The 72,089-nt window shown below is 42.7% G+C and overlaps 1 protein-coding gene across 1 annotated transcript; it reads left to right on the top strand.

Annotated features, from left to right (window-relative positions):
• Window positions 1-12,316: 12,316 nt before the first annotated feature.
• Window positions 12,317-71,472, top strand: htr4 (5-hydroxytryptamine receptor 4; the record flags this gene model as incomplete). Its single annotated transcript, XM_080526036.1, has 6 exons — window positions 12,317-12,381; window positions 26,652-26,765; window positions 29,464-29,664; window positions 36,720-36,873; window positions 39,515-40,080; window positions 71,385-71,472. The coding sequence occupies exons 1-6, from the start codon at window positions 12,323-12,325 to the stop codon at window positions 71,470-71,472; spliced, it is 1,182 nt and encodes a 393-aa protein (XP_080382162.1). The 5' UTR covers window positions 12,317-12,322.
• Window positions 71,473-72,089: the final 617 nt, after the last annotated feature.

The raw sequence follows: 72,089 nt of genomic DNA, 5'->3' as shown, positions 1-72,089 counted from the left end.
AGTGCATTGTTCCGAGGAGAACTTTGCTATAAGGATATATATTTACAAGGCCTTCTTCCTCCATTCTGCAGCAAACGTGTGTGAAGCCGCCACTGTGCTCTCGTTAATGTGTTCTTGGAGGACCACCACCATCACAGATACTAATGATATTGTAAGGCATATTGTTACCATTCAGGGATCTGTTTCCTTTTATGGTCTTACTGTAAGTCAACACCGCTCAAATGGTTACAGGAATACCATTCTCTGAAACACTTTATTATTATTGTTTATGTCTGACAGAGGTATTGGACACATAGACAGGAGTACCGTATGGCTGTACTATATACTATATAAGGACATGTTTTATGACCCATACAGATAGATACTTCTGCTGAAGTCAAACCAAGCATCCCGTATGGGAAGCCTGAATATCAATTCAGTCAATCAGTTTTTCCACACTACTGTAAGTTGCAGTCAATGGCTGACGCCAAATCACCATGGCCCACCACGTGTACTGTACAGACTGACATGTGACAGTACAGTACACTGCACGTTTGCCTTGACACGTTTCACTTGTCATTAGACTCTATTCCTGAGCTACTATACAGTACATGTATAAATATAAAGTGATATTATGAAGTTGAGCTCTCACAAGCCACTAATGGTGGTGGTAGAAATTGGAGGCCTGGCTCATTGTAATGCATGGAATAGAATGAGGAGTGGTGTTTAATGTGTTAAATATGACGAATTGTGTCTGTGTTTTTCAGAAGCAAAGGCACTTACTGTACATAGGGCAAGGTAGGAGGGGGCCAGATTGTTGATGGCTTGGAGGTTGGGTTGGAGGTGATTCAAAATCCAGTTCATCATTGAAAACGATGGTCTATTTTTCAATTCACTGATTGCATTTAAATGTTGCTTGCATCGAATGAATTAAGATTTGAATTGACCCCCAACCTGATTAATTTGGGCCCTACTGTATGTTTCACTCAGAGGTCACAGAGGTTGCTATAACGAGTGTTGGCTCACTGAGTAGGTCATTGCTGATTGACTTGTTACATTATCAGCACATGCCCACACATGTAGCATCACCTGCCGGTGTCTTCGGCTAGGATCATCTACAGTCAACTTTGTGTCCGAGCTCTCTGGGCCAGTTTGACATTTATATCCTTGGCCACAGAATTTAACAGGCTTTGACTCCGAATATTGAGCCTTACAATGAATGAATTCCTCTCATGGCATTTCTCAAAAAAAGTCTGGTTCTTTTATTGGTCCTGCAGCTGGTATTCTATCAACAGATGAGTCATTCTCAAATAATAGCCCAGGTCTTACAGCCGCTGCACTGCAGTTTATTACCATTTTGAGTGTTTGGTCATCAGTTTAATCTGACTGTGCTTTATTGAACGGTTTGACATTCGTCTCAAACGCAGCGCTTATTATCTGCTAAAGGTTATTTTAAGTCTGCTAACTTTAGCTGGTTTCTTCTTCATAAAATCGCTGCATGCATTGGACCAACTCTGTGCCGTACAGACAATACCATTGACATTCAGGGTGCAAATTTCTATGAAATATTATCAAATGTCATCTAATATTATGAATCAATACCATGATGAAAAAAAACTTCACATGGCTTTTGGGCAGTGGCGGGCTGTGCATTTCACACCTAGGCCTTCAGTGATGTCCTACACAGTCCTACCGGCATTATTCTACCTCTTAATACCATAATTATGACGCCATGGCTTTAGAAACTATACATTTAGACAGAAACGCAGTATAACCAGGCATTGCAATTTTTATTATAGCGGCTCTCTCTCCCACCTCGTCTGGGTGTATTCAATTAATTGCATGAAAACGAAAGCGTCAGTTATTTCCTGAACTTTGCTTATCGGTCTGCTGATCTCGACAGGAGAACCGTATCGAGTCCATTCAAGGCTGGTTATCTTTCCCATGCTCATACGTTCGACGATAGCACCCCGGGAAGTTATTAAAAGACTGCATTGAAGCACACACCCCCACACACACTTACTGCACAGCTGAGCCAGTGCACAGCTCCACACACATCTCTACATCTCTTGCAGAAAAAATTAAATGCTTTGTACTCACCAAAACAACTGATTATTTGAACACAAAATCCATCCTCCTTTCTTTCTTCAAGAAGACTTCAATGACTCTGACTACAGTTTATCTGTGCATTTCAGTTCCACCAATACGTCCTTTTCTATAGACATGGATAGCCTCGCTAGCATCGAGGTTGGCCGTTCTCTTCTGACTATCTACCTAGTACCTACCTATCTATCTTTTCTTGAAAGGTTCGTCTTGAAAATGGCGTTGTTATTATCTCTGCCACCAAATCTATCTCTTCTCTCCCTTCAGCCATTGTGGCTGCTTGTAGAACAACAGCTTGTAGAAATCTACACAAATTAGCTCGATCAAATTCAGTTAGCTAGCTCTGCCTCTCAATAGTGCGTATCCAATCAAAAGACGTGCACTTGCTGACAGTGTCATACGCTCATAGACAGTATGGTACGCCTGCTTGCGGGCTAGTTGCTAGTTGGTGTCGCCAACTCGAAATCTGATTGGTTAAGCCACAGTTTTGTTTCCATTCACTTTAAGCTACAGGTGCCACACTGTTGATTCTGGTGCCGCACTGTTGATTCTGCAGGCCTACGGGCAGGTTTCTTGGACCCTGGCAACGCATTATGGCTGAAATATGATTGGATAAAAGCTCTAACATAAAGGTCAGCCCTCCAAATCTCGATCTGAGGCTGGAAGCAGCGCAATCAAGAGGAAAGCTATGAAATGAAGAGAATAGACTATGGGGAATAATTTAATACATATTTGTGGAAAAAATATCTCAAAATTAAATGTATATTCTGATGATGTTTAGGCCAGCAGCAAAGGCCTTGCTGGCCCAGACGGCCCACCACTGCTTTTGGGTAGGTTGGTTAGGTTGGGAAGGTTGGGTAGGTTGGGTAGGTTGGGTAGGTTGGGAAGGTTGGGTAGGTTGGGTAGGTTGGGAAGGTTGGGTAGGTTGGGAAGGTTGGGAAGGTTGGGAAGGTTGGGTAGGTTGGGAAGGTTGGGTAGGTTGGGAAGGTTGGGAAGGTGGGGTAGGTGGGGTAGGTTGGGAAGGTTGGGTAGGTTGGGAAGGTTGTGATGGTTGGGAAGGTGGGGTAGGTGGGGTAGGTTGGGAAGGTTGGGTAGGTTGGGAAGGTTGGGTAGGTTAGGTAGGTTGGGAAGGTTGGGAAGGTTGGGTAGGTTGTGATGGTTGGGAAGGTTGGGTAGGTTGTGATGGTTGGGAAGGTTGGGTAGGTTGGGTAGGTTGGGTAGGTTGGGTAGGTTGGGTAGGTTGGGTAGGTTGGGAAGGTTGGGTAGGTTGGGTAGGTTGTGAAGGTTGGGTAGGTTGGGAAGGTTGGGTAGGTTGGGAAGGTTGGGTAGGTTGGGTAGGTTGTGAAGGTTGGGTAGGTTGGGAAGGTTGGGTAGGTTGGGAAGGTTGGGTAGGTTGGGAAGGTTGGGTAGGTTGGGAAGGTTGGGTAGGTTGGGTAGGTTGTGATGGTTGGGAAGGTTGGGTAGGTTGGGTAGGTTGGGTAGGTTGGGTAGGTTGTGATGGTTGGGAAGGTTGGGTAGGTTGGGTAGGTTGGGTAGGTTGGGTAGGTTGGGTAGGTGGGGTAGGTGGGGTAGGTTGGGAAGGTTGGGTAGGTTGGGAAGGTTGGGTAGGTTGGGAAGGTTGGGTAGGTTGGGTAGGTTGGGAAGGTTGGGTAGGTTGGGAAGGTTGGGTAGGTTGGGTAGGTTGGGAAGGTTGGGAAGGTTGGGTAGGTTGGGTAGGTTGGGAAGGTTGGGTAGGTTGGGAAGGTTGGGTAGGTTCGGTAGGTTGGGTAGGTTGGGAAGGTTGGGTAGGTTGGGAAGGTTGGGTAGGTTGGGAAGGTTGGGTAGGTTGGGAAGGTTGGGTAGGTTGGGTAGGTTGGGAAGGTTGGGAAGGTTGGGTAGGTTGGGAAGGTTGGGTAGGTTGGGTAGGTTGGGTAGGTTGGGTAGGTTGGGAAGGTTGGGTAGGTTGGGAAGGTTGGGTAGGTTGGGTAGGTTGGGTAGGTTGGGTAGGTTGGGAAGGTTGGGTAGGTTGGGAAGGTTGGGTAGGTTGGGAAGGTTGGGTAGGTTGGGTAGGTTGGGTAGGTTGGGTAGGTTGGGTAGGTTGCAACAGCTGTTTCTGTTATTTCTGCTCATGTTACACGATTGTGTGTTTTGTTTGGCATTACATTACACAGACTGAATAATGTCATTTACTGAATAATTAAGTTAGAAGATATTGACTTAGTTGCGACTCAGTGATAGAGATGATGCACACTGTATTTACATGATATAATTAATTAATAATTTAGTAAATTGATGTTAATGCAATATATCATATGTTACATCCTAGCCCACAGCCCGGGCCAAGGATGCCAGTCTGGATGACTCACTAAATAGGGTAGTAAGTAAGTTACTTACTTACTTACTTACTTACTTACTTACTTACTTACTAAATAGGATACAGAGGATTTGGGAGCACAAGTCAGAGCACAAGGTCCCCCTCCCCAGATCAATCATTAAACCCAAATTAGCATTTTAATGAAATTGGAAATCTATCAGGCGGATATATTGTTAGTGTGTGCATAATGAGGAAGCGCCTTCCAACAGAACATGTTTTTCTTCCCATTCAGCTTTGCACACCCCCTCAATTACAGAGACACTGTGCCAGGCTTCCACTGGCAGGCAAAGCTTTTTAACAGCAGATACAGCATGGGTCCATTTGAAGGGGATGAGTAAATGGAAGTCAATCTCAAATGTTGATTATTCACATCCGTAGTCCACACCAGGTGTTTGAGATCTGGTTACAACATAATATTATGAATGTAAATAAGCTTTTGTGATTTCATTGCTCAGTTGCAATTTCACCCGTCACATGTGAAATCATTATTATACATCATGTCAGCTCTTAAATGATAAGTAGAAGTAAAGGGATGTGGTGTGGCAAGCTGTGTAAATAAACACTTTTGACACAAACCTAGACAGACCTGTAATGAATTACACTCTGTCACTCTCATTCTGTCTGTCTTCATAATAGTGCAAAAAACTAAGGGAAGTGATTCTCCAAATGCGTTATGACATCACCCGATCCCACTGCACTAAAAAGTAAAGTAAGTAAAACGTTATTTATATAGCACCCTTCCCAGCACGGATGCACAGGGTGCTTTTCATACAAGAATAAAAAATACGAAAAGTGCAAATTTAAAAACATCAATGATTAAAAACACAAAGGGGACAACATAAACAAAACATAAACAGTAACAATAAGAAGGCTAACATATATCAAAAATACATATTCCTGTAACACAATTGAAGTGACAGTGAAACATGTTGTGTTTGATGAAAACAAGCAGTGTCAGTTTTGTAATGAAACCAAGCTTTGTCTAGCCTACCCATCTTTTTCCTCACTGATAAACTCCAGACTCAATGTGGATGGTCAGCCCAGCTAGCAGTGGGGTCAGTGTTTTTACCCCTTTTTCTGGTGGTACAAACAGTCCTGCTGACACAGATTCAGTATGCATTTACATTTCCATTTTTGGCATTTAGCAGACACCTTTATCCAAAGGGACTTACAGCAAATACATTTGTCTAATTAAGTGAATCATCTATCCACCAGTCATAGCAAGAAAAGTAATCTCTGCTCGGCCTGGGGCCATTGGCAGTCATAAGAATTAAAAAAATAATTGAAAAGATAAAAATAATTAACTGAATGGGGGAGGTTTTAGGAGGGACAGTTAAGGTGTAGCCTGAAGAGATGGGTCTTCAGTCTAGGGGGGAAGATAGGGAGTGATTTTGCAGTCCTGACAGTGGTGGGGAGTATGCTGACTGTTTTGTATCTCTGCTATCTTATCAGGGGCTTCCAAGTCCAGCTATAGTGACTGACTGACTGTGCAGACTGGCTGTGCAGACACAGTGTGTGTGTGTGTGTGTGTGTGTGTGTGTGTGTGTGTGTGTGTGTGTGTGTGTGTGTGTGTGTGTGTGTGTGTGCGTGTGTGTGTGTGTGTGTGTGTGTGTGTGTGTGTGTGTGTGTTTATCCCCCTCCAAGTCGCCACATGTCTGGAAGGGGAGACCACCTGGGAGAGTCCTGCCCCTGTCTGGAGGGCAGGGACCTCTGCTGGACAGTTAGACTGAAGTCTCTCTCCTGTAGAAGGATGAATGCTGCCATACTGACCCGTTAAGACTGAAGTCTCTCTCCTGTAGAAGGATGCATGCTGCCATACAGACCCGTTAAGACTGAAGTCTTTCTCCTGTAGAAGGATGCATGCTGCCATACTGACCCGTTAAGACTGAAGTCTCTCTCCTGTAGAAGGATGCATGCTGCCATACTGACCCGTTAAGGAAGTCTCTCTCCTGTAGAAGGATTCATGCTGCCATACTGACCCGTTAAGACTGAAGTCTCTCTCCTGTAGAAGGATGTATGCTGCCATACTGACCCGTTAAGGAAGTCTCTCTCCTGTAGAAGGATGAATGCTGCCATACTGACCCGTTAAGACTGAAGTCTCTCTCCTGCAGAAGGATGCATGCTGCCATACTGACCCATTAAGGAAGTCTCTCTCCTGTAGAAGGATGCATGCTGCCATACTGACCCGTTAAGGAAGTCTCTCTCCTGTAGAAGGATGCATGCTGCCATACTGACCCGTTAAGGAGCCATTCGCCCCTTGCTTCCCTTGTAAACATTGCCTCTCAACATTTAATGCTTTTCCCAAGAGTGGCTCATTCACCAGAGTTGTCAGGGTTATTAATCCACTGCATCCAGTTGAATCCATGAAAGTCCTTCCAGAACTACCAGCTGCCGTAGGGCTATAAAGAATATCAGTCTGATAAGTCAAGTCAAGTCAAGTCAACTTTATTTATATGGCACATTTACATGCAGCAGCAGCTGAACCAAAGTGCTTCACAGGCGGGGAGCAAATAAGGAGCACAAATGTAAAACAGGTAAAGTGCAGGAATACTAAATCAAATGCAACACAATACAAGATATGATAACAATTAAAAGGAGAGAAGATAAAAGGACTAAAAACAATCAAACAATAGAACAATAAAAGCCAGGGACCTAACGATGGCTAAGTGGGGGGGAAGGCCAGGGAGAACAGGTGGGTTTTTAGGAGGGATTTAAAAACCTCCAGGGTCTGAGTGGCCTGTACGTGGAAGGGGAGGCTGTTCCAGAGCTTGGGTAAGCTTCACATGTGTAAAGGTGCCAGTGCATGTCAACTCCAATCATGTCACTCAGCCCTTCGTACCAGAGATATTGGAGGATGACTGAAAATAAATCGAGATTATAGGGTCAGTTCTTATGTCATCGCTCAACTACAATGTTATAGCAAGGGACATAACCCCCGGTACATTATTTGTGTACACAAAGACATTCCAATTATTCCTAGGACACAGGCTAACGAGTTAGTTCTTTTGATGAACTTCCATCATGAACACTACCATCATTTGTAAAGGTTTATAATATCATATATATCTTATTATATAGTTTTGGTGGACTCCTGTCAAATCCCTTGGTTGTGCAGTCCCAGTGGGAAACGAACCCAACCTTACTGTTGTTAGCACCATGCTCTCAACGACCTAGTTGTACCAGTGAGAGACTTGAATTAATAAATAACGCAATTATATTGCAGATCAAGCAGAGTACTATGAACCTTGGTCATTTCATCTCTTACATTCTTCAAAGTAATTAGTGATTTGCACATATCATAGCTTACTACCTGAAGGTAGTACTACCCAAGTTTTATCAGCATGTTAAATGTGCAACAAGAGGAGATAACACACTGGACAAGGTATACACCAACATCAAGCTTGCCTACAAAGCCAGACCGCTAGCTCATCTAGGCATGTCTGACCACGTGTCCATCCTCCTGATCCCAGCCTACACTCCCATGAGGAAAAGTGCTCCCATCACCACTAAGACTGTCAGAACCTGGCCAGCAGGGTCCGCTCCACTGCAGATCTGCCTGAATGACACCTCATGGCAGGAATATGAGCATGAGGACCTGGAACAGTTCACGTCGTCGGTTCTGAACCACATAGTGAACTGCACCAATTCAGCCATCGTGGACAAACGTGTCCGGGTCTACCCCAACACGAAGCCATGGATGACTGAGAAGGTCCGACAACTGCTCAAGGAGAGGAACAACGCCTTCTCAGCGAAGGACAAACTGCTGTACAACACCACCAGGGCTAACCTAAACCGTGGCATCCGGGAGGCCAAGGTAGACCATAGAGAGAAGATTGAGGAATGCTTCCTGAGCAACGACTCCAGGCGGGTGTGGCAGGGGGTTCAGCACATGACAAACTTCAGAGCCAACAGGCTCACAGCCGCTGAGGGCGACCCCCTGCTGGCGGAAGAGCTGAACTCCTTCTACGCCCGGTTTGACGAGGGGCGAACGGAGGTAACCACAACACAAACACCACTCTCTCCAGCTCTCAGCAGCCTCACCCTCACAGAGCATGAAGTGAGACGCGTGCTGAAGGCGGTGGACCCCAGGAAAGCCTCAGGGCCGGACGGCGTCCTGGGACGGGTGCTGAGGGACTGCGCCGACCAGCTGGCCGGGGTTTTCACCAACATCTTCAACCAGTCCCTGTCCCAGGCCACCATCCCACCCTGCCTGAAAACCTCAACAATCATCCCAGTCCCGAAGAAAAGCACGGTGAGCTGCCTAAACGACTACCGCCCGGTGGCACTCACACCAATCATCATGAAGTGCTTCGAGAAACTGGTCCGGGCCCACATAGTCACATGCCTCCCGCCCAACCTGGATCCATACCAGTTCGCCTACAGAGCCCACAGGTCCACAGAGGACGCCATCGCGACGACTCTCCACTCCACTCTATCCCACCTGGAGAGGGGGAACAGCTACGCGAGACTGCTCTTTGTGGACTTCAGCTCTGCTTTCAACACTATCCTTCCAGACAGGCTAGTGACCAAACTACTAGACCTGGGACTATCACACTCCATCTGCGCATGGATCAAGGACTTCCTGTCTGACCGCCCCCAGAGAGTGCGGGTGGGCTCCCACACCTCCACAGCCCTCAGACTCAGCACTGGGTCCCCCCAGGACTGCGTGCTGAGCCCCATCCTCTACAACCTCTACACCTACGACTTCACCCCCGTCCACCCCAGCAACTCCATCATAAAGTTTGCAGACGACACCACCGTGGTGGGCTGCATCTCGGGGGGGGACGAGGCGGCGTACAGGGATGAGGTGGAGCAGCTGGGCAAGCTGTGCAAGGTTAACAACCTGCTGCTAAACCAGCTAAAGACCCAGGAAATCATCGTGGACTTCAGGAGGAAAAAATCTGAGGTCCAGCCCCTGCTCGTCGATGGAGGGAGCGTGGAGAGAGTCTCAACTCTCAGATTCCTGGGGGTGCACATACAGGAGGACCTGTCCTGGACAGCAGCACAGCAGCCATCATCAAGAAGGCACAACAGCGGCTCTACTTCCTGAGAGTCCTCAGGAAATACCACCTCAGACAGGAGCTGCTTGTGACCTTCTACCGCTGCACAGTGGAGAGCATCCTCACCTACTGCATTTGCGTGTGGTTCTCCAGCTGCACAGCCGCAGAGAGGAAAGCGCTACAGAGAGTCGTGAGATCGGCCCAGAAGATCATCGGCGCCCCCCTCCCCTCTCTGGAAGAGCTGTACAACACACGCTGCCTCAGGAAGGCCACCAAGATCTCCAGGGACCCATCCCACCCTGGGAACGAACACTTTGTTAGGCTGCGCTCAGGCAGGCGGTTCAAGACCATGTCCGCACGGACAAATAGACTGAAGCTCAGCTTCTACCCTAGGGCCATTCAGGCCCTGAACACAGCAAAGACCTAGGTTCTAGGCCCTGGACAATCTAGACAACTTGATGGCAGCTACTAGATTGTAAACATAAGTGCAATATTGAAATACAACTGTGAACATTTCAAACCTGCAAACTGCGACACTTTAAATGAATGTGCAACAATACTATGTGCAATATGACAACCCTTGTGTACATAAGGTTCAGATATAGGAAAAGTTAGGATATTTATAGCATAGCATAGAGTACAGCACAGTGTTTTATTGTATAGTATAGTAGTATAGTATAGTAGATAGTGTACATAGCCTTTATTTATGCAAACCAGCTATTTTCCCTTTTTTATTTTTCCCTTGGCCCTCTTGTCTTTAGTCTTTTTCCAAGCACCAGGGGAGCCCCCCCTACTAAATTTCGTTGTATGGTACCTGTACTGTATTAATGACAATAAAGACCATTCATTCATTCATTACTGAACACTGACTGACTCATCAGGTTCAATGTCCAATGGCTTGGTACATCCTCCATCTTTTGACAATTTTCTATTTATAATCACTAGCATCATTTGTAAAGGTTTATAATATGATATGAATAGTTTTGGTGTACTCCTGTAAAATCCCTTGGTTGTGCAGTAGGTACTGCAAACAAACATCAAATTCTGCAAACAACTTCAAAAAGTCAGATGGTATAGCAGTAGTTATAAATGTAGTCTTTTATTGTTTCGTAGTCTTTTATCCTTTATTCTTTTTTATTTTAGTCTTTTGTTTACTCTCCCTTGAGGGCAACACATCATATCACATCTTTATAACATTGTTTACAAATCAAAGTGCCATGATTATTGCCATGAAATTGAGATAAAACATGACACCGTATCAGGCTCTATTCAATGACTTACATATGCAAATGGGGCCACACCAGAGCAGCAGAGTGTTTGCTCACTGTCCCAGACAATGCACATCTGGTCACATATCACAGTCAATGCAAATGTACTTTGCTGTGACAAGTCATCGTGTAGTCACTCTCCATTTCCTGAGAGAGGAATTCCAGTCATTTGAATACATGGAAAATATGTAAACTAATGATGCATCTGCTAGCATAGAGTAGTGTAGAGTAGAGTAGTCCTGTATCAATCCCAGAGGGGAAATTCATGTTTTGCAGCAGGTACTGTATACACAAGGACCACACGTGAAAACAGACGGTAGCATTTAGCTGATGCTTTAATCCAAAGCGACTTACATTGCGATGAGTGCATTGAGTGCTATGAGTGCATTATGATACATCTCAGTAGATATGATCCTTCGATATGATCCCAGGGAAACAAACCCACAACATTAGCGTTGCTAGCGCCATGCTCTACCAACTGAGCCACAGAGGACCACTGACCATATCAGAGAATCACTCAATCAACCCTAACCCTAACATGTTTTAGGTAAGAAATGGGTCCAGATAGGTACAGTATCTACATATATTTTGGGCCCCCATTGTGATATCACTTTATTTCCTCTCTCAACTTGATCTGGTACAATAAGTGCCAACTCCTACTGGCCTGGTACTTGAATTGATTGAACCCAGTTGGTAACAGTTACTAGTGGTGCTTGTCTTTAGTACCAGTAAATCAACTAAAGTAGTAAATATGTAGTAAATAAACCAAAGTAGCAAGTGGGTTCATAGGTTTGTGTAATTAAATGTTTTACAATGCACTAAGTAAATACCTTTTGTACAGAAGGCGTTATATACTCACCCTAACCCTAACCCTATACTATACAACCAACAGGCCTCATATAAACCAGCTCCTATTGACTCACCTGCACATAACCTTTGTCTGAAACCTGAACCTCGAGCTATGTTGTGTAACATGACAAAGTCACGTCTTCTCCCAAAGTGCTTCTTTAACCAATCAGTGTGTGGTCTCTGGCGTGTGTCGTTTCAGTCCTGTGTGTTTGTGTTCATCTGATATTATGACACAACCTCAGAGCCCTTTCATTCAGCAAGCAGACTCATCAGCTCCTTGCTGGTGTTCTGCACTCCTCTTCTCTACTCTAAGAATAAGTGCGCTAGTCTTCCGTTGGCACATCCGCTTCTTTAGATTACAGTCGAAATGGTTCATTTATCTTCTATTGAAATGTATTGGAAATATGTTGATTTCATTCAAATTCCACTGCGTAATACAATACAATACAGTACAGTACAATAGATTCCTTATGAGTAATATTCTCTCCCTTTCATGTTTAAAGATGAATGAAAGCCATTTCATTTGCCTTTGCTTTTCAATGCATATGCTCAATATACTGTTACTGTACCCTGAGCTTTGACTCACTAGTGATAAACTGTGATAAATGACTAGTGACAGCCTTCCAGACGAGGTATTGTGAGGTGAGTTCAGGGGCACATCTGTGCTGTAGGTCTCTGTGTATTACTATGTATACTACCCTTCTGACCTCCATATCGGCCTAACCTCTATCTCTCCTTGTTTTCTAGGGAGTTTCTGCATTTATGGGTACATGAATCTCAGTTCAGGGGCCCAGATGCCTGTGATGGAGGAGGTAGATACCAGTGAGGGGTAAGTATTACATATATTGTATATTGGCTGTATGACTCACATCTTCCTGAGAAGGAAAGATATGGATAGATAATAAAAATCATAATAATAATAATAATAATAATAATAACAGTGGATTTATTCATGGAATCCCTCCGTCGCCATGCAGCACAGTCAATACAGACCCTGCTGCCCTACATAACATCATAATGAAAACTGCTATATGAAGACCATACCGTAGATGATTTATGAGTGACTCATTCATCCAAGTACACAGGTTGTTATGCAGGCGTGGCTTGGTTTCATATACAGTACGCTATGGTAATATGAGGGATGTTGCTGGAATTGGGAGGTTACTGTAATGCAGAATTTCAAATAATAATAATAATAATAATAACAACTTTTATTTGTATAGCGCTTTATCTGCAAACTTTGCAGCTCAAAATGCCTTAGAAATACCTTCTACTCCCCAGTCACTCCTGTACTGTAGATCTAAAAGGACTGGATAGATGGTGGAAGCAATATTGACATTTCAAACCTGTCAATCAGGGCCAAGTTACTGGCCTAGCTATTACCATATTGCTAATTCATATCTATCCTATGCTCTCTGATCTACTGGAGTGGCTCTGGGGGTAGGGGCTAGAGGTGGATTTGGAATACAGCATTAAGGTGCCAGGGGAAGGACAGATCATGTGGTCAACACTGCAGGAAGTAGAGACACTCTGTCAGGATCAGCTTTCCCACGTCACATATCTAGTAACAGCACTTACTCACTCAATCCTCAGAGGATAGATTTCTACAGAAACATTTGTCTTGAAATAGCAGTAACAAAATCATACAAAATGACCACTATGATACAATACAATACAATGCAATAGGATATGCTATAATATAATATAACACAATATCATATGATACAATACAACTTCATGTTGCCTTTTGGCAGTCAGAGTAATTGCATGGCTATAGAGGAGCAGCAGATAATGTACTGTACAACTGCACAGAAAAAGAACATCTATAAATACAGAGGCAATATTTGTAATGAGTTTACAACTGGTATCAGCTACTGTTAGTAGCAATGCTATGCTAGCAACCGCCTTCCAGAATATTGTTTACACACAAGGCTGTTGCTATTTGGGAAGGATTCAGACTCTGCAAGCTCTACAAACTGCTTGTAGTCCCAGATAATCATTCAGCTCATGTTTATGTGGGTCTGATAAGGTGTCTTCCATTGATACCTTCAGCAAAATTAAAAACAAAATAAAACAGTGAGTCCAGCCAGTGGTCCAGCCTGAGGAACATCAGTATCTTAATGTGCATAACAAAACTGTCAAAATCACTGTTGATAAAACCCATGTCCGCCGTTCTAACAAACAGATATCCCCTCTACTGTGGAGGCTGAGCAAAATGTTGAGTGTTCCATTATGTAGTCTTTAGAACACATTTCCATTAATATCTCATATCTTGATTTATGGAATGTGTTACTGAAATCAATTTTCACGCAGGGAGTTTAAGAAACGAGAGATAAAGTATTGCAGTTCTTCTGAGTGAATCTTAACGATCTACCGGATAGAGAGCATACTAGCCTGTCTTGCCACCAATGCTTTTTCTCTGAATGTAAAAGAATTACATTTAAACTGGTTTGAGCACTGAAGGGATTATTCAGGAGGTTTTAAGAGTGAAAGGTTAGTGCGGGTTAACAGAACACTGATATCTCTGTCTCCCTTGGCTGTACTGTAAGTTGTACTCAAATAAAGATAATTGCCAAATTTGGTCCAAAAAACGATGCTGAATTATTTATATTGGACTCGGGCTGCAAGAATTGTGCTGATTATTGATCTTCTGCTCTGTGTCATCCTTGAACAAGCTTCACTGGCCTTTATAAAACTACCAGCTTCTCTGTCTAGTGTTCAAGGGAGGAGAAATCCATGAAGTCTTTATGTGACACAGTGACTGTGAAAGTAAGTACTGTAAGATGATTGGTAAAAACGACCAGAGGATGTCAGTAAGTTAAGTCCAGTCTTTTATTTCATTGACTGTGATGAAACTGTATATGGATACATGTGCACTATTTAAAGGATACATGTGCACTATTTAAAGGATACATGTGCACTATTTAAAGGATACATGTGCACTATTTAAAGGCTCATCCTGCCCTATCATCTTCCATCGGGTGATGAGATCCAGGCTATAGATTGGATGAGCTACTGAATACAGTGAGGTTGTTTTCTCTCCTAAGCCTCTATTGACTTTGGGGTCATGTATAGGTCATGGTTGGGGTCATGTCGGTCATGTTTCCAGTCATACTGTATAGCTGATTCACAGCATGCCGGGGTCAAACAGTGAGTAACATAAACATAGCCCAAGTAAATGTCCTTGGTGATGTGACCCCCATTGTGTCAATAAATGGTAAATGGACACTTACAGTATATAGCGCCTTATTCCAAAGCGCTTTACAATCGCCTCTCATTCACCCATTCACACACACATTCACACACCAATGGCGGCAAGCTACCATGCAAGGCGCCGGCCCGCTCATTGGGAGCAATTTGGGCGTCAGTGTCTTGCCCAAGGACACCTCGTCATGAGCCAGCCGATCTGCCGACCTCTACCTCCTGTGCCACAGCCGCCCCAATACTCAGGAGAGAAACTTTCATGCATTGATGAACCACATAGTCGGAGGACAACCAACATGTGTATGTGACATTGCCAACCAGTCCATGCCAGTCCATGCACATGTTGTGTGTAGATTATGCATTGAGACATGTATGATGGCTACTTGTTTGATGTGTATGTTACGGTACATGTGGGAATACTGTACATGTGGGAAAACTAGGGTTAGGGTTAGGTGCTAGGGTGACTTGGTACATGCTGGCATGTCTAACCCTAACCCTAACCTTAACCCAAACCCTAACCCTAACCCTATCCCTAACCCTAACCCTAACCTTACCCCTAGCATCCTAGCACCTAACCCTAACCCTAGTTTTCCCACATGTACCGTATTCCCACATGTACCGTAACATATACACGTGATTCGCAACATTCAATTAGATACATTTTCATATAGTTTATTGTGTCCAAATAAGATATGGGACATGCATTGCTTTGTTCAAATGGAATATATGGAATGTATTGCAAGAAAGGACAATGTAATTAAAGAGTCAGTTATCAGTTTGTTAGTATCATTTGTGATTGATAATTTGTACATTATTGAACACAAAAAAGGTACTTTAGTTAAATGTTCTGTACCGTACGTTAAAAAGAAAATGGAATGGTAAAATGTCTGGTTGCATTAGTCAACATTAGGCTCATTTGAAAGTCCATTAGTGATTGGAGACAAACTTGAGAGACAGTGTTTCTCATGTCTAGATAAGAGTTCACCTCTAACAGCAGATGGGATAAGAGGTAGAGGCCAGGTTGGGGTTAGAGGTTGCCCAAGTCAATGGCAGCACACTGTAAAAAAAATAACTACGCTTTATTCAGTAGAGTTAGTATTCTGAATTGTTCAGACAGGAACATTTAAATTACTATGAGTGAACGTAAAAATGTACATCAGAGGAATGGAATGGACCCCAATAAGTTCTAAACATACAATTGTGAATAAACTGAAATTGCAATTCGTTGTTGGCACATCTGGTTCGTTGGTATAACAGCAGCGCATGCGCACAAGGCAGCTCAGACCTCAACGCATTTCTTTTATTGGCCGCTTGGCCACAACTGATTTGCATATTAGCGGCCCCAAAGGATTCTGGGCCCAATTTATGTGAGTTTTGTGGGTCACACCGTGACTGTGTTGTACAGGGGAAAGTATGGGGTAGTTCCCATTTATTGAACAAACAAATTTGCATTGGCAGAATGAAGAATTAAACGTGATGACCATTGACAGGACAAACTAATATTAGTTGGACCAACATTCTAATATCAGTTGGACCAACAATCTAATATGAGTTGGACCAACATTCTAATATTAGTTGGACCAACAATCTAATATGAGTTGGACCAACAATCTAATATGAGTTGGACCAACGATCTAATATTAGTTGGACCAACGATCTAATATGAGTTGGACCAACGATCTAATATGAGTTGGACCAACAATCTAATATTAGTTGAACCAACATTCTAATATTAGTTGGAACAACAAACTCAAAATTCTTAGTTGGACCAACAAACTCAAAATTCTTAGTGCATAAGGTTGCCTTGAATTTTTTTATATTCTCAACTATTCTTTTTTTAGAGTGCAGAGCCCATTAGCTTTCCATGTACATTACACTACATTACCAAACTTTCAGAATGAGACCAATAGTAAGAACATTATCCAATTAAAAAAAACAAATGGACAAATGGAAAGTGCTACTTCAACTCTGTCTGCCCTTTACCAAGGTGAAGACATACCCAAGCAACAGTAACGTAGCCATGGCTGTAGCCCGGGTATGTCTGGCAAATTACTCACAAACTCCAATACGACTATTCAAAGTCTGACAATTCACATACATTACAGGGCAGATGTTGTGATTTTGGGTAGACACTGAGTTTGGTTATGTTTTTGTCTAAGAAAGCGCAGTGCTGTTTTACAAAAAGCAGAAGCTCTTCTTTTGTGTCTGCCATTGTCTTCAGTATTGTAGCTATCTCCGCTGTGGCTATGTGTCTTCAGTATTGTAGCTCTCTCCACTGTGGCGGAGTATCTTCAGTATTGTATCTATCTCCGCTGTGGCTATGTATCTTCAGTGTGCCTGGTTTGTAATGATGACATTGGGGATGATTTAGCACCGCGGGGCCTGTTGGCATCTCTGTGTGAGTTGGCCCAACTCCCAACCTCACCTCCAGCTACACTCAGCAGGCACAGAGCACAGTGCCAATCCTCCCACTGCACCCATAGTCCAGCATTGACTGAGATGATCCTCTGGTCCATGGCATAAGGTTTTCTGTGGTCTGTTGTCTTCTGTTGTAATCTTGTTCCCAGAGATGAACACATCCAACACAATGTGAACAATCTGATTGAAACCACTGTGCTGGGTTGCCTTATCTGCAATTGATTGAATCGGGGCCAGGGTCTTATGACATCTGAGATGACAGATGCTTGCACAGTGCCTGTTACAGACACAGGAATTACTTTAGAATTTAATGAGCTGCTGTTAGACGGGTGACGTCTTTATGCAATCAGCTGCTTGTTTGTTGGAGGCTTGCATTGTGTGGTGAATATCTTGGCAATTTACACTCTGAAAACATGCTATGTTGCTAGGCAACAAATAATGTTCTCTAGTCATTATTGATTTGAATTCCCAAGAATGTAAAGCATTGCATTGAGTACAATCACCTTACCCTGTCCCATATGAACTTGGCTCCATGGAATACTGTTACCATAGCTACTGATGCTGTTAATTGGCAATGTTGCTTTGGAATGTTGATCATTAATCGTAATCCTCATCATCATAATTTCATCATCCCTGTCATCATTATCATCGCCTATGGTGATTACAGTAGAGGTTAAAATTAGATGTTGACGCATTTTTTGGCACAACATGAACAAAATTAAGTATGCATGTGTGTTTCACATAGCAATGTTGGTGGTGTGAAACGGAATAGTGAAGTACTAAGTCTCAATTCTGTTGGTAATTGTATATGATGAAACCCAACTAGAGGGAATTGGGGTAAATAGGAATAGGACATATTTTGCATTAAAAAAGAATGTCAATCATCTTTCAGCATCAGCAGTGATTTAGTAATTCAGTTTCACCCTAAGGACTTGTTTGTCCACTGGGACAGAAGCCAGTCACACATGCACACAGTTTCAATACAGAGCAATCAAACCCCTATGCCAGGTGCAAGTCATCTCAACATTTCTGTTTCATTAAATGCTAATCTATGAACAAGATGAGGCAAATAAATGATTGATAAATGCGAGGAAATCAATTTATTAGCAAGGAACCATTGGAAGTTTGTCTCAATTGACCAAGCAGATTTAGTTTCACTGAATGTTGGAAGTGTTCAATGTGCAAACTGTGGAAATGATGCTGTTCCTCAAGGATGTGTTAGGAGGAGAATGTCTGTATGTTGCCTGTTCAATATTAGCTAGATTTCAACAGCATTTGAATATTTTGACAATTGCATAATGAAGTCAGATGCCGTTGTTTCTCTAAAGCAGGGCTTCTCAACCAGGGTGCCGCGGCACACTGGGGCGCCGCCTGGCGTCTTCAGGGGTGCCGTCAAATAATTCTATATTCTGACGTTCATATCAATGAATTAATAAATACATAAATATATATAAATAAATAAATAAATACAATACAATACAATACAATAAAATTCATCATCAAAATCTGTCTCGCGTGCCCCTTTCCCATGTCACAATGTCAATACCCGGTTCAGCGTAAGGTCAGTGTGTCTGCAATTAGCCTGCATTGTTTTTTCATTTACCGCGCAAAGACATTTCGAGAGCAATGAACAAGCAAACAAGCAGCATCATGGAACATGATGAACTGACAACAGATCACCCATCACAAGCTAGCAAGGATGCTGAATATTTTGTTCGGATGAAAAGTGAACATAGCCGTCAAGAACAGGTAATGATGAAGTGCGCCAAAGTTTCAGAGAAAGCGTTGGAGGCTAGTTACCTCGTAGCCGAAATTGTTGCTAAGGCGAAGAAGCCACACACTATAGCCGAGTCCGTAATATTGCCAGCATGCACAGCAATAGTTAATAAAATGCTAGGCCCACAAGCTGCAAAAGAAATAACAAAGGTCCCGCTGTCTGACTGGACAATTGGAAGGCGAACTAATGACATGTCTGCGGATATCGAAGATGTAGTTTTGGAAAGGGTCCGATCGGGCAGGGCAGTCTCGCTCGCCGGCAGAGTGTGGAGGTGCCCACGGTTGTTCTATATGCATGATCGGTGACATTATTCTTTCGTCCGACTTCGGAAGCTAAGCAGGGTTGGGCCAGGTTCGTACCTGGATGGGAGACCACCTGGGAATCCCCGATGCCATACGTTTTTACCCAGTAGAGAGACGCGCCTGTTGCCGGTAGACACCTGCTACCTGGAGGGGGGGGGGGGGGGGGTGCGCTTCAATGCAAACTAACCAGTTTATGCTTCTGCGTAAAATCTACGCCGTAGGCTACGCAAGGCTACGCGGGCTTACGCAAGCTACGCCGTCGATAAACGCGCACCTCTCCAAAAATGTAACTACGCGTCAGTTTCTACGCAACCGTAAGCTCTGTGATTGGTCCGCTTGGTAGCACATGATTCCGACAAGATTCCGACTCTCTCGTCGGCCAAAATGCGGAAGCCATGACAGAAATGTAATTTACTTTTTCTGTAATTACTTATTAATAAAGATTTGAAAATGTATGATAACCATCGTATTATCTTAGTTTAATGTCATTTCAATGCATCATAGCACTTTTATTTACAACAAGCACAACAACAAAAAGATCGCTATTATGCCGCTTTGAGCTCCGTTGAGTTCCTATGGAAGCGTCAGGCACAGCCTTCCTATAAGGAGCGCGATTCACATTTACGAGATGTACAATCCTGTTTATTAAGAAATAAATGATTAGTTACAGGGAGCCCCATGGCTGTTCGTTGGGTTTAAATTATATTTATGATAGACATATTTAATGTTAAATTATCTATAAGAACTGTGATTGGTCCGCTTGGTAGAGTCACATTCCGACTCTCGTAAATGCGGAAGTCATGACAGAAATGTAATTTACTTTTTCTGTAATTACTTATTAATAAAGATTTGAAAATGTATGATAACCATCTTATTATCTTAGTTTACTGTCATTTCAATGCATTATAGACATTTTCTTTACAACAAGCATAACAAAAATATTTTTTTGATCGCTATTATGCCGCTATGAGTACACCGACCAACGCGACGCGGTCCGCGGACCAACGTAGAACAACGTAGAACTATAAACTTGGAGACCCCTTACGTAGGCCCACGCGTTGATGCGCACACTTGCCGTTTTCACTCCCTCCCCTCTCTCTCAATATTAGCCGCTGTGTGTGTGTGTGTGTGTGTGTGTGTGTGTGTGTGTGTGTGTGTGTGCGTGCGCGCGCGCGGGCGGGCTATATGGGGCTGTCTGAGTGATACAGTGTCGTTTTTGAATAGCTATATTTTAGACTGGGGTGCCTTGAGATTTTATGGACTTTTGAAGGGTGCTGTGACTGAAAAAAGGTTGAGAAACGCAGAAATATCACCGCAGTGCTGTAGCAAGATAGATTTGATTTGCAAAGCATCAGCTACTCTTCCTGGGGCCCACACAGAACATATACAAGAAATCATCATAAAACATATAACAAAGAAGAATGATATCAACAAAACATCACAGAACATATAACAAAGGAGAAAAACAACATACATAACAACAAATAACAAAAACAATTTAAAAAAAAAAAGAACAAAATAAAAGTCGGCAATGCTCACGGCCTCAGCTTATGGTGAGCATCACAAAACACATAACAAAAAAAGAACCATCCACAGATTCTACACACAACAATAAATAACAAAAAGGTCATGAAATGACATCATGTGCATCATGCAGATCTAGCTTGTTATACCTCTAGGGATCTATGTACCACATTGCTACACAGCTGGTTACTGTAGTTCTAGAGGCAGAATGATGCTATAGTAGTTAAGAGGTTGATCGTCTCAGTCACAGATCATCAGTTCTCACCACCATGCTGACACATGTCCAGATAGGACGACTGGCCTCAACACATGACCTATGCGTGCCATTGTGTTGGGCGGTATGTGGCCAGATTATGGCCTAGTATGTGGCCCAGGAGCCTGATTTGTCTCAGTCTATCAACTATCTTTAGAGAACAGTAGACAAGTTAACAGTGTGGCCTGTCAGGAACATCACTTTCACAGTAACAGGGAGTGACATGAATATGACATGAATATGCTGTGGGACAGTGAATTATGGATCAGTTTCTAGTAAATGATGTTGTCAAAATCAATTTCTGGTCCAATTTCAAGCCTCTCAAGTCATGCCTTTTATTTCAGACAGTTTCTCTTACTACCAAGACTTGAGTTCTGCCGTAATATTATTGGATTGCTTTATCAGTATATTTATGTAACTCTCTTCCATACCCCTGGGGCCTCATTTATAGAAAGTACTTTGGATCCAATTTGATCTTACCCGTGTCGTACGTAGAAAGCCACGTCAACGTAGTGATTTATACAATTTCAACGTGAGTCAGATTGACCGTGGAAACGATCGTAGCTCTCCGTCGGGTATTGACCTTGCGTACACACATTACCTACTGGTTATGCGGAGTTATTACAGGCATGTGAGCCGCACTGCCTATACTGTAATTCATGCAAGTGGCTCGTAATAAAATTAACAATGTTGTTATCAGCCGAGAAAATTAGTTTAATTCAAGATTTAAAGGGAACTGATGTTTATGATTGTATTTCAGTCTTTCTTTATATACCTCCGGAGCTGTCTATCTCCCTTCAACATGCCTAGTGTGTTCCACAACGGACCTTGCCCGGTGTCTGGGAGTTCGCAAAGGGAGTTGGCAGCCATGTTTTCAATGTCACCTGATAAGAATAAGACCAATATATTATTACAGTATAAGCAGCACTCGAGTTGAGGGGGGAGAGAGGGGATGGCATCCCCCCTGAAATAAAAACAGTCAAAATCGTCCCCCTTCTAAAACGGTCATCCCCTCTTTCCATACTTTGTCATTTTATCAATGAACGTGGTATTACTGCTATTACCAAGTTATTGACACTGAAGTCACTGACGCTGTGAGGATGCTAAAATTATCCTCATATGATAAAATCCACCACCTCCCCTGATTTTCTTTTACAACTTGAGTACTGAGTATTAGCATTTGCCTGGTTAGTTGTCATGATCAAACGTTACAAATGCAACTTACCGAGAAGCCACCCTTCTCTGCCCTCTCCCGCTTCCAGATGAACGCCTACCCTATATTATAGCACTTGGCTTAATTCAGCCGCTATAATTGAGCCACTATCACAGGGCGTTAATACAAACCTCATTCACCTGCGTTCATTTTACCTGCGTTGGTATTTATAGAAGGAAGCACATACGCAATTTTAAACAAGCGCAGCCCGTTTTATAAATAATGCTTACGTCCGTTTAGAAAAATGTGCTTACGTGAAAGTCAAAGATGACGTTCAAGTACTTTTTTATATAAATGAGGCCCCTGGAGTGATGATATGAGGAAATTGAGAGTCTCTTATAAAGTTGACATTTGAGATCATAAGGAAATAGGACCTCAAATTCAATCTATTTGTTTGTGTTTGATACCATTCCTCATTCTAGTCTATTCTATTCCATGCATTACAATAAGTCTGTCTTCCAATTTCTACCAGTAACCTCCACTGCTCAAACTCTAATAGAATCATTACAAGCCATTTGCTTACCCTCTACTTCAAAAGCCACTGTCAAATGTGCTTGGCTGACTGCTAACTTAAGCTTTTTTTTATAAGTGCTCTCTTACCTATAATGGAAACAGTAATGTACTGTAGTATTGAGCTGAGTGTATTACATTATTTTTAGAATGCCTGTGAGTCATATAGCTTATTGCACATAGTTAGAATAGATTTGACATCAGGAACTGTTAATAATATAGTCCACTACGATGTGTATGAAATGTGAAAATGTGGAGGGGGTAAGGAGCAAAACCTCTCAAAATAGCTAGTCTAAGTTATCATTATTCAAACAGTCACAAATACTTACATTTATCCTAGACTGGGAATACTTTGAACCCAGATTGTATTTCATACATGCATGTTTTTCCCCCTCACAGTATGTAATCGGTATAATACACAGTCACTGCCACCATCACTTCAATACATAAACATAAACGTGTCATATGAGGTAAATATAAGCAGCAGTGGTTTTATAAAGAGGTCCTGCCATTGAAAAGAAAATAATCATCTGAACTAAAATAACAAAGTCTGCCTGAGCCCACTTAACTTCGTATTACCGTCAGCTTGCACTCTCAACCTAACCTTCTATTGAGCTAGGTGAGGTGGGCCAGTTCAGAATGAACAGAAGAATCAAGTCAAGACTGACTATATCCACACATACTTTGCACCAGTAAAGTGATACAGTATGTTCGGCTTTGTGTTCGGTTTATGTTCAAAATAGACACTTAACTTACCCTTATAATGCTTCAATTTATTTAGATGGATATCATTTTGTTAAATTTGTTTTGATATCGGCAGTATCAAACCAAATACATTACCAATGTTATAATACACTTTACTTAAAAGCATTTCAGTGCTATTACAGGCACATAATTGCTCCCATCCACATTGCTCAAACGTAGTAGGCTGATAGCACGAGTCTAGTGGTGAATACATATTTGGATCAGTCCCTTTGGCCTCGAGTAGAAGTTGACATAATAGGTCCTACTGAGAATGGCTACTAAATCATTTTTAATTAATCGACACATGTTGCTTATAATGATGAATTTGCACAGGGGACATCAGCAGGGCCAATTGTTCCCTCAGACACTCCTGCTCCAGTGGATGTGCAAATTTCACAATATAACCAGTTTTTTCTTTTGTGATTTATTGTGTGTGTAGTGCTAAATGTTATAAGCCTCTGGCTAAAGTAGGCCGATATGATTTTAAGAAACAATATGCAAAGCATCATCATGCATCATGCCTCCCTCCCCACCCACCCCACCCCCCCTTCACTACAGTAGATTGTTTACACCCCCACCCCCCCTTCACTACAGTAGATTGTTTACACCCCCACCCCCCCTTCACTACAGTAGATTGTTTACACCCCCACCCCCCCTTCACTACAGTAGATTGTTTACACCCACACTCAAGCTTTGAGATTCCTTCAGGTTCTCAGACCACCACAGTGAAATGCAGCGAGCAAGTCATGCCTGCCTTTAAATTTGACCTAAAGCAAAGAACACTTCATATGTGGTTGAGGAATTCCACATGATACGGCAGCATGCAGAAACTTCTATGCCTATGTCCTCCCCAGGCTCAGGTCCTCTGTCTCAGAGACTTGATTGAGGCTGCTTAGCGCTGATTACCCCCATGCGTAGAGCTCAATTACAGGTCAAGGGTCAAATGACTCAAATGTCATCACACACATTGAATCAAGGTAGGGAGACATGACATGGATAGGCTTCAATTTAGGCCCAGATAGGTCTGGAAGGGTTTGAGTTTGTTTAACAGACTTTAACAGACTTGTTTAAGAGTTGAATGTTGAACTTGAAATGAACATACTCAACATTCATTATTTGTGCTTCAAAATAGCCAAAACTTGATAGCATGAGAAGCTACTGTACCACCACTTAATATTTTAATGATATGGTTTCATAATCATCTATATGACAAGCAATTGCTTTGCACAGAATGGGAATTAGAATTATCATCAGGGGAAAGGTTGAATACATTTACGCAACACATCAACAACGCGGTTCATGTTGAGGTGGTATGTTTTTATCCACCTCCATTATTTTATGTGCTTTTATGCCGGAGTAACTGTCAACGTCTACATTTTCAGATCAAGATCAAATTAATGTCTCATTTACTTCCTTTCCTTTGATCCTACATAGCGAGTACATTTTCTTTAGGCTTTAATAACATAATAACACAAACATGACGCATAATGCATGGGGCTGCTAATATATATATTTGAATATTTTTTATTGCACAACTTGATTAATAAATGTGTTCTAATATTCACTGTGGAAACTCCCAGGAGTGCAGCTTGAGAAAGAAAGTCTCTTCTTGTTACGGATCCGATAGAAACCCAAGCGCAGACACAGACCAGAGACAGTACAAAGTAAAAACCCCAATTTGGTGTATTTATTTAAGGGAGTAGGCAGATAGGATGGTCGTTAGGCAAGCGGGGGGTCAGGCAGGAGAAGTAGTCGGCAGGCAAGCGGGGGGGTAGGTAGGAGGAGTAGTCGGCAGACAGGCAAGGGTCAGGCCGGTAGGGCAGGCAGGCAGACAGGCAAGGGTCAGGCCGGTAGGGCAGGCAGGCAGGGCAGGCAGCCAGGAGGGCAGGTAGGGCTTCTGGAGGTAAAGGCAAACAAGGGTAAGTAGGAGGCAGGTACAGGCGGGGCAGTAAACAGGTAGGGGAGCTAGAAGCATGTCTTTACTGGTTAGCTGAAGCTACGATCTGGCAGAGTAGTGAAGGCTGGACCGGGTCTTTATGCAGGGCTAACGATGTGATAATGAAGAACAGCCGGACAGCTGCACACCTGAAACCACTCCTGCCAATTAGAGAGAGAGAGAGAGAGAGAGAGAGAGAGAGAGAGAGAGAGAGAGAGAGAGAGAGAGAGAGAGAGAGAGAGAGAGAGAAAGAGAGAGAGAGGCACTGCCCGCTACCTTGAGGTAGAGAGCGTGACACTTTTAGTCATATAAATTGAGTGTGAAACCCATGAACTTCAAGGAGATTACTGTAATTACTAATATCAAACATTCAAAACCATACTGTCATTTATAGAGCTTTAAAACATTTGTTTTACTTGTGATACTTTACATTTCCATAAGCAAGAATAATGTAACTGAACAGGGCTCTCTCTCTGCGGGCCTGCCTACACAGTTACCATGGGGATTGAAGTGAAGCAACCACTTTTAGGAATACTAATCATAGCACAATGTGATATTTTAGTCAAACTTTGCAATTATTAATAATCACTCATTCATTAATTGACTAAACAATGTGTATTTATTTATTTATAAAATAAATAAAATATACAGTTTATATTTCCACCGAAGGTAAAATATTGTTTAGATTTTTTTCATCCAATTTTGCCAGTGATATGAGTGATGCTTTAACACTAGAACAGCCATGCAGGGTCATATTGACCCCTGTGAGTAAAGAAAAATGGTATATCTTTGCACTCGATCAAACTTCAGGACCCTGCTTTCATGACTTTTCCTGGATATGTGCGTTCTACCACCCAGTATCCTTACATTTTCAAAATCACTTCAGGATAAGCTAGTATGAAGCTATTTTGTTTTGTTTTTCTGTGTAGGAAAGCAGGCTAATTTACAAGCGGTCAACTAGTGGTCGTTAGTAGGTTAGTAGGTAGTAAGTAGTTAGTTTAGTAGGTCAAAAAGGCACGGCTGTTCTAGTGTTAATAACGCAGGGCTGTTTACTTTTACCAGACTCATTATCATATTTGAGATTCATGTACTGTGTCATCAGACAAGGAAGATCATTGAGGTTATTTGGGATCAGTTCCCAATCAGTTATTAATGTCTGTGTTGTTATTGATAGGTCAGTGAGTGAGCCCTTGTACTCTCTCTCTTTGGTAACCACAGCAACAGCATGCCGAAGAGGATTGCTCTCATCTGCTTCCTGTCCCTGGTTATGCTCATGAGTGTCCTGGGGAACCTCCTCGTCATGGTGGCTGTCTGCACCGACCGCCAGCTCAGGTTAGGAATGCGTTCTCTCCCTGTGTGTGTGTGTGTGTGTGTGTGTGTGTGTGTGTGTGTGTTTGTTTCAGAGAGAGAGAGAGAGTGAAAGAGAGAGAAAGGAAGGAGAAGCGTGAGACACACACACTCACTCTCTCACACACACACACACACACACACACACTCATCCTGACACCATCTCTCTCTCTCTCTCTCCCCCCTCTCTCTCTCTGTTTCTCCCCCCATCTCCCCCCCCCCCGCCCTTCTCTATATCTCATCCTGTTTTGACACCATAATGGCCAAAACAAACATGTTCTTTTTATCACCAGGCTGCATTGCAGTACCCACAGCCCTCACACAGCCCATTCAAATAATCCTACCCACAAGTAGTTGTTTATTTGTATTTTTAAAAGAGAGACCCCTGACCCCCTGACTCTCCTCGTGTCCGTTTGGTGTTTGTTAGCCAGCGAGATAGTGGGGCAGTGACATTAGCAGCGGTGACAGTGAGAGGACACGGCTGTCCCAGGCTGTCTGAAGATAACCCTGAGGACAGTATCATCCTCTACTACTCCTGATAGAGAAAGTCAAGCTGCTTCTCTCACCCACCCCGCCCAGTCTCCAAAAGTGTTTACTGCCACTCAGCCGATGCCATGCGAAGCCAATTGCCCTGCATTCAGAGTGTCAGCACACACAATAAAAGCCAAAGCTACAATGTCATAGTGTGAAAGATTTATGTGGGTAGGCTCTCTTAAAATGGGATTTTTTTTTTGTTGGCCTTTCATTCACCCTTCCTGTCTTTGTTAAAGCACACCTGGAAGGTCTAGGTAGACTTCTACACTGAGCTGTTGATGGGGGGACAACTGATGGGGGGACAGTAACGTTCCACAGAGAGACGAGCTGTCAGTAATTGTTTAGAGGGTGTTTCCCCCTTTACAGCCACGCAGCTTCCCAACTGGCAGGCATGCAAGCGGGCATGTCACACATGCACACACGCGCACACACACACACACACACACACACACACACACACACACGCTCACACCGACACACACACCAAAATAACTCAACACCTATCTAGGAAACGATCACTGTGCCACACAACAACCAGATCTTTTGTAACCTGATGTTCCTGTAGTTCAGACTAACTCTGACACATAGCAGGGACTCCGTAATTATCCCTTGGGGAGTCAGCAAAAACATAAATTGACTCGAATAGCACACCATAAATTAGCCATCCATAAAGTGAGAGCTGTCGTGACATTGCCTATGCGTAACGGCTGACATTGTACAGCTGGAGTCGAGCCTATTCTAGACAACCAACCCCCAGCCACTTCCTCTCTCATCATCAAAGCGGAAAAACATATTAACATTGCGCTAATTCCAATTTATCATAGCAACACTATCAATTTAAAGCTCTTATTTTTTGCTCTGTCCTCCCACTCCTCCTCTGCTCTGACTCACCCAGCCTTAGGTTCTGTTTTACAGAACCAGATCGATCTACACTCTCTGTCTCCCTCGTTGCAGTAGGTATCACTGACACATGTTTTTGTTCTGCCATTTAAGATTGAACACAAACCGGATGGTGATAGGACCGCATTTACACTGTAGCAATACGACTCCTTATCCTCTTGCTGATAATAATAATGCATCAATGTAAACAGACATTTCATCCGTTTTTTTAACTGGAAGCCAGTGGTGCGTGATTTGTTCGTAGCTGCTCTGTGGGGATGTACAGATGTATGTATGTATGTAGTTCAGGGACAGCTGGTACACAGCTTTTATAGTATGTTTAGTTTAAATGACATCGTGGTTCGATGAGCCACAGTGAGCTATTCTTAGCGTGCCGTTGCCTCACACAGAGTAGTATTAGTCATTCATCGAGTGCCCAGGGGTCTGGTCTTCCTCAAAACCACTGAGATGGGGGACACCAGAGGCACGCCTGGCTAGACATCTCTTATTCTTTCTGTCTCCTCTCTCTCTCTCTCTCTCTCGCTCTCTCTCTCTCTCTCTCTCTCTCTCTCTCTCTCTCTCTCTCTCTCTCTCTCTCTCTCTCGCTGTCTTGTTCTCTCCTCCATGTCATATTAGCCATGTGTGTGTGGGTGTCCAAGCCTGTCTGTCTGTCAGTCAGCCAGTTTGTCTATCTCTCTCTCTCTCTCTCCCTTCCCATCCCTCCCTCCTTCCCTCATTCTCTCATACGGTTATCACCAGTATTCAGTGTTCCTGGAGGATGCATGTATTGTTCCATTGGCTGAATGGGTAAAATGTGTTGTCATGTGCATCAGACCATTCAAATAATTAAACTGTTTAGTGCATACTTAGTAGGTTATTCTTTAGTCCATGCTCTCGAATGCCAAAGTCTATAAATGTTTATATGCCTTAACCCCTTATAGACACTTTCGCAGTCTATTTGGCAAGTTCCTACAATATATTCAAACAAATACACCTACAAAAGGTGACACCTGGAACCATTACGGATTCGTCAGCTGTCCATGTGGGAAAACATTCTGAAGAACCCTTTTGGACTCCTTGTAGAACCCTTTACGAAGGAGGTTCTAAATGTGGAACACATAAGTGGTCTTCAAAGGCTTCTCCCACAAGGACATCCAAAGAACCATTTTGGAACCCTTTTTTCTCATAGTGTACAGTACTCACGTGTAGGAACACATTTCGAGATATACAGTTCATCATCGAATAAGTTCTCTGTCACTTTCCCTCCCAGGAAAATCAAGACCAACTACTTCATAGTGTCGCTGGCGTTCGCCGACCTGATGGTATCAGTCCTGGTGATGCCGTTCGGTGCCATCGAGCTGATCCACCAGAACTGGAAATATGGCGAAACTTTCTGCTTGGTCCGGACGTCCTTAGATGTTCTGTTGACCACCGCATCCATCCTGCACCTCTGCTGCATAGCCCTGGACAGGTAGGCAACGCTGCCACACTTGAAACATTTCTTTCTTTCTTTTTTGGTATACAGTAGCAAACACAAAGGAGTACAGATAACTGGGAGTGCAGGACAGACATGCGCAGAGGGGGGGGGGGTGGTTAATACCCAGGACCTTCAAGAGAAGAGAATGTGTGTGGGAAGCAATACCACTAAACTATACCTATATAAAGAACAGTTTCATTCTCCTTTTATGTCTTAGATGTTGTTGTGACAGTTGGAAAATGAAAGGGAGAGAGAAGAGGAAGCATAGCTGTGAAAGTGATAGACCCGGTGAACGTTCTCCTCCAGTAACAATGGGTAGTCTTGAGTCGGCAGCACTTACCACTAGACCAACTCCTGCAGCTTGATTGAAAACACACCAGTCAACAGCAAGCCCAAGTAGTATACTATCAACCTATGAGCACATAGTCCCCCCTGGCTCTGTCTGAAGGGATTTACAATGGCATGATGTTGGTGCTGGAGGGGAGCAGTGATGGGAGCAGCCTCTGTATGGTTGGGGGGGGGGGCAGCATTACCCTCAAAGCATGTTCCTGTGTGCTAATGCCTCAACTCCCCCACTCTCTTTCCAGAGGATTCTTGGTCCTATCTTACCATAAGTGGTTTCATCAAATGATGTGGATAGAGCGAGAGACTTAGAGCTTTAGTACAGAGTAGAAGCAACCACCATATGAATCCAAAACAGTTTTTAATTATGTGCCATGAATGATTTAGGCTTCTTTTCTCTCAGATGTTATGCCCCACTTTATTTACCATATTAATTGACCACATGAAAACATTCTATGAGTCTGATGAAAGTGAATGACAAATGAAGAGGAGGAGGATTTTAAAGAATTAAAGGCAAAATAAGCATTAATCGGCTTGATATGTATGAGCAGAATAAAGGGGCTGACTCCCAGCTGGTGGATGAAGTAGCAGTATTGGTGGGTGGGGGCTCTTAACGGGCCTTCAAAATTATGTAGCTATTCAGGAGTCTAACCATACACGAAAATACATGAGCCATAAACATGTTTAGATCTATGATATGATTTGCAAAAAAGATGAGCTATACAGCTACTCAGGAGTCTATTGATACATCAAAATGGTACGGCCCTTGACTCCTTCTGCAGTTGGTAGCAATCCATTCAGATGTCTTTACAGTATATATATTCAAGCTGAGCACTAAATTACTATGTCAACAGTGAGCTAAGCTTGGAGTGCAGAGACTCTCTCTTGCTTGCGTCACTCTGCATCTGCCTGCGGTCATAGAAGCAGCAGGTCTCAAAAGAAAGCTTATCACTGGGGTCAAAATGTCAGAGAGAGAGAGAGAGAGTGGGGGGGGGGGGGTAGAGAGAGCTCAGAGATAGCTCTTTAGAGTTAACCCACTGGTCGCCCATGAATTAGAACCATGGAAGAACAGATGGTACTTTCTTGGGCTTCCATCCACAGTACAGATGTTTTGTTAAGAGCATTATACACCATTCAGCCAAGAATAGAGACAAATAGTTGGATGTGGAACACTGTCTTTTTCATTATAGATGAAGCGGCTCCTGTGACAGTTCAATTTATTCATCTTCCTCACCTGACCTGCATGCTGAAGTGAAGTGTCTTCCACATTTTCTCTGCTAAACTCTTCTGTATACCATTGCACAACTCCTGTGCGTGTGTGTGTGTGTGTGTGTGTGTGTGTGTGTGTGTGTGTGTGTGTGTTTGTATGTGTGTGTGTGTGTGTGTGTGTGTGTGTGTTTGTATGTGTGTGTGTGTGTGTGTGTGTGTGTGTGTGTGTGTGTGTGTGTGTGCCAAACACTAGCAGAGGTTCCCGTAAGGGACTGTAGGCAGCCAGTTATTACAATCATGAATCTTGCAGGAATGAAGCGGGCTTGTTTTTTTTTCATTTCACAACCCATTTGCCACCCTGCGTCTTTACAGAGGCAGGGAAATGCTAGGGCCGGTCGTTTAGTGCATCAACAATATTAGTGATGTCATTTCCTCTTAAATTGTGTAAAAACATTGAGCATCTTATGTTACGTAACCATTCCAAACGACTCGATTTCCTCATATTTTTCCAAACTGGCTCTCAGGCCCTAAATGCTCCCATCGTATTCCTTCTTCCTGGGTGAAGTGTGTTTAGACATGCTGCAGACCAGACTCATCGTGTGGTTGGAGTTTTGCCCAGTTCTGTATTCTTTTCGTTCCCCCTCTTCTTATTTTTGCTGAGGAATCACAATGAGCCTCCAAATGATTTTGTGGTCTTGCTTTACACAAAAGATGAATAGTGCCTGACTGTAATCAGCTGATGCTACCCTGGTCTGCTCCACTGTATCATCAATTGTGCACATTCTTGGGAGGCCTTTACCCTTTCTAGAACATTTTATTTGAGAAGAATACGATCAAAGACGTGTTTTTAAAGAAGACTTATGCATTATCATTAGCATAATTAGGAATATTTCATTGTATTCAAGAGATATTGCGCCATTATTATATTCTGTTCAATTCTTATCTGTAGTTGTTCTAGTATCATGTTGAGACTAAGTTGTTGACTCTCTGTCATGCTTCATTGCTACTGAACTGCAAGTTTATACATAATCATAACTATGTTGCCTTTCAATGCTGCTGGTTACCAGAATGCTAATTAGGATGTAGTTGTAGCCAAGCTGCCCCTAATCTCGCCCCCAGGCTATTGCGCACGGTATATAAGCCTCATTATTATATAATAATAGCAACTCAAACCTGGCCTTAGTGGGTGTGAATTTACTGAGTAAAGTATTTATTATTGATTTCAGGGAATCACACAGCTGCGAGGCAAAGCTCGAAATCATGAATGTGTGGTGTGCAAACACTGAGGGGGGTGCTGCGTTGTTTTCTGTGTTGTTTTCCCTGGCCTTCCCCCCCACTTAGCCATCGTTAGGTCCCTGGTCTTTATTGTTTTTAAAAATATATTTTTTAATCCTTTTATCTTTTACATTTGTGCTCCTTATTTGCTCCCCGCCTGTGAAGCACTTTGGTTCACCTGCTGCTGCATATAAATGTGCCATATAAATAAAGTTGACTTGACTTGACTTGACTTGACTGTGGGAGATGACTGATGTGGAGTAAAGCCAATGACTATGCACCGTCCGTTTTTTCAACGGTTCTTTCTATTGGCTTAATGAAGGCCAAGTTTGACACATTGGCCCACCAGACCTTTTATGCATTTGGGTAGAAGTGTCTGGGAATAACACTAAATTGCCACAGACTAGCATGCTAGACTAGCTGGATAGATGTCCAGATCTGATCGGTTAAGAATATCACATTTTTAGACCAGAATTTAAGAATACATTCTGTATGGAGCTCTCTGCGACTTTTGTCAGTCTTGTTTGTTTTCAGCGACATTGTAATGTTATCTGATGTCTTCCCATGGAGAGAGCGACAGTGAGTTGCTGACTACTGTGACAGCCTGGGAGGATCAAGCATAGGGGCATTCTAGGCACATGCCCAGGGCCCGTCACCACTAGGAGGCACAATGCAAAAGCATTGAGGGGGAAAGAACTGTTGAACATATATTTTAAAACATTACAAAAATCCGATGTAAAACTTTTTTTTAAACATACACAACAATACGTTAGCAGCAATGTGCGGGGGGAAAGATTTCTGGCGCAGTGGTGGATCATCACTGCAGCGACATATAGGCTAACTGTTGACATAATTATAGGCTAACTGTTAGCAGCATTTCAGTATGCTGTGGGTGCAGCCAAGTACCCAAAAAAGACAATTTAAGAGGAAGAAAAAAAACGACAGAGAGGGTTTCTTTCAAAAAGTTTCTCTTGGACCCTTCAAAGCCCACAAGCCAGCCTCAATTACCGGCTGCATTTTCCGCTACTGAGGAGAACTGCGGACTGAAGAATCTGAGGCTGCGGCAGGTGATTTTAACAACACAAAAACACCACCACAAGCAACAAGGATGGACAATGGATGAAAACAAAGACAATAAAAACAACCTGAATCAAAACGACAGCAACGCGTGCCATTGTAAGTTAAAGATGGCAAGTATTTCTCTATCATAGTGGACTCAACACCCAATGTCAATGAACCTGTTGATCAGCTCACTCTGATGATTCACTCGAATCTGGGGGGAAAATACAGTCTGCCTAGTGTAATCTATCAATTTAATCCTTCACTGGTGACAGCTATGGCTTCGACAGTCACAAAGAAGAGAAAAACCGAGAGGAAAACAGAACCACTTTCATTCCCATTTCATAGAATACAGAGTGTATGAAAATGACAAGAAGTACAAATAAATACAGAGAGGAGCTACAAAGACTGTAGTGCTTTTTAATGCAGCACGAACACTCCCCTCCACACTATAGACGGAACACATTAGATGAGCAATTACCTTTTTATTGAAAAGGGCAAAAGAACAGTGACCTATAGATGATTGTGTACTACTGTATGTTTGTTTTCTATAGGGAAGACTTGAATAAAGGGAAGACTTGAATAAAGTGCTGATAGCTATACTGTTTAGTCTTTGCACTTTTAACTCAAAATGTCTGCTTTTAATTTGCCTTCAGGTGAATTTCTCCACACAGAGTTCATTTGTCGTTTGCCAGCAGAGCTTGGAATTGAGTTTTACACAAACTCCTAAAATGCCCTTTCCATGGCAACTTAAAGACCCCGGAGGAGTACCCGAAAAGAATGATTGATTATTCAAACATCCCAAATGAGCATTTCAGGATGCAGAGATGAAGTGAAGCATGTTTCTCAGATAATTGCATGGGAGGATTGGTCACTATTTTTTGCTTTGCTGTCATTAATTAAATGCAGCGATCAGTCAAGCAAGAGGACTTTTTATTTAGCTGCTGTTGCTTTCTGCCTCTTTAACTGTGATGTCGACTCACAGCCAAGTAACGGCAGAGTACTTCATCACATGCATCACATGTAATTAAAGTTGAAGTCCTGGTTTGTTGATCTCATCTGTTTTCCATCACCTGGCTTTGTGGTGCATCCTTCAAGTCGCATATGATGGCCAATGTCAGTGAAACAAGCCAGGTGAACAGATGCAGAGAGCTGGCTTCCTGACAACTAGCCTCACTGTTTTGCATCCTTGGCCCTGTTACATGGCTAGGTTTGGCCCGTGCGAAGTGAAGCAGTGCAGTGCATTTTCATTAGACACACACAGCCACACTCCATCTCACCCAGACTCAAAAATTTTTTTATTAATGCATGCATGTTGTTTCACAGCCATAATGTGCTCTTTTGACACAAACACAAAAGCATTCCGACTTCTGAACCGAAGCCTATGAATTTTACTCTCTCACACGCGTGTAATGTGACGTAACAATAAACTTGAAACCTGAAACTTGAAGAGAAGCCATTGACAAATATAGGTCCACTGAATGAGAGGATAGCCTAAATATAGTTAGTGCTTTAAAGACATGGAGACCTGTGTATTGTGATCCCTTAAGCCCAATTTATACTTCTGCGTAAAATCGACGGCGTAGCCTACGCCGTAGCTTGCGTAGGCCCGCAGCCTAGGCTACGGCGTAGGTTGACGCGCACCTCTCCAAAAATGTAACTACGCAGCAGTGCCTACGCAACCGTAAGCACTGTGATTGGTCCGCTTGGTAGCACATGATTCCGACATGATTCCGACTCTCTCGTAGGCCAAAATGCGGAAACCATGACAGAAATGTAATTAACTTTTTCTGTAATTACTTATTAATAAAGATTTGAAAAATTATGATAACCATCGTATTATCTTAGTTTAATGTCATTTCAATGCATCATAGAACTTTTATTTACAACAAGCATAACAAAAAAGAAATCGCTATTATGCCGCTATGAGTACACCGTTCCAACGGAGCACCCTATGGAAGCGTCAGGCACAGCCTGAGGAGCGCGATTCACATTTACAAGATGTACAATCCTGTTTATTTAGTAATAAATTATTAGTTACAGGGAGCCCCATGGCTGTTCGTTGGGTTTAAATGATATTTATGATAGACATATTTAATGTAAAGTTATCTATAAGAACTGTGATTGGTCCGCTTGGTAGCGTCACATTTACGCGACGGGGACCGACCAACGCAGAACTATAAACTGGGAGAGCCCTTGCGTAGGCTACGGTGTAGCCGCGCGTAAATTCGATGCAGAAGTATAAATTGGGCTTTACAGTAGGCCCCTGTCTCTGCCAGCAGAAATCAGGGTGTGATGAGCACATGCCGGAATGTCACACCAAGCCAGTGGAGCGCCGCAGACAAACACGGCTCGCTAGAGAGGCCAGAGCACTGACACATCTGGGTCAGCTGAGAGAGAGAATGAAGTCTACCCAGGCTGGATGTTGGGATGGATGGATGGATGGATGGATGAATGGATGGATGGATGGAGGGAGGGAGGGAGGGAGGGAGGGAGGGATGGATGGATGGATGGAGGGATGGATGGATGGATGGATGGATGGATGGATGGATGGATGGTTGGATGGATGGATGGATGGATGGATGGAGGGAGGGAATTGAACAAGACAAGTTGAGGTTTCATGGAACATTGGACTCAACCCCATTCAGTGGGGAGAGTCACACAGTACAATTGTTAATTAATGCGGAAATATCAACGTGGCCGTTTATGTGAAGAAGGATATGAATGTGTTGAAATGTCAAATTAATACCTACTCATGAAGCATGAAAATCAGGGATTCCAGGATCCAATTACTAGTTTGTCTACTAATTACTAGTGTCTGTTTACTATAATAGCACAAAATTAATATTCATATCAGAAATTGCTACAGTAGCATACAATCAAATGCAATCAAATGTTGAAAGGAACACCTGTCAGAGAGGAAACTTAACATCCATATGCAGTCTTTACAAGATGTTAGGGTCATCAGTTGTTCTTTCATATTTGAGATCACACATATACCTCTTTTCATGTTTTTGACATTTTAATGGATTATAGAACTATTTCAAAGGGATATTTTGTGTTAGAGAAAGCCTCCATTGCATGTAGTCATACACTGTATTTAGGGCTGCAACATCAGTCCCTCTATGACCTGTCTAATAACAGTGTGTATTCTCAACCTGCAGGTATTATGCCATCTGCTGCCAGCCCCTGGTCTATAGGAACAAAATGACACCATTGAGAGTGGCACTGATGTTAGGAGGATGCTGGATAATTCCCACCTTTATATCCTTCCTGCCGATAATGCAAGGATGGAACAGTATTGGAATAGATGATTTGGTGAGTTGTAACCATTGTGTGTGCGTGTGTGTATGCATATTCGATGTATGTGTGTTTGTGAATACATGTGTGTGTGTATTATGAACTATATGTGTGTATTATGAACTATATGAACTATAAAGTCAGCATGTGTTTCAGCTTCACTACACCAATCACCATAATAATGCCAGAGGATAACATTAAAAGAAAGAAACATTCACACATAAGCAAAGGGAAGGGAGGGGAAAGGGAAAAGGGATAAAAGGGAAACCCTGCCCTCTCCAAGACTTCCCTATCACAGTGGAGAACTCTAGTACTGTAACCCCCTCCCAGACAGCAAAGAATCGTGAAGTGATCCTGGACAATCGCCTATCCTGTGCGGAGAACATAGCAGCGACAGCACGCTCCTGCAGATTCTTCCTTTACAACATCAGAAGGATACGTCCATTCCTCACCAGAGAAGCAGCTCAACTCTTGACCCAGTCACTGGTCATCTCGCGCCTTGACTACTGCTACGCACTCCTGGCCGGGCTCCCCGCCTCCGCCATCAGACCTCTGCAGCTCATCCAGAATACTGCCACCCGTCTGGTGTTCAACCTCCCCAAATTCTATCATGTTACCCCCCTCCTTCGCACCATTAACTGGCTCCCGATAACGTCACTTCACTACCTTGTCTCTCCGCTGGTGGAATGAGCTTCCCAAGGCTGTGTCCACAGAGTCACTCCCCATCTTCCCCCTTGTACTGTTTCTCCAGCATCTACTTAAGAAAACTTCTTCTATCGCGATGACTGCCAATGGCTGCTGGCCTGAACTAGATTACTTTTCCTGCTACGACTGGTGGATTGATGATTCACTTACTTAGTCAAATGTATTGACTGTAAGTCGCTTTGGAATAAGGCGCCTGCTAAATGGCAAAAATGTATCTGGAAATGCAATGGCTTCTCATGTATTCTGTCCATGTATTTGTGAGCTGGAGCCTCTATCACATCTCTCCAGATGGGGCTTTGTTTTGGTCTAGGATATGACACTACACATGTACATAATAGCCATCTGGTCAAAAACCCACTCCCACTGCTGCCTTTCACGCAACAACGGCAGCAACAGGAAGCTCAAGGAAAAGCCCTCACTGGATGATATGATGATCCAGCTAAAATTAAACTCTGGGGAGTCTGACTTGAAAAAAACCTCCAGGCCCGATTCCATTGTGTAAACAAAAAGAAGTGGCCCGGGGACAGGGGCTGAGGGTCTTGAAAACCATTAGAAACTCAGACACTTTTCTTATGTGACTCTCACCACACAAACTGTGACAAACAGGGTTTGTCTGGATGGAATGGTCTTATGCAGTAGCCAATTCTTTGGCACAGTTGATTATTCATGAGATCAAAATACATTTTAGTCTCAAAAGTTCTTTAAAAGCACAAAAAAAAGTGACTTCCGCTTTATTGATATGGGATAATTAATCATATTGATTTATTAATGGGTCAAGTGGAAGGCCAGGTGACAGTTTGTTGTTATTCAAATGATCATCAACTCTCTATCCACTAACTCAAATTTTAAAAATCGGTTGTTAAGTCGTGACGTGTTTCCGGGTCCAAAGTTGGCTGAGGCGCTCTCTTCGAAATGCCTCAGTAATAATAATAATTCATTATATTTTATAGCGCTTTTCCGAGGCTCAAAGACCCTGACAATATGGGGAAAACTGGAAAGTGCTGTGTCCCTTGTTGTATGAATAGATCCGAGTCTAAAAAACGATTGAACTGTCATTCTACCGCTGTAGTACATTGGTACTCTGGTGTGGGGAATTTCTGGTTTGGACCCGGAAATTGCTAAACGTCACGTTTGACGTCAGACTTAACAACCGAATAGTATGATGTATACTGTAGTCTGGCTAAAAGGCTTCCTTACCCTTAACTCACCCATAACTAATCTGAAAGCTTCATCTGAATAGTATCCACTTGTTATGCTAACGAGGCTGTGTATTTTGGAACATAAAATACGAAGTTGGGACATCATCAGGCGAAGCTCAAGATCATCTGACAGGTCTCACATATAGGCCTATTGGTCGACTGCTTCGTCTTTCAACCAAAGGCAACACGTTTTTTGAGCAGACAGTGCTCAAGCAGATACAATGAGTGCCAGGGAGTACCCAGGGAGTTTGCAAAGGTTGCGTTCAAAGGTCAGTGATTAAGGATCAGAGTCAGGGAGCTCTTGTTCCCCGGATGAACCTACTCTTTATGCTCAGGAAATTCAATTAGAGTTAGAGACTAGAGTTCAGGTTGGTAAGGTGTCCTTGTTTTAGTATTATAATAATTGTTTTATGATATGGCATATTTCATTGTTTACAGAATGTAGGTAATTAAACAGAACTGTGCAACATGTTATCATTCATGGAGAGAATTAATTGGCTCAGCCTTTTAATAGTTTTGTTCTCATAGTGTAGCCTACATATCCACCTGCCAGCATGTTTATTACATTGACTAATGATACTGTGTGTGTGTGTGTGTGTGTGTGTGTGTGTGCGTGCGTGCGTGCGTGCGTGCGTGCGTGCGTGTGTGTGCGTGCGTGTGCATGCGCGTGCATGCACACGCATGCATGTGTGTGTGTGTGTGTGTGTGTGTGTGTGTGTGTGTGTGTGTGTCCACACATCAACCCCCCTTGGCAGATAGAGAAGCGGAAGTACAGTGAGGGCAGCAACTCCACGGTGTGTGTGTTCATGGTCAACAAGACGTACGCCCTGACCTGCTCGGTGGTGGCCTTCTACATCCCCCTGGGCCTCATGGTTCTAGCTTACCAGCGCATCTACGTGACGGCGCGGGCGCACGCACGCCAAATCAGCATGCTGCAGCGCGCCGGGGTGGCCGCCTGCTCCTCGGACAACCCCGACCACCAGCGCAACCACCGCATGCGCACAGAAACCAAGGCGGCCAAGACTCTGTGTATCATCATGGGCTGTTTCTGCCTCTGCTGGGCCCCTTTCTTCATCACCAACGTGGTGGACCCCTTCATTGACTACTCAGTACCGGAGAAGCTGTGGACCGCCTGCCTGTGGCTGGGCTACATTAACTCCATGCTCAACCCCATCCTCTACGCCTTCCTCAACAAGTCCTTCCGCCGTGCCTTCCTCATCATCCTCTGCTGCGGGAGGAAACGCTACCGCCGGCCCTCCATCCTGGGCCACGGAGCCCCCTGCACGGCCACGCAGATCAACGGCTCCACGCATGTCCTCAAGTAAGTGTCCTATAGCTATCGTACCATACAGTAGTGATGTAGTAAGTGTCCTTTAGCTATTGTACCATAGTGATGTAGTAAGTGTCCTATAGCTATTGTACCATAGTGGTGTAGTAAGTGTCCTATAGCTATTGTACCATAGTGATGTAGTAAGTGTCCTAACTGTACCATAGAGGCTTTCATCATATAGCCTATACTGTATATAGGGTTTAAAAAAAAGTACTTCAAATATCTTGATGGTTTCATTGAGCCTGCCTGGAGTGGCACATTCGGAACAATTTAATTGGTTCGATTGCAGCAGGCAAACTTGACCAAGAGCATAAAAAGAAAGGAAATACAATTTGAAGAGTTCATGGTAGCTTGGGGTCAATTCATATTTCAATTCACCCATATGTGAACTGAAATTCGGTTGGCCAATTGAATAATTACATTGTAATTCACCTTTTCCATTGAATTAATTAAGCTTCCTGTGAGAGTTTGAGGTGGACAGACAGTTACACAATCATGGACAGACAGTTATATTATAATTGTCTTAAACAATTGTAAGAAAAAGATGAACAACTCAGAAATATAACTTTCTATCTATGTATAATTTATGAGTACCCTTTTCAAGAAGGTTGGTCTGATGTTACATGCCTATCATGTAGAGGGTGAATGACAGGAAGCTATCTTTTTAATGACTTCCTCTGCCCGAAAATCTGCCCCTTCTGGGTCATATCTCAAGACAAGCAGATTCCTTGAAGTTAGCTGTAGCCATGTACATGCCATCTCTCCATAGAAGCTTTCTCTATAGGGAGTCTGCATGTGTATTTGTTGCAGGCTTGAGAATTATTAGAAAGGATAGGATATGCATTCAAAATGATTCTAGACTAGATTTCTTTACTATTGAGTCCTTTGAGCCAAGCTTTCCTCCCCCTTCTAGGTCTTAATGGTATATTAGCCAGGGAAATGATAGTTATAACCACTCATAATTTCATCCATGACAGTTTTCCTCAGACTGAAATATTACAATCGTAATCATAATGCTAATTAAAAGATTTAAAACTCAAAAAAAGTCAATGGTATTACTTGTGAACTTATGTTCATAAATTGTTCTACCTGACAACTTTGAAATTAGTTTTTTAGTAGTAGTACATGTTTATGATCAGGGGTGCACATAACTGGTGCGCCAGTGCGCATGCGTCGCCAAAATGCATGCTGCGCGGAAGATCAGCCGCATGAACGCGCTCTTGCGCACCAACAGCTGGAAGCGCTGGGAGAGGAATTTACTTCCTCAAAATCCAACTGCTGACTGCTGCATCACTGCAAGCCCCACTAAGTAACTATTTGCCGTCCCCTCAGCCGAAGGCCCGACGAGTAATCCATCACAACAGTCGACCGACGACGACCACGCCGACTCCCCTCACGAAAACATTCGGAAAGTATCGTAACTCGTACTTTAATTCCGCGTATAGCGTATCGCACGGTTATCACGCCGCCACGTGAAAATTCAGTCCCGAACGACTCGTCGCTAAAAGGAAAAACAACACCAAGGGACACGTTTCTTTTCTCTGAAGCTTTCAAACGTTCAGACGTTTGTTTTACAGCTTCATTATCACACCTCGACCCCTGACCTGTTACGAGAGTTGACCTGCAGGTGGCACCACCTGCAGTGAGTGTTACTTACAAGTGAACTTGTTGAGCTTGTTGAGCTTGTTGATACATTCATTACTATGCTAGCACAGACATAAGATGTACGTTCTGTATTGTCCTTGAACTGCGAGTAAAGAGACTTTGATTATAACCGTATCCGCATGATCATTTTAACATGGTGTCAGAACTGGACTCAACGGCAAACGACAGAAGAAGGGAATAACATACCCAAAGACGAAAAAACATTCTGATAACTATCGTTACTGCTGAGACGGACCGCGCTAGCTATCACGAACGCAATGGCTGAAGCTAAAGCTATTTACCCGGCGATTCCAGTGCCGGAACGGATGGACATGAAAGGGGATGCATATAGCAACTGGACATTCTTTAGAGCACAGTGGGAAAACTACGAGATTGCAACTGGGCTGGACAAAAAGGACAACAAGATCCGCATAGCTACCCTACTAACCATAATAGGTAAGGAATGCCACATGCTGCAACGGCACCTTCACATGACAGAAGCAGACAGACTCAAACCTGACAAGATTCTAGATGCACTTGAACAGCATTTCGAACCATCCAGGAATGTGATTTATGAACGGTATATATTCAATAGCACCCAACAGAGCCAGAGTGAGTCAGTAGACCAATATGTTGCAAACTTAAGGAAGCTAGCACATACATGTAACTTTGGCCAGCTGAATGAAGAAATGATACGTGACAGGCTTGTCATTGGGACAAAAGACATTAGCGCACGCACGCGCATGCTGAGAGAAGCTAAACTCACCCTAGCGGCAGCCGTAGACACGTGCAGGGCAAGCGAACAAGCACAGATACAAAACAAAAGAATGAGCGGAGGTGAGCAGGAGACTGTGAGTTATGCTTCAAGAGAAAGACATTCAGAGGGGCGTGGCTTCACTCGACACAAGCCGACAGAACCTCCAAGCACCACAAGTAGAGAAAGGAAACCAAGAGTCACATGCCACTACTGTGGGTCTACACATGAACGTCTGAAATGCCCAGCATATGGAACCATTTGCAAAACCTGTGGCAAGAAAAACCATTTTGCTAAGGTATGCAAACAAGCACAACACAAACGTCATGTTAACGTAATGCAGGATGCATACAATGAGCCAGATAGTGAATCACCAGATGAAATGTGGTACATTTCACATGTAAACTCTATACAGGACACAGCACACAAACTGTTTGTCAATCTAAAGCTTACCCCACAAATGCATGGAAAAGTGACATATGACCCCAGCCACACAGTGAAATGTCAATTAGACACAGGCTCCACTGTCAATGTATTAAGCTACCGAGACCTACAATGCATTACACAGGATGGCAACCCTGCTCTTCGTCCCAGCAAAGCCACTCTCAAGCTATATGATGGGTCATTGATAAAGCCAACTGGAGAAGTCAGACTGAAAACGGAACATGATGGACAGACTCACATGCTAAATTTCCAGGTCATGGAGTCATCACAGGTCCCTCTGCTGTCAGCTGACACGTGCCAGAAACTGGATTTGATCAGGGTGAATCACAGACATGCAGTTCATCATCTGGACACTCCACAAACGCCCACCAAAACGCATACAGCACACACGACAGAGGAGATAATATCCAAGTATGAAGATGTATTTGAAGGGCTTGGCTGCCTACCTGGTGAGCTACACCTGAAAGTCGACACTGATATACGGCCAGTACAACACCTGCCACGGCGGGTTCCAATACCACTAAAGAAAAAGGTCACAGAAGCGATAAAGTCAATGGAAGAGCAAGGAATCATTGTTAAAGTCACTGAGCCCACGCAATGGATCAGCAACATGGTCGTCATCGAGAAGCCAGGGAAACTGCGCACCTGCATTGACCCGAGTGCGCTCAACAAGGCTCTGCTGAGGTCCCACTATCAGATGCCTACCATAGAGGAGATATTGCCAGACATCGCGAATGCCAAAGTATTTTCAGTTTTAGATGCAAAGGATGGATACTGGCAGGTAAAGCTGGATGAGGAAAGCAGCTATCTCACTACATTCTGGACACCTCTGGGAAGATACAGGTGGTTAAGGATGCCATTTGGCATCAAGCCAGCAGCTGAAGAATACCAGCGCAGACAACATGATGTACTACAGGGACTGGCTGGTGTGAGTGTCATAGCTGATGACATCCTTCTCTATGGCTGTGGAGACACACAAGAGACAGCATTAGCTGACCACGACAAAAACCTTGCAGCCCTATTGCAAAGGGCGAGAGAGGTCAACTTAAAGTTGAACAAGAAAAAACTCAAGCTGAAGCAGCCCAGTGTGCCATACATGGGTCATCTTCTCACCACAGAGGGCCTACTCCCGGACCCAGAGAAGGTAACGGCGGTGCAAAACATGCAGACACCAACTGACATCAAAGCACTGCAGAGGTTTCTGGGGTTTGTAAATTACCTAGCTAAATTCCTTCCCCACCTATCTGATGTGTGTGAACCACTCAGGAGACTGACCGACAAGGACATCCAATGGGCGTGGCTTCCACAACATGACACAGCCATTGACACTGTGAAGACTTTAGTCACTCATCACCCAGTACTAAAGTATTATGACATAAGGGAGGAGGTGACAATTCAATGTGATGCTAGTGAAACGGGCCTCGGTGCAGCTCTCATGCAAAATGGACAACCTGTTGCATACGCCTCCAGGACTCTAACTCCTACAGAACAGAGATACGCTCAAATAGAAAAAGAATGCCTCGCTATTGTCTTTGCATGTGACAAATTTGATCAATACATTCATGGCAGGGAGAGCATCACAGTGCACAGCGACCACAAACCGCTCGAGGTGATCTTCAAGAAGTCCCTTCTCACAGCCCCCAAGAGGCTACAGAGGATGCTACTACGGCTCCAACGCTATCAGCTACAGGTACAATACAAACAGGGCAAACTGCTACATGTGGCAGATTTCCTATCTAGAACTGCTCAACCCAATACAACACACACACAAATGCAAACACCAGCCACAGTCTACGCCATGGGCCTGACCGCTGAAGCCCTCGAACACGTGGATCACAGCAGCTGTACCAACATCTCTACCAAGACCCAAGAGTCCATCAGAGCCGCCACACTCAAAGATCCCTTATGTCAGGTTCTGCATGCCCGAATCGCTGGAGGCTGGCCCATCTCCAAGCAGGCAGTAGATCAAACACTGAGACCGTTCTGGACATTCAAAGAGGAGCTGGCAACCGATAATGGCCTGATATTCAAGGGTGACAGGGTTTTCATCCCAGAGTTACTACGAAATGACTTCCTATCAAAGATACATTCAGGGCACTCCGTCAGTGAAGCTAGCCTCAGGAAGGCACGGGACACAGTATTCTGGCCAGGAATAACAGAACATGTCAAGGACTATGTCAACAGATGTAGCACATGCAACTCCCTTCAGAGGAGACAACCAAAAGAATCACTCAATCCCCATCATCTCCCTAAACTCCCATGGTCTAAGGTAGGCATGGACCTATTCACTGTGAACCACTCACACTACCTTATAATGGTTGACTACTACTCTGACTACTGGGAGCTGGATGAATTGGAGGACACCACAGCTTCTACTGTCATCGATCGATGCAAACACCAGTTTAGCCGTCATGGCATACCTCACACAGTAATCTCAGACAATGGCCCACCCTTCTCGGGACTTGACTTTCAGACCTTCGCGAATGACTGGGACTTCCGACATGTAACGTCATCACCATACCACAGCCAAAGCAATGGCAAGGCGGAGTCAGCTGTTAAAATAGCCAAAACACTGCTAAAGAAGACGGCGTTGGCAGGAGAGGACCCATGGAAGGCAGTGCTGGCATGGAGAAACACTCCAACGGAGGGACTTGACAGCTCCCCAGCTCAGCGACTCATGTCCAGACGCACACGAACACACCTGCCTTCCAAGGACCTTCTGCTTCAACCTCTGGTAGTGCACAATGTGATAGAAAAAAAGCAAACAAAGGGGCTTATTTCAAAACACCACTATGATGCACATGCCCATGACATGCCAGTGATCATTCAAGGGGAGACAGTCCGAGTCTTGCTACAACCCAATGTACCCAACAGTGCATGGGCGCTTGGCATTTGCACTGACCAGAAGAGTGACCGGTCATATGAAGTGATGGTACATGGTAAAACATACCGAAGGAACAGGAAACACATCCGTCCAGTGGACGAAACACTCCGACTATCACCGCCTCAGAACCCTGAAGGAGAGGACGACTGGGGTACATGGGGTCGAGCTGAAACTAATACCGACGAGTACGCTCCAGCACTGGATGAACACACAGTCCAGCCGGCAGACCCTGAGCCTCAAGGTCTCCGGCAGACCAGAACCAGGTCCAACATCAAGCCACCAGAGAAATATACCAAAGACTATGTGACTTAACAATAATAATCCCCCCCCCCCAAAAGAAAAAAAAAAAAAAAAAAAGAAGAGGAATGATAATGGAATGTTTATTATCTTATTTACTGTTCATTGTTTATTGAGTGGCCACTGTAAGGACTACATGTTTAAGTTCAGTATCTCTGAGAGAATCGCTTCAATCGCTTCATTGATTATGTGAAAGGAGATGTTACGAGAGTTGACCTGCAGGTGGCACCACCTGCAGTGAGTGTTACTTACGAGTGAACTTGTTGAGCTTGTTGAGCTTGTTGATACATTCATTACTATGCTAGCACAGACATAAGATGTACGTTCTGTATTGTCCTTGAACTGCGAGTAAAGAGACTTTGATTATAACCGTATCCGCATGATCATTTTAACATGACCCAGGGAATATGGTTGGGAATTCTATTAGAAGAAGAAAAAATGACTTTGTTGCACAATCAAAATAATAAGCTATTTAAAGTGATAGACTACAACATCCTCTACCATGGTTGAAATTGAGGACAGTGATGAGAGCAGTGATGATGACGATGATTAAGCTTGTAGCATAAATAAATGCTTAGGCTGTAACTTTTTGTTGAAAAGTTGATTTCAGTGTTTACAGAACAGAGCAGTGCTTAAAGAGATGTCAGTTGATTTCATTGTGTTTAAAGAACAGACATTTAGTTAGTGCTTAAAGAGATGTCAGTTGATTTCATTGTGTTTAAAGGAGTCTGACAGACTTCCATGCTTAAAGAGCAGTCATTTGATTTTGCATTTGTTTCTTTTGTTTTGCACACAATGGGACGGGTCGTGACTCGCGAGCTCGGGGAGCACCAAGCAGCATCCCTAGGTGCTCCTCTGAGCACTGGCCCCAAAAAGTTATGTGCACCCCTGTTTATGATAAAGCTGGGAAAGTGCTTATATTAGAACAGGACAATATACTGTCCATATGTTTACTAACACAATGAAGTTAAAGGGATAGTCCGTTTTCTCGATGTTAAACCTATTTTACACTCGGAATGTTGTAGGCCAGTGGTCTTCAACCAGGGGTCCGCGACCCCTAGGGGGTCCGCAGAGGTACTGCAGGGGGTCCGCCAATTTTTTTCATAATAATTGACAATTATTCACCAAATTGACAAAAAATATTTGTGAGAATTAAAAAATATAACAAAAATTATATTGAGTAAAGTACAAGCATTAATAGGCAATAATACTCTACTTTTGACAAAAACTATTTACAAAATAAATGATTCCCATGATGCAGAGTCTAACATAACGTTAGCTAAAAAAAAACTGTCTAGCAAGCTAGGTGTTGGTTAAAATGGTGCAGTTCGGTCTTTGTTGTGAAATTAACGTTAATCAATAACGGGAAATTATATATTTTTATCAATCAGAAACACATATAGGGCCGGTTTCACAGACAAGGCTTAAAGCCTAGTCCTGGACTAAATCACACTTTCAATGTAAAATCTCCATTGAAGATGCTTTTTAGTCCAGGATTAGGCTTAAGCCTTGTCTGTGAAACCGGCCCATAGGCTAATAACCCAGCATATAAATAATAAGGTGGAATAAAAGGTGAATTAAGTAAATATAAAAGTTATTATAGGCCTTAAAATGTGACACATTTAAATATATATATATATACATATGGGGGTCCCTGTTCTGTTTGTCTCGCGTCCAAGGGGTCCTTGGGCTGAAAAAGGTTGAAGACCCCTGTTGTAGGCTCATCCAGACAATTTTTTCTGTCATATTTCTATTCTTTGAGCTTTCTTTGACTGGCTCCGGGGCTAGCATTTAAGCATACCAGTGTACATGAATGGGATCAACTGTACACTGTGCATATCACTACTTCTCTTTAAGTTATGGTACACCCATCTCATATATGTTGTGGCCAAGATCAGCCTACACAACTTCAAGTAAGTGGCAAATGAGGTCTAACATTAAACAACCTGAAATATCCCCTTAAGCTGCTCCATAATATGTTCAGTTACATTTCCCTGGCCTTAAAACTGCTTCTTCTTTTTTTTCATTGACTCTGTGTCTTGTGTCTTATGCATGCTTTGTTTGTGACATTTAGCTGTATTCCCATGGATAGTGTTGCAGGGGTACAGAGGATGAGAAAGAGTTCAATTAACTATTCAATTAATTACCACCACGCACACTTGCTTTCAGACAAAAGGCTGTGTGGTCAGTAGTATACGCTTGAATTAACACAAAACACAGCATTTTTGACCAAAGAAATTAATATATTTCTGTCTTTAATATTTTTGCTTGTTGCCACATATACAATAACTGTTTTGAAACTTACCACAGGACCCTTGGTGGGACTCTTTGTGGGAGTCTTTACTGGCAGAAGAGATTAGCATAGGAAGGTATGCATATTGTCTGTATGTGTTTTTGAAAGTGTTACCTCACGTATGGCTACATTGTGAATGTTGATATATCATGATAGTATCTGTTGAATGTATACTTTAAATGAGAAGGGCATAAAGCTGTTGATAATCTGCCATCATAGAGAAAGTCAGTTCGAAGTTTAAAACAACGACATCCTCCCTAATAATTATACAACCCCCACCCAAATGGACTTGCAGTGTCAACTGTGTTTCTCCATGCACGCCTGATTCGAAGAGACAGCTACCAGAGACAGAAAGGCAAAAATCAGCCAGTCCACTCCCTAGAACACCCCTGGCCAGTGACAACATGTTTGTATACAAACCGAGTACCCCTAGACACTACATTTTAGAAAGTCCTTTGGGCCTTTTTCAGGGCCCAAACAGCTTTGTAAATGAAATATTTCCTTCAAGGGATCTCATTCCCTGATCGCTATCGATTAAACATAGTCATTACAACCATTACAAAGCTTTCAGAAAGCTTGGATGCTACATATTGCACCTTTAAGTGCTTAAATGATAGATTCTGAAATATAATGCCAAGAAGTTGCAGAAACGTTTACCAAAACAATTTGGAGTAAATAAAGATGTGAACAAAGATAGGCGCTAATTTGACATCAGTGCATGTACACTGACACAATATGTACCAGAGTTGATCGTGTCGTTTCAATTGTTGATCGCCTTTGTTTCACCTCTGGTAGCGTCGCCTCATTCTTTTTCCATTAATGTCATATCACAGACTCTACTTAAGTCAGTCTACTTAAGTAAGTTAAAGGGGTTGGGAAACCGTGCTAGATGTCCTAATTGAAAGCATGCAAGTTTGCAGTTTAACCAAGCCCCCTTTGTGGCAGGAGTTTTTCTGTAAACAGTACATGTTGAAAATATCTCCAGATTGAAATGTATAAATGTATAAATGGCCATGTACGTTTTTGACCATGTCCCTGCAATTCTTTGTTTTTTGCGTCACTTGGAAACTTTCTGTGAACATAAATCCTGGAACTGTTTCCAAATGGCGTCGCTGTCAGCATGTTCATCTGGTTAATAAACACAGGAGTGACGGATGTTGAGATATCTGAGCAGCTGCTGCACAAGGCTGCCGGCCCGTTAGGAGGCAAGGGTTAGGAGTTAGGGGGTAGGAGCTAGAGGGTAGAGGGTGGAAGCTAGGGGGTAGGAGCTAGGAGGTAGGTGATAGGAGCTAGGGGGTAGGAGCTAGGGGGTAGGGGGTAGCAACTAGGGGGTAAGGGGTTGGGATTAAGAGGCAGGGAGTAGGCAGTTGAAGGTAGGAGGCTGGAGGCATAGGAGGTAGGAGTTAGGGGATAAGAGGCAGGAGACAGGAGGTAGAAGACAGAAGGTAGGAAGTAGGGAGTAGGTGGGAGGAGAAAGGAAGTATGGAGTAGGGAGTAGGAAGGAGGAGTACGTAGGATACAAGAGACAGTTGGAGGCTGAGATATGGGGGGTAAAGGGGTGGAGGTAGAAGGCAGGATGGAGGGTATAAAAGGGAAGAGACAGGAGGTACAGCGTAGGAGAGGAGGTAGGCAGCAGGAGGGATAGGGTAGGAGAGGAGGTAAGAGGCAGATTGAGAACTTAGTTAAGTTGAATCCAGCCTGACCAGTGCAGTAGGTACAGGTACAAATGTGCACTATGGCGCTCATGATCGTAAATATTGAACACGTTTAATATTTACGATTGTCGGCCCTGACCAATTTCCGAGCAGATTGTCGGGAGAAATTGACTCACACCTCACACCACAGGATAATCTTGTAGGATAATCTTTAGAGCCATCCGATAATCGAGCGTTTGCTGTCCTTGGTCGGAAGAGGGGAAATCGGGCCAAAATCGTCCAGATTATCTTTATGTGTGTACCAGGCTTTAATCTTTCTCTCATTGATGCGCTCAAGCAGACCCTATTCATTTACTAATCACTGAGGTGATCACTGCATTGATCCACCTCAGCATCGAACAGCCAAGTGTGGTTGCATTGCATTGTATAAGTCTATCATTACCCCTGGTGGTAGCAGTTGATAACACTCCCTCTTGCCAATCTCAATAAATCTCACTTGGAATTGATCAAGTGCTGTCCGAGGGACTAGAGCAAGATCCGAGGATTAGAACCACGGGAAGGACGCCAGTTAGAGATTGGAGCACAGAACATTGTTACATAACTTTCACAAATTGGCTGAATTTGTTCTCGGCTGTGCCTTTGCTTCTGTAATAGCGTTCATTAGCACACTTAATGAGGAGAAAGGTTCTACTCAATCATGTCTATTGGTGTTAGTTAGTCTTTTGTTCCAAATGATTTCTTGAGAATAATAGAACAAGTAAGCAGCGTACTCGATTAGGGGTTCAATAGTTCTGCTATAGGCTATAGGCCAAGACAGACAAACTGGTGAAAAAGAAATGAGTGGTGAGAAGGTGCTCCATTATGCATAGACCTCACTGAAATTCTGATTTACCCTCAGTATTTATAGGCTTTTATGGAACATGAATGATCCAAAATGTCCGCAATAAACACCTGAAGTTGTGCCTGCTATGTTCTTTGTATCTGTTCAATGCTGAATCAGTGCCACACTTTTAGGTCACACAGGATTAAACTATGTCTGTGTGATGCTCATAAAAGCTGACACGGCCCCAGATGCGGAGGTCAGAGTCTCATCTGCCAAACCAATACTCACCAAGGCTCTCCTCTCCGCCTTCCTTCCCTGAGCATGCACATCTCATCTTGACTTAATTCCAACCACAATGATTTTTCGACATCTCCTCATTATATTCAAACAGTCAGTGCTGCAACAATTTCAGTCAATTGGTAATAAGAAGCCCATGTGAAGATGTAAAGCCTTGACCATCAGAGTACTGAATTAAGGCCAGAAGAGAATGCACCTGCAGTCTAGAAAACATTCATTCTTGTTTTCAAACTGTAGAACACATTGTGTAAGGAAAGAGTGTCCAGTATAATGTCTAATGATCAAATATTATATATTCTTTAAACCTTTATCTATCCGTCTATCTACAATATCTAGTATCGTCAGCCTGAGAAGGTCTAGGAAACCTTATTGAGAAGGTAAAGGAAACCTGATTAAAACTATGATGGTTGTTCTTGAATGGGACAACACATAACCCTAAGGCCCTTGATTTGATCTCAGTGTTGTCGACTACTGTATGTGATGCATCACCCTATATATATATATATATATATATTAATATTATATTAATATATTAATATTAAGTGCCACTAACAGTATAACAGTATAACATTTCCTCAGGGGAGTATTAAACCTCTCAGTTTGCCACCTCGCTACGTCCTAGTCCTTGTGGCCTGTAAGTCTCTGAGGAGACATATTTCTGAGGTATGTCAAGTGAGCGTAGAGAGGTCCGACAGTCAGCCTAAACCATGATGTCTGAAGCACCACCAACCTCTCTTTGTGTTGGTTCAATCTCTCTCTGGCTCCTTCACTGCTCTCTCAACAACATGATGACTAGGATTTATATTTATAGTTAAATGTTTGACTTAATGGGGTAATTCAATCATTTGTGACATTTCTCATCACTTCTCATCACTTTTACAGAAATCCACTTCAGAAGAATTGTGTGATTGTTTAAATGTCAACCATTATCATAAGAGCATCAACATATTTCCATTGCAGCTATTCACATGAAATTTAGACCAGACTTTGGGATAAACTCAATAAAACAACACAGCTAAAGCAATTGCAACATTCCAATCCATTAAAAAAGAAAGCTATGTGCAATAAAGTGGAATAACACAGGAAAAAAGTATTGAACACAGTAAGAAAAAGCACTAAACCAGCTTATGCCATTAATGAGTTCTCCTACTTGTGCTTATTAGAATCAGCTGGGTTAGTGCATGTTGGTGGGTAAGTACTTCCAATCGTTGACCAGTTTCCACCTCTAAATGCAAGTTAACACATCATTTGTCACCAATCTTTCCTGCAAGAAACATCTCATGATGGGTAGAGGCAAAGAGCTCTCCCAAGAACTTCACAACAAGATTGTTGAGCAGCATAGTAATGGTACTGCTTCCAACAGATTTCTCAACTCCTAAATGTCCCTATAAGCACCATTGGGACCATTATCCATTACTGAAAATGTGAAGCTTGTTTGAAGTTTGTTGAAGCTCGTTTGAAGTTTGCTACAGAACATTTGGAGGAGCCTGTAGACTACTGGGAGAATGTAGACGAGACAAAAACAGAATTTTTCACCAACAATACGACACGCCATGTTTGGAGGAGAAATGCCTCTGCATATGATCCTAAAAATATCATAGCTACAGTGAAGGTCGGAGGTGTAAGCATCATGGTATGGGACAGTTTCTCTGCACATGCTACTGGTGGAATTCAAATGATTGAAGGGAGGATGAATGGAGCCATGTACCGGGAAATTCTTGAGAAGAATCTGTTGCCGACCACCAGGATAATGAGGATGAGACACGGGTGGATTTTCCAGCAGGACAACGATCTAAAACATACTGCAAAGGAGACTCTCAGTTGTTTCAAGAGAAAGAAAATAACGGTGTTGGACTGGCCTAGTCAATCTGCAGATTTATATCCAATAGAAAATGTGTGGAAGGAACTGATGATCAAGATTGGACGTCTTGAAGCTGTCATTGGAAACAAAGGCTTCTCCATCAAGCATTAGGCCTAAATACATTTCTGTTAGTGTTCAATACTTTCCTGTTTTATTTATATAACTGTTTTTATGGACTGGAATGTTACAATTTATTTAGCTGTGTAGTTTTATTGAGTTCATACCAATGTCTGGTCTAAATGTCATGTGAATAGCTGCAATGAGAATATGTTGAATAAAAAATGTGTTGATGTGTTGAATAATTATTTCCCCCACTGTAGAACTGTTGTACAGATTGATCTGGCCACATTAGCTACATATAGAACTCAAAGGGTTAGAGAGTTTTTCAGAAACTTGGCATCATTCTCTGTCTGCATTTCCTCCCTTGAATCAATGGGTTCTTCAACCTCTTACAGTCATTTATTTAGGTGTGACGAAGCATGTTTATCGCACGACTGCGGTAGATACTTAACTTGCCCAATGTGAGTGTAGGGAGCACACGTGAAGAGGAGATACACTGCATAACACCATGGTGCTACATCTTGAACCAACAGCAGCTGTAGGCATTAGCACAAAGGCTAATATGGATGAAATATAGTCCCAATGAGGGAGCCTAGTCAAAGACGCCAAGCATTCCCCAATCCAGACTGGGATTAGGTTAGTCTACATCTATGGCTTCTTCAAGCACTTCAGACTGCATACCCCAGCAATGACAGCTCACCCCCCTCAAGCTTCCTTTATCCTGGCAAGAGAAGTATGGAGCGATGCTAAGAAAATATGCACTGCCTCACAGACAAGGGCACTGCCAGCAAGCGCCGGGTGGCATTGCAGATTCATTTCACTCCGGGCAGTTGGTCTATTCAAATCCTTGTAGTTCAGGATCCAACTAACGTCAGTGGAAAATAATGCTTCATATATACAGTATAATGTATTAGGCAGTCAATAAAATAACATAGACAGGTTTTTTTTTTTTTAAGATATTTGATATACTTTTTCCCCATCAGATAGGGAGCATAATGTACCACTGGGTTTCTTATTCATTTCTGCCAGATGCACACAGTCTCTCTGGGGTATTTGACCTCAATTGCACAGATTGCTTAACAGCTTTGCTGTGAGGTGCGCAACACTGAACATGTGCAATCTGTAGTGGACTTCCTGTACTCACTCAGTCTGGCCGGGATGTTTGGGTCCACCATAATGGCTTTGCAACAATGCCAGACATGTCTGTGTGTGTGTGTGTGTGTGTGTGTGTGTGTGTGTGTGTGTGTGTGTGTGTGTGTGTGTGTGCGCGTGTGCCTGTGTGTGTGTGTGTGTCTGTGTCTGTGTCTGTGTTTGTGTCTGTGTTTTGTCTCTGGAAAATAAACATAATCAATGACAACAAACACAGGATGGTTAAATACGTTGACGCTGGTATGAAATTGTCGACTGGGCCAGAATAATGCAGAAAGAATGGTGTTGTGATCACAAAACCTTCTACACATACATCTGGAGCCAGGCAAGACTAGTGCTAGGGTTATTCCCGCAAGTACAGTATAGTGTTGTGTAATTAAACAGTTACAGTATATATATATATATATATATATATATATATATATATATATATATATACAGTGACCTGTTACCCCACTCCCTGGACTATATACAGTCTCGTGGTTGATGAGGCAGCTTGATGTATATGTACACCCCCTGGACAGGACCCTAGTTTGTCACATGGTCTTACTATTACATGCACTGGCCCACAAAAGGCCTCAGTTAAGACACATGTGTTCACTTGTTTGATACCATTCCTCATTCCATGCATTACAATGAGCCCCTCCTCTGATTTCTGCCTCCACTATTTTCCCTTGCCACACATACTGTATGTATCCCCACCACCTCATACCTCCTCTTTATCGTTAGGGGATTTCCTGTAGACACACTTTCATTCAGAAACTACTTTCATTAATTGTTATGCTGGGGTCGTACGTATGTTAATCTCTGTTTGTCCTTGATTAATCATGCTGCTTGACCGGAGCATGTAATGAACGTAGTAGGTTATACGTTATGAAAGCATTGTGATTACGTAATGCACTGCCGTAAGGTTCCTCCTAATTATACCTGGCTGGTCTCCCTACCTGCCTGGTGCCTGCAGTAGATGTGTTTTCAAGTGCTGAATGAGTCACTAGGGTGTGGATTAACCAGATTTTTCCCACTCTCTTTCTCTCCCTCCTCCTCCCTCCCCTTTTTACCCGTCTGTCTCCTCTCCGCCTTTTTACCTCCTCCTTATGTTTTTTTCTCTCTTCTTCCTCTTGCTCACTCTCTTTCTCTGTCTCTTTCTCTCTATCTCTCTCCCTCCCTCCCTCCCTCTCTCCCTCTCTCTCTCTCTCCCTCCCTTCCTCCCTCCCTCTCTCTCCCTCCCTCCCTCTCTCCCTCTCTCTCTCTCCCTCCCTTCCTCCCTCCCTCCCTCCCTCTGTCTGGACCTCTGCTGCCCCTGCACCCCTGTGGTCCAGTTGCTGTTCCTCTGCCTCCAAACTCCTGCTCTGGTTCTGCAACACTAGGCCTGTTCCTGTCTAGTGAGAGTCTTATGTGAGTCAACTTCAAGTGAGTCTATTTCACACCCCGCCACCATCCCCCCCAACCCCGCCCCCCTATCCTCCCATTCCAACAATCTTTGGATGTTTCTTTGACCCCACCATCATGTGCATGGTCTGCATTTTAGAAAAGCGCTATATAAGTCTAATGTATTATTATTATTATTATTATTATTTTCCATTGTTTAAGTTGCTGTTGGTTTTGTATTCAATTGTATTTGCACTCAGTAATTACTATTTTAGACTAGACAATACTGTGTGAGTGTGAGTGTGAGTGTGAGTGTGAGTGTGAGTGTGAGCGTGCGGCCTATCCATCATCATAGGTTTGTTTTCCATTGCTGGCCACACAGATTGCCTCTTGAGGAGTTTAAGGCCTGCTCCAATTTGCATTTGCATAATATGACATAAACAGTATGTAAATGTTCTAATGTGTTTAAGCGAAAGAGAAACATTAACAATGAAATTACAAATGCCATCCCCCTTCTGATGGTCATAATTATAATCCATGTTAATTGGCGTATTCAATGTCAGACATTTACAGTCTCACAGAAGAGATGCTGAGATAATGAAGCCTGTTATATATCTGGTCCTGATGACACACAACGCTGTCTTCTCACTCTCCCTCAATAAGCCATCCCCACCAACACAGGGCACCATACATTGAAATAGCCTCACAGGGGCGGACATTCGTCACTGTAGTGTTATTATGTTCTATTGAGAAGAACTATTCTGGTATCCTCTAAGATCTGGTAGAGAGAAAAATATTTTGAAGACTCTGGTGTGTGTGTGCGTGCGATCGTGCGTGTGCGTGTGCGTGTGCGCGTGTGTGTGTGTGTGTGTGTGTGTGTGCAAGGTTTCAAACCCTCCTAGGCAAATACAGTAATATCTGTAAAGTGGTTGGTAGTTTTTCCTGTGATTCTACAGGGGGATATGTGGCCAAGTGGTCAATACTCATTTCCATTAAGGCTGAGTTAAATGGTGGCCTATTTGTTATAGCTACTGTAGAGAGAGCTAAAAGACTTGTTAGAGTCCTCTTCGGTCTCTGTCAGTCCATATTAGCAGCAAGTAAAAAGGCGTGTTAGAGCACTCTAAAGCTAGAGGATCCGCAGACTTTTTCCACCGAGCACTTCAGCCATCTTCTCCCATTCACTTGTTGCTTCACCGAAACATATTGGCAGTGCAGACGCTCCTAATTGCAGAGATGGTCTGCACAGTTAGCTTCCCAGCCTGGTCGTTAAGCTGTCTGGTCCTCTAGGGGAGCCCAACATTTGTTTTACAAATGAAGGAAAATCTGTCTTGTGAGTGGATAGGATGGGAACCCACACAGATGGTACACCAGAATTCATTAAGTGATGAAGGCTTTTTCCCCGTTCCAACAGCGCAACTGTTGTACATCCAAATCCAACGGAATCCAAACAGACGTTTGCTAATCCTTTCCAGCAGTTGTGTGTTATGAAATATCATCATATTTCATTTTAGGTCTTAAATTGATTCCTGCTTCCAGACTTGCGAGAGTACTTTCAGGAAGCAACAATGTAAGATTTGATTGTTGGTAGTTGGTGTGTGCGTGAGTGTGTGCGCATGTGTGCGGGTGTGCGCGAGTGTGCGGGTGTGTGTGTGTGTGTGTGTCTGTGTGTGTGTGTGTGTGTGTGTGTGCGTGTGTGCTGTAATCACTAGCCTACCAGGAGGATATGAAGGCCCACACCCATCAGGAGACTGTGTGGTGCAGATTGCAGCGCCATTTCCAGAGCTATAAGCATCATGGCTATCATAGCTCTTTGAATGGTACTGCCATATGTACTCAACTACCAGCTTCATCATCTACGCAGGACGACATCTGGGGACGGGACTTCCCACTGGGAATGGGAGTATTTAAGAATGAATTAATAAGTATAATGGCTCCTGGAAAAAATCCTGCAACTCCAAAAAGTTAACTTTTCAGGAACTATTTTGTTCAATGATTTACATAATCAAATAAATGTTGTTTATTTTTCATGAAATCATCAAGGAACAATTTGTAATGTATTTGTTTTAGTTTATACTTGTATCAATTGGATCTAGGGGGTAATACTGAGGCATGATGAGTTATTTATTAGGCCAAAGTATGAGTAGTGTCATACTCTATATTCAAACAAAATGGTTTATTGTTGATGTGCCAGAAGGCTGTTCATTCACTGTTTGATGTCCAAGTTTGTCAGTCATCAGAATAGAGTGGTAGAGTCACCGGTTCCAGGTGGCCTGACATTTGTCTAAAGTTACAGAGACCAAATGGCTGTGGCAAAATATAGGGTAATTTACTGTACCACTAATGGCGCTTTTCCACTACCGTGCCTTACCCTGCCAAACCGTGTGAGCCCGGTTTGTTTTGCTTTCTCCACTGCCAACCAAGCCGGGCCGAGCCGGGCCGTTTTAGCTACCCTTACATTTTTGGAGATGTGCGTGTCAACCCTCTCCGTAGGCTACGCAAGGCTACGCGGGCCTACGCAAGCTACGCCGTAGCCTACGCCGTAGATTTTACGCAGGAGCATAAACTGGGCTTAATGGAGAAGCGTTTCTGAAAGTACGGTACGGGTAGGATACAAATGCGTGCCGTACCGAGTCATACCGGTCTGGTCAATGGAAAAGCGCCATAACATATAGCTTTTTACTCTCCACACTGCATAGGTTTACAAGATGCTGGCATTGTGTGCTAGTCATGTTGAAATACGATATGCCCGTTTTACGAGTGGATTTATTGAGAGGTGTATCTGTAATAATTAATTTTTATCAGGTTTTAAAGTATGGAGCAGAAATCCAAGTCTATTATTAGTTTTATTGGGTTATGTAAGTGTAATTATTGCATAAGAGGGGAGAAGTACTGTGCTGATGTGTTCTTGCCATAGAGTACTTAGCATTCTTCTTTCTCTGCCGTTATTGGTACTGGCGGCATGCCTGTCTAAACTCCATCTTGCACTTCTGAATTGATAGATTTTTATTGTAAAATAAATAATATTATGTTAACTTTTCATGCATGGTGACTCTTGTTGAGTTGGTAGCAGTTCAAATGTTGACCTATTTGCTCAACGTCAGACATGGATGCATCTGAAGGCAAGGAACAACTTAACATATAAACTGAAGTACAACAGTAAGTTTAAGGTTTATGATAGCGCTATTACATTATTACTGGATGTGTTTGCATTTAAGACAATCGTCAGTGTAGCTTTCAATAGCCTATCTGAAAGAACACAGAGAGAACACTCCAGAATGCAAAACGACTCAATGAGTTCAGAGGACAACAACCTCCACCACGAGTTGCATGTTCTGTTAACTCTGAACATCTGATTCAGAGATTGTTTGTTTTATACTGTCTGGGCATCACATAAATATGACAATTTTTCCACTTCAAGGAAGTGAATTTTTTTGAGGTTGAAAAAGTAGCACTCAGGGCTATGTTGGATGCAGTCCATTCACAGGTTTCTTGGAGAGCTCTTTGAATTTGAGTTACTCCTTCCAGTGGCATGGTGTCTGCACATTGTCAGATGGCAACGTACTAGATACATTATTGTGTAAATGTAAAAGTAAAGCGTGCTACCCAAAGATATCAACAATGAGTGATGCTTTCTCACCTTCATTCAGTATAACATAAATGTAACATATATATCTGAGTTTAGTGTTTTCAAAACTGCTTCAACAGTGGCAAGTGTTTCAATGTATATTCCAAGTAGAACCAGTCAATGAAACACCACACTTTTAACCATCACCTCATTGCAGTGTGCTGTGCTCGGTCAGGAATCATAAATGCCCAAAGAGTCTCCTGTTGGCAATGACCAGGTAAACACAAGCTGGGTATTTTCTAAGTGTCTGCCTATTAAGGTGTGTAATGCCATCTTGGGATGTTTTTTTTGCCATTTTTTGCCATTATTCATGGCTAGCCTCACCTGGCTGAGACTGTCATTGTGCCCTTGTGTATGAACCTGGCTTTTATATACAATAGCTCAGAGTGGATGCTGTGGTTGTTTGAAGAAGGAGACCCCCTTAGTGCTGTCCTCACGTCAACTTCGACTTTGGAACTCTGGCCTGGGACCTGCCTGTATACAAATGTATGGTCCGATTTTGTATCTGGTATATGTGAAGGAGAAAGGAATATCATTTCGACAGTTACAGCGCACTCGCACTTGACAAATACTCATAAAAAGCACCATCAGTTCTCAAGGCTTACTTATGTACGCATGCTTGCACACACTCTCTCTCTCTCTCTCTTTCGCTCTCTCTCTCTCTCTCTCTGTCACACACATACACGCATAGTGTACACACACACACATGCTCCCATCTGAAGAGGGTCTGTCTTAGGTAAACATAGACTTCTTCTCTCCCTTGGACATCCTAGGACTTTTCTTCCCTTTACTTCGCTCCAATTCCACTCCCAATGTCTGATCCTCATTCCATTCAAAGAAACAATGAGGTCAGGAATGCTCGGCCAATGCCTGCCGTCGTTCAACGAGAAGTAATCAAACCTCTATCTTTGTTCTATGGACATCCTCATCATGTTGTCATGATACTTGAATTAGAGCTCTTCAGTCCACAGCTGGCTTTCATCTGTGTGTGTGTTTGTGTGTGTGTGTGCGTGTAACCTGTGTGTGTTACGCCTGCGTTGTGTTCTGGTGGTGTGTGGGGCAATAACGAGGCTGGAGGCAGAACTGTGTGCCCATGGAGTGTGAGTGTGGTTTGGACACCCACAGCTGCCTCACAGTGTGTGTTTCTGGTCTGAGCCTTGATCTGGTCTGAGCCTTGATCTGAGACTCAGTGTGCTCAGCCAGGGAGCTCTTCTCACTGGGAGATCAATCCCACTGCTTGACCTCCTCATCTTGCAAGCCTGGACACAGTTGGAAGCCCCATCAAGTCATACACACAGCATAATCAGGCTCAGTTCGTTAGCTCTGCTGCCTGCCTGCCTGGAACATCACATGACTAGTCAACTGTTATGATATAGTTGTAAGTATGATTGTTCTACCTGTTCTTAATGGCTGGTGGTGATGGTGCTGCCTCTTTTGGGCGGCCAATTTCCGGCCAATTTCCTGATTCTAAGTTAACTGTCCGAATGTGGACTTATCAGGAACGTCGAGGAGCAATTTTCCTCCTCACTTTTCTTTTTTTGTTTTGTTTTTTGCTTGTTCTTTTTGTTGAGTTAGGGTTTTTCTGTTTTGGGGAATGCCTTCCTAGGGATCCAGGCTACCTTATCCTACTTGCTGAGGTGATTATGATTTATATTTTTACACTAACTAACCTATGACCAGTCTCAATCTAATTTCCATCAATGCTAGAGGTCTCAATATCCCACACAAAAGGACTACTGTTTTAGAATTTTTGCACATCAAAAACATTGTAATTGTAGTCTGTAAGCGCAAACTAAAACTTGACATTATTGGCTCTTGGGCGGACAAGGAGGGACGGTTGGCAATTGCTAAGATACGGATAGATGGGCAGAATATTGCATTGATCTCGGCTTACGCCCCGAACAACTTTGACCCTGGTTTTTATGACCTTTTAACCAAAACCATCTTAGACCTGGCGGGCTTTCGCCTGGTCCTGGGGGCGGATTTCAATGCGGTTTGGGATAACAACATTGATAGAACAGGCGAAACTCAGAGCAGGGACCAACGTCTCGCCTCTGATGCTTTACGCCAGTGGGCAGCCCACACTGGCATGGCTGATATCTGGCGCCTGGTGAACCCTTCCATAAAAGATTATTCTTTTTTCTCGGGCAGACATAGATCCTTCTCAAGGATAGATTTTGTATTCGCGTCTAAAGACTTATTCCAAAATGTTCAAAACGCTTTTTATATACCAGTTACATGGTCCGATCACAAACCTATATGCTGTTCGGTTTTCATAAGCGTTCAACCCGCCAGAGCCCCCAGATGGCGATTCAATTCCTCGCTCTTGCATGATGAAACATACAAATCTCAATTTGAGAACAACTTAAATGAGTTTTTAGGGTTCAATAAGAACTCTGTATCTGACCAGAGAATTTTGTGGGAGGCAGTGAAGGGCTTTATTAGAAGTAATACCACCCTATATGCATCAACCCAAAAAAAGGAACGTACAGCTAAACTGGAAGCGCTTGAAATGAAATATGCTGCTCTGGATGCGACTCTACAATGCTGCTATAGCGATGCATTTACATTTACATTTTTGGCATTTAGCAGACGCCTTATTCCAAAGCGACTTACAATCAATACATTTGAATACTAAGCATGTGAATCAGCAGTCCACCATTCGTTGCAGGAAGAGTAATCTAGCTCGGGCCCGGGGCCACTGATAGAAGAAAAAACCTTCTCCCTATCGCCTTCTACTAAAACTTTTTTTTTTTTTTTTTTTATTATTAATTTTTCTGGAGAAACTGAGAAACAGTACAAGGGGGGCAATAGAAGTTCTTAGGGACACAGTAGAGGGGAAAGCGGGTGTCTTTAGGAGACGTAGTGGTGAGGGTCAGAAGATGTCTCAGGAGGAGCAGTTAAGATGTAACCTGAAGAGATGGGTCTTCAGTCTACGACGGAAGATGGGTAGTGACTCAGCCGTTCTGATGCTGCTGCTTTAGAAAAAGTATTAATTAAAAAAGAAATTAACTCCCTTTTAAGACGCCGCTCCGAATTTCTCATGCACAGGACAAGGCAGAATTACTACTTTCACTCTGCCAGACCCAGCCACCTGCTAGCTATGAGACTTCGAGCTAATGAACATTTTGCTGACATTTTCAGCGTTAAATCCATAGATGGCACTGTTCTGACCGATCCCAAGAGCGTAAATGCAGCTTTTGTCTCTTTTTACAAGCAGCTGTACAGCTCAGAGATTGGCTTTGATAAAGCTGCATGTGAAAGCTTTCTGTCTAATGTCCATATGAAGCACATCACTGACAGTGAAACTGAAAGTTTAAATGCATCTATTACACAAGATGAATTGATGGAAGCAGCGTCAGATATGTGCAAGGGCAAATCGCCAGGTCCAGATGGCATTCCGCCAGAGTTCTACCTTACTTGTTGGTCCTTGCTTAGCCCTCTGCTCACAGAGATGATATTGCATTCAGTTAAAGAAGGCTCTTTCTCAAGAGATGTTAACACTGCTCTAATATCCTTGCTGCTTAAAAAAGACAAAGACCCAGCAGAATGTGCCAATTACAGGCCCTTGTCCCTCCTGAATGCGGATCTTAAACTTTACGCCAAGGTGCTGGCGCGGCACCTTCAGGGTCACATGATGAAACTAGTCCATTGCGATCAGACAGGTTTTATTAAATCCAGATTAGCCTCAGATAATGTAAGAAGGCTCCTACATATCATAGATGGTGCCCAAAATGTACTTACTCCAGCTGCAGTCCTTTCGCTAGATGCAATGAAGGCCTTCGATCGCTTAGAATGGCCCTTTTTATGGGCAGTCCTAGGAGCAATGGGCTTCGGTACCCCTTTTATTGACATGATTAAGGTGTTATACACTAATCCATCAGCTATGGGAATCACAGGCAAGAACTGCTCCCCCCTCTTCCCTATATCTAGAGGCTCCAGGCAGGGCTGCCCATTGAGCCCACTGCTCTTTGTGCTCTCTCTTGAGCCGTTGGCGAACACCATCCGTCAGTCACCCATGCTATCTCCGATCTCTATCAATGGAACACATCATCACATCTCTTTATATGCCGATGATATATTAGTCTATACGGATAATGCCATACAATGCATCCCACAAATTCTATCTATTCTCGAGCAATACGGTAAACTATCTGGCCTCAAAATAAACTGGCAGAAATCTGCTCTGCTACCTTTGAATCAAGCAATAACCAATGCCCATGTCCCTCTATCCATTCCAGTTGTCAAGAATTTTACATACTTGGGGATAGAGATTTTCCCTTCAACTCTTACAATAGCTAAACACAACTATGGTAACACATTAGACAAAATCATACTTGATCTGAATAGATGGTCCTCACTGCCTAATTCACTTCGCAGCCGAGTTTCAATAGTTAAGATGAACATTTTACCCAGAGTATTTTTTTTTAGCTCAATGCTACCTCTCCCTCCACCAACTCAGTACTGGAGTAAGCTAAAAACGGCTGTAACAAAATTTCTATGGCGAGGCAAACGACCGCGTATTAAGTTCTCTACAATGCAACGAGACAGGACAGACGGCGGTCTCTCCCTTCCAAATTTTAAACACTATTACTGGGCCTTTACACTTAGACCTCTGCTAACTTGGATACAACCTGAGGCTTTGGTGTCATGGCGGGCCCTGGAGGAGAGTCTGGTGCGTCCTCACTCCCTCCAAGAGCTTCTGTACTCGAACATTCCCATCACTCACTGTCGCCGGAAATTTGGTCCCATAGTGTCCCAACTGATCTCGACATGGAGGGCAGTAGAGAAACTGAGTGGTTGCCCCTTTGCATGGAAACCTTGCTCTCCATTGTTTAATAATGCCAGACTGCTGATTGGTGGCCATCCTATTCAGTTCTCTCGATGGAAAGAGAAAGGTGTCCAAACACTGGGAGACATCTACGGAAATGAGGGTTTACTTACTTTTCAAGAGCTATGCATAAAATTTGGTTTACCATGTTCTTCTTTTTTCTTTTATTTACAATTGAGAGCTGCTCTGAAAGCCAGTGGAGTCTCTCTGCAAACTCCTCTCACACCACATCCATTGCACAAAGTCCTTTACAGCACTGATGGCTCTAGTGGCCTGGTTTCTAATCTCTATCGTTTTATTTCTAAACACGCTTACACACCCCTGGCTTTGGATACTATATGGAGGGCCGACATCCCAGAACTAGATTCAGCCTTTGATTGGGATAAGGTCTGGTCCAACATACTGTTAGCATCTAGAAATCCTGACCACCAGCAAATTCATTACAACTTCATACATAGAGTTTACCTGACACCCAAGAAACTTTTCTTAATGAAAATGAACACACACCCTACTTGCACCTTGTGCGCTAACAAGGCCTATGGCACCTACATGCATATGGTCTGGGAGTGTCCTCCAGTGGCTAGTTTCTGGGAGATGGTGGCCTCTAACCTCTCTGAGCTATTTGAGACTAATGTGCCTTACTCCCCCATTGCACTTATCTTAAACAATCTATCCAATGTGGGCCTACCTCTGATCAAGAAGCGAGGCTTACTAGCCGGAATTACAGCAGCTAAAAAGTTAATTGCCACACATTGGAAGCCTCCCCATACACTTTCTCGGAGAGTCTGGGTCCTAACTTACCTAGACATAGTCTACTTAGAGCTATCAACAGCCCGGATGCACGGGGCAAAACAGCCAATACTGGAGATGTGGAACTCAATTTCGTTGAGCCTCAAAAGCTTAATATAACCACTTGATGTAGCGAATAGCCTGGATCCCGGGTGGGGGGGTGGGAGGTCGTCATTTTAATTTCGTTGTGGTTTATTTTTGGTTCTTGTTTTATTTTACTGTGCCGTGTTGTATGTGTCGTTATTGTTTATAATGTACCTGTCTTGTTGTCGAGTTGTTTAAAAATAAAAAAAGTTGATCACAAAAAAAGTAGGATTGTTCTATGGCTAACCCTTTCCTTGAGGGCGGTAAACCTGTACATAAGCATTTGTAGCCCCTGTCTTTTAATACACATTTCATTTACATTCATCTACAAGCATTTATTACACCGTTTTTCTTTTTTTATGTCACAACAGTGTGTATTGGAAGAGGGTTAAGTACTTTCCATGGAGGAGCTTAGACAGACAATAGAATCACGTCATCATGCTGGCATCATTCAACCAAGAACAGAGCTCAGATTGTGCCGCTGTGTGTCCCACTTATCTAGGAGAACTAAATCATTACTCAGGCCGAAGTGAAGGGTGGCCCTAGCAGTGTTTTTTTCGGATTCCCATCCAGTGCCTCAGTGTGAATGAGAACACTTCAGACTAGATGACTTTGTAATAGATTCCATCTCCTCTCGCAAAAGTAAGGCTGAAACTGCAGATGGTATCAGGAAAGGAAGGCAGTTATCTTGGGGTTTTCCTTTGCTATCTAATCCTAAAACAGCTCAGTAGTGAGAGAGGGAGGGAGAGAGGGAGGGAGACCTTCACTTCTGTTCCTCCAGATGCCCTTCGTCACATGTCTAGAACTGTGCTAGGGTTTTGCTAACGCACTCTGACATTCTCACAGACAGCCTGCGAGGCTGACCAGCAGATCTAACACTGGAGTCACAGTCGAGTGGCTTTTAAGGACAGGTCGATTGAATAACGATCCATTGTTTGCAACAATGAAACAGTGAATGGATCGGATGTCCCTTTCACATTTACCTGATCATTCAACAATGTGGATGGGGGCTAGGGGTTTATTTCGACAAGAGGCAACAGGTCAAGAAACAGTAGGAGAGGGGCTCAGCAGATATACTGTATATACAGTACAGGCCAAAAGTTTGGACACACCTTCTCATTCAATGTGTTTCCTTTATTTTCATGACTATTTACATTGTAGATTCTCACTGAAGGCATCAAAACTATGAATGAACACATGTGGAATGATGTACTTAACAAAAAAGTGTGAAATAACTCTATATATAAAATAAAATAAAATTGTTGTTAATAAAATATATAATAATAATATTAAATATATATATATAATAACATATTATTAACACATATTATATTTAATATTATTATTATATATGTTATTAACAACAAAAAAGCAAAGGGTGGCTACTTTGAGGAATCTAAAATATAAGACATATTTAGAGTTATTTCACACTTTATGGTTAAATACATAATTCCTATGTGTTCATTCATAGTTTTGATGCCTTCAGTGAGAATCTACAATGTACCAAATAGTCATGAAAATAAAGGAAACGCATTGAATGAGAAGGTGTGTCCAAACTTTTGGCCTGTACTATACTGTATATAAATCCACATGACAATGGTGGGTTTTATTTGATCTGTTTTGGTTCAAGCTAACCTATACATCTCTAATGATTGCATTGGAGTGAATGATATGATATGACACTGATATAGTGTATCAGTGTTATGCAGTGAGGTCAATGGTTGGGGAGGCACTGGCTATCAGAGCCAGATTTACACACATACTGTATGTGACACGCTGTGGTGAAAAGGTCTGCATGTCGGGAATTGTGAAACCTGGCAATCGAACAAAACAAGTGTTGTTTTGCATATTACGAAAATGTAAATGATGAAGAACCCACTCAATATAATAAGCAACAGTTTTACATTCACTAAATACCTAGAATGTGTTAGCAAACTTAGGTGGGGGGTAGTATTCGTATTAGTGTGAGGGTGTATTCCCTTCCCTTTCAGCCACCCCCACACTCCAACAAATAGCCATGTGTTGTGTTCGTTAAGAAGATGGATACTGCCAACAATGACTGTTTCCACAAAGAAAGTTTCGTCAATCAACATACTATTCATGAGACTGTTGTCTGTCGACACACCTTCTGCTTTGTTTTTGGGTAAGTGAGTTACATGCATTGTTTACTAAGCTGTGTGTATGTTTACTAGGTTAACCAAACAAGTTTGTATGCATTTGTTTCTGACACACACAGTGAGTTACATGCATAGCCAAACGTGTTAGTTAGTTAACTATGTAGTCAGTTACATGCCATAGTCAAACTTGTTAGTTTGTTAATTATGTAATGAGTTACATGCTTTAGCCAATCATGTTAGTTTGTTAACTAGTGTACTGAGTTACATGCATTATTTACTAAGCTGTTTGAGTGTTTACTAGGCTAGCCACACAGGTGTTAACTAGCTAGCTTTGTTAGAAGTTTGTTTGTTTGTTTGTTTTTGTTAGCTGACTTGGCGTGGTGTTGTTTGTTGTGTACAAACATACACAAGTTATAGTGTGTGTGTGTGTGTGTGTGTGTGTGTGTGTGTGTGTTTACTAGGTTAGTCACACATCTGTTAGCTTGTTAACTAGCTAGCTTTGTTAGAAGCTTCTTTGTTTGTTTGTTTTTGTTAGATGACTTATTTCACTAGCCTACTTCTTTCTGTGTAGTATGTGTACAGAATGACTTCAACAAGTACAGTACACAATGTTCATGAGAGTCTATGTGAGTGGAAAGCATGTAAGCCCACACTATTGAAGTGTTCACACCTCTGACCTGAAACTTGTCTTACAGAATGACAAGGTGAGAGGTTCTGAGAGATGAGACCTTGATGTGAGTCACCAGCACTTCAGATATTTGTCATTGCCATTGTATAAGCAATTCTATTTCATGAACATAATAGTATTTTGTAAAAGTTGTGTGTTGATAACAGTGGGCAATCATTTTAAATATACTGTCTTCTTTTTTAATTACAGCTTTGATGCCCAGATGGGATGGGAAGGAACTACACCGAAGTCCCACTAGATGCTTTATGGACTATAATGATAAATGCATACACACGGACACAACATTATAATTTTTTACCATTCTATTATTGTATTGCTCAATTGTATCTTGCTTAATTTTTTCCATTGCCATGAATTTTACTCTCTTGTACTTGTAATGGGATGTAATCAACTTTTGTCACATGAATCTTGAATTATTATTATTATTAGCATTATTAGCATTATTTAGCAATTTACACATGTCAGCCCTGCAAGTTTGTTTCCTGTGGGTTAGCTGACAACCCCACTGACAGATGACAGGTAGATAATGACAGGTAGTGTAATGGGGGAGTGGTTGTCTTGAGGGAGTGGTTGTCTTGAGGGAGTGGTTGAGGTGGAGTTAACCAACTATTGTTCCCACCCATTACCTCTGTGAAAAAACTCTGTGAAGACTTTGAGCCTGGTTTTCTCAAAACGGTCATGTGGAGGATTCAACATCAACATTCAAATATCCATGACTTCTTCAACTTGTTTCAGATGTCATGACACATCATTTTAAAGCTTACAATCTACCCTTTCATAATCTGGAAAAAACTGAAAAATTATTTTGCCAGACTTGCAGACTTTTTAACCAGACCCTGTCACATATGTTTCATATTTCATGTTTCATATTTTCACACGCATGCAGGTAATTTACATGTTCAATGTATAGGCAGATGCAGTTCCACTATTCATACTCATTCAACACAAAAAAACTGTGATTTTTGAGGCTCTGCCGCCCCTGACCACACGTCCCTGATGTGTATCTTAAGAGGAGGTTTTATCTCTTCGGAGTGGTGTCACTATCTCCCTGTCGGTCTGTGGTGATCTGGGGGTATGACGAGCACTCAGCAGCTCGACCACAAGCAAGACATTGTTGGTTAAACGCTGCAATGTGGCAGCAATTTGGGTTTCTGCTCCATTGAGAAGCACTAGCATGTTTCCTTTTTTAAATCCCGGAACATTAAAGACTTTTTTTTCTGTGTTTTCTTTCAAGGTAAATTTCATGGCCAATTTCTCTGCAGGAATTGCCTTTGGCTTTGCTTGTTTGTGTAAACAGCTCGTAATGGTTTTAGTGTATGGCTAGCACTCATGGCATGTGCCTCACACACAGACAATGACAGTCTGTTTGACAGAGACATGTTTAATTCACTCTAATAAGCAATATACCTCATAGTCCTATCACTCCTCTCACTCAGCTATCTTTCTTCATCATACTTTTCACAAATAGCTTTTCCGTTGCACAATGAACAATGTAATTGAATTCTCCTAATACGACAACTCAATTCTAACAATGTATAAAACATGTCACTTCTGTCATGATTGTTTATCACATTTACCATAATTCTTTTACTGGACTCATTTACATTATTGTATTGGGTATACATGGTCTGTAACCATTGGTCGGCAATATTACAATATGTATGTCGCTAGTTGAAACAAATGTGGTTTCTTACTTGATGCAGACCCATTCTACTGGTCATGTTTAAGCCATTACAACTAGGTACTATTACTGGCCTTTAAACTGACTGGAGCCCATTTCTATGTCCTCCATCTCACATAACCTTTTATGATTGTATGACTGTTCTTTCGAGTTTCTTTTGACATTTCATATGAAATGTTCTTTATCATGCACATGCACTCCTATGTCACCTAACCGCTTTTCCAAAATGTTGGACTATGTTAAGAAACTAATTTTCCATAAAAGAGTCTAATTTTCCATAAAAACGATGTTGAATGATGTGTGTGGACTAAGTGAATTATCACATTCTAATGAATATGACAGTTACACAGTTCTATGCCTCAAAGAAAAATGAATGTCTGTGTGAGAGATCAGACTCACTTCCTCACTTTTTTTTTTTACTTTTTTTTTTTACCAGTTTGCATGTTGCATACAAATCTGTGAGTAAAGTGATGTTTCAATAGACTATGAAAACAGATTACAGAAACATCTGTTCCCTAAACTTCTTTATGATTCCCTGCATCATTAATACAGAAGACTCTAGCACTATGCCTGATTAAAGGCATACACTTCTGGGACTATGCTATGGATTCAAGAGTTCAAGAGTACCTCAATGAGGTACTTGAGTACCTCAAACACTAGTTCAACATGTTGGGTGTCTGTATTAACAATAGACATTACAGACATCGTAACAGTGAAACATCTGCAGTGTACTGTACCTGCCAAGATGCCATTGTACACCCTACTTATTATTCCCTAGACTGAAACTGTTTTTGAGAGAGAAGTGTTATATCGCTCCCACCAGGCTTAGGTAGAACCCCACTCTGTAACACTATCATTCACAGTCTTGTTTTAACGGGTTTTAACACTAGAACAGCCGTGCCTTTTTACCTACTATAAGAACTGCCTTCTTTACAATGCTAAGCTGCTATTTACATACAACGACCACTAGTTGGCCGCTTGTAAATTAGCCTGCCTCCAACACAGAAAAACTGCAAAATACCTTTTCACTAGCTTATCCTGATGTGATTTAGAAAATGTAAGGATACTGGGTGGTAGAACGCACATATCTAGGAGAGGTCATGAAAGGAGGGTCCTGAAATTTGATCAAGTGCAAAGACATAAAACATTGTTTACTCCATGGCTGATCTAGTAACCTAGTATTTCATATGAAAGTGTGTGGTAGCTATGTAGAAGGAAGAAGAACAAGGGGGTACTTTCTAGTAATAAATTCAGCACAATTAGTCACTACCTGGTGCTAAACTACCTGGTGGAACTAGTCTGCAAAAGGTCCTAAACACCTGCCCGTTCACTCCGCTCCTCCACCTCTGTTGGCCAGCTGGCACCACCGCCTCTCCAGGGGTGCAGCAGTCACGCTACCCGGTCATGACTTTTCACCGTCCTGGCCCCCCGCTGGTCTCTTCAGTCTACTGTCGACTGAAGACCCATCTCTTCAGGCGACACCTTAACTGTCCCTCCTGAAACCTCTCCTCTACCCCCCCTGTAGAGTTTCTCTACTGAAAAATGTAAAAAAGAATAATAATAATAATTCTTCCTTCCTCTAGCAGTTTAGACTGCCAATGACCTCTGGCCTGAGCGTAGATGACTTTTTCTTGCGATGACGTGATGGATAGATGATTCACTTACTTAGATAAATGTATTTGTTGTAAGGCACTTTGGATAAAGGCATCCGCTAAATGTTTTTCTTTTTACCTTGGTAACCATCTTTCCAGGGTAGTGGTAGAAGATAAACAGCATTGTCCTCACTGACATCTAGATTGTTGTGCTCAGGTTTAGAAACAGGTTCTGTGTCGGTTCAGGAGTGAATAGTTGTCAAAGACTAGTTTAAGTTTCTTCAGGACATTGAAGAACATTGAATGTACTTTGTCACTGGGAATCAGTGTTGATTCATTCTCCACTCCTGTCATTTCAGGTATTCCGTCCTGCACAATGGGAACCATATTGAAAAGGAGAAGCAGTCCTTGCAGAATGACACAGAGTCGCAGGAGTCCTGTTTCTGACCACGAAGGACAAACACACAAGCCCCAGGCTGAGAACGGACTGGATCAGAACCAGCACTGAGGGGGGTCTTTCTCCAGAGACCTCCCACTGCGGGACCGTGGGACATTGAGCTCAATAACTCAAGAATCTCCGGATTTGATTATTTTGCAGACATTTGATTATTGACTGTGGAATCGTTGCCGTGAATTAATGTTGCCAAAGCTCTTTGATACAATGATTAACTTGTTTTAAGATGTAACGTTCCTGTTTCCTTTGCTTTGAAAGGGTAAGATGAGAGAACACAACATCTCCCATCTTCTACCATAGTTCCCTCATGAAGGATATTTCATCATGCTTCGTGTTATATGTCACCAAAATTAATGTTTGAATAAGCTTTATTGATCAAACAAGGCACAGACACACACAGACACTGAATTCTCACATAGACAGAGCATTCACTTGAAATGTTGTTATTTCAAACATAGGGTGTCTTCACTTTCCTTCTCATTGGTGCCCTTAAACTGAAATCACAAGCAGTATAGATCCCTGAACTGTCTTTTGAGGTTTGTATATAATCTTAAATGGCTGAAAGTGATAGAAAGTACTTGAACACACACCTACGGTATATTATGGGTGA

Source organism: Nansenia antarctica, assembly GCF_963989245.1.
Source record: "Nansenia antarctica genome assembly, chromosome: 3".
In the NCBI taxonomy this organism is placed as follows: domain Eukaryota; kingdom Metazoa; phylum Chordata; class Actinopteri; order Argentiniformes; family Microstomatidae; genus Nansenia; species Nansenia antarctica.
The sequence above is the reverse complement of the archived record's forward strand: the minus strand, read 5'-3'. Positions and strand labels throughout refer to the sequence as shown.